Below are 72,089 nucleotides of genomic sequence, written 5' to 3'. Positions count from 1 at the left end.
TGGTACACTTGTCTGAATGTGTCTTCATTATATCCATCATTATAGTCAATGAATATGTAATAATTAAAAAATATTTATACAAAAATAAAAAGATAGTGAATTTTTAAATAACAAAATGTTCAGTGGACTTGAGCATATGAGTCCCAAGGAAATAGAAAACACAAACATAAGTTCTTACAAGGATTAAATCTTAAGAAAAGACAACTCAAGAGACTTAAAAATGCCAGAAATTTGTGGGGTCCAATGGGCTTTGGAGGCTAATGTGTCATTCAACATGGGCAGAGGATATGTAACATTGAGAAAACAATCCTCTAATAGTTAATGGCTACAGGGTCAGCTTCAGCATGCTACGGTTTCACACTGGGCAGTGTTTTATAACCATGAAAATAAGTTCCTTGCTGTCACATTGTAAGTTAAAATATGCCAAGCAGAGTTCCAATTACAGATGGTCATTGTAAACTTGACTTTCTGTCTGATCACATGTAAAAATATCATGGAGAGAGTCTTAAAGAAAATTAGCTGCTGAGGACAAGGAGTGGAGAGGGTGAAGGTTTATATATGACAAGGCATTCACTTACAAAGATAATTTGTCAAGTACCTACTATGTTCCATACAATGGATTCAGCCATAAACCTTCAGAGTATATAGCATACACCAAAACAGTCTGTTCCACTTAACCACAGGTGGTGTATTCTGTTATTGTTTGTATGTGTACCTCTTATGAGCAATAAATTATGTTTACTCATATTGTATGTCAACTTTTACAAAGAATTTTCCTTAGAGTTCTAGGGCCCCATGAGATATGAATCAGTGTTCTAAAATAAAAGCATCCCTAAGCACAAGTCATTATGGGACACAGAAGTAGTCAACAGAGGTATCTGTTTCTTATGACAGGGCTTCTAGATGCATCATGCTAGTGTGTGCTAAGTTTATCTGAGAAAAAAATAAAATAATAGTTCATAATTGAAAAATATTGTAGACACTTTTACCCTGAAACTGTTTCCAACACTTCAGGACATCAATTTAAAACACTCTAATTTTGTCCCGTGTTCACATTGAGTATGGACAGTACACACTGCATACTCAATGAGTATTATGCCCTATTCTCATTTCTAGTCCCATCCTTAAGCAAATAATGAAAATACATTCATTTTTAAAATATTAGTTTCTATATTAATTAAATATGGATTCACTAGTAGGTATAATTTTAATTGAACATATAATGTTTGCAAAAATGACAATGATATAAGAAAGAAAATATGAAGTGTTATCTCAAACTCTAGCACCATGGAAATTCCTTGTGTTCCAATGTAAATAAATCTCAAGATATTGATTAATTTAAGTACTTTACAATTCACAGAAATATTTATATTATTCTGAGGCAGTTTTTGGAGACTCATCAAATAAGTCTTGATAGGTAACCTGGGGACCTTTATTCCAAACTGTCACAATGTTTTACAAATAGTTTTTAACTCAGTTTCTCAAGTATGACTATAGAAATTCAAGTTGGCCAACAATAAATCTTTTTTAGATTTATTAAACTTCAGACTTAATCCATCTTAATTGCTTTCAATCAGCCATCTTTAACTGTATAAAACAAGTCAACATAGTAGAAACTGTTCTGCGACACTCGACATGACCGCTTAGGGTACTCACTCTCCTTCATCTGCATTGAACAGTTAGGAGAGTCTAAGAGGTTTCTAGTCTAGAACATGTATTGAAGATGTTCCAACAAGGGCATCGTTTGAAAATTTAATATTCATGTTGATAGAAAAGGAAAGAGAGGACAGAAAAGCGGCAATAACTCTGGCTTTGAGGGACTGTGTCAAGTCAGTAGTCTCGGCTATGACGCTACACTGATTTTGTAAACCATGTTCATACAATACAATCAGTTCTACTGAGTCTGGTATATAAATTGTGGCCAGAGAAATAACGCTAGTGGAAAGGATGAAAAGTCTACAGTAAAAAAGGAAAATTATGTATAGTATGGTTGTAAGCATAATGCTTTTTCTGTAGGGAACACTTGCTAGATCATCGCATTACTTAGACTTTCTTGTGATTATTTTTAAACAGTAAATAATTATTTGAAGACCTCTTCTGGAAGAAATTTGCGGGACAAATTAAAGTTAACTATTAATTGTTTCAGTGCAAGTGAAGCAATTTTATAAGCATAAGTTTTCATATTTATTTTATAAGTTAATTATGTGTGCTCACATGTGTCTCTGTAGGGGTATGCATATTTGAATGAAGATACCCATGGAGACCAGGGGGCTATAATCCCCGGGAGCTGATTTATAGTTGCAAGCCACCTGATGTGAGCATTGGGAACTGAACTAACTACCCCCGTTAGAGCAGTAAATCCTCTTAATCACTGAGATATCAATCTAGCCCCCATGTGTGCATTATTGAATAAAGTAGATAAGAAAGCATGTCAGAGTGAGAAGAACCCTAGTATGGGTTTTTTCATACCAGTACTATGCTCAAGCAGATCTCTGTGAGTTCAAGGTCACCCTGGTCTACAGAGCTAGTTCCAGGACAGTTAGGGCTACTACACATAAAAACCCTGTCTTGACGTCCCCCCAAAAAAGAAAAACAAAAACAAAAAGAGTTTGTGTAAATTTTGAAAGCAAAAAAAAAAAAGAAGAAGTCAGCTTGTTGATGATTTTTTACTGTGTGATTCCACCATAGTCTCCATTGGAAATAACATGAAGGAGCCTAGGAAGTAAATCTGTCAGGCACTTTTTCTATAAGTAAAATTATAGTAATAAATACTGTAAAGATGTAGGTGCAGAATGTATATCTCTTAACATAAGTTGTACTTAAGGGGAAAATCAGGAGCCTGCAGAAACAAATTTCTAAAACTATAGTTGGGCCACTATAAATGCCAAGTACAGAAATAATATAAATACAAGTAGAGAAGTAATCTTTTTCTTAGAGGCAAAAGCTGTTTTAATTTAAATAAAGATATAACTTTACGGAGAATAAAGTAAACTAGGAAGGCAGGCAGCATCTGGAGACCATAACCTCATGTATATGTTAGCTCCCCAAGCTAAAGAAACACATTTAAGTCCTTTTTTCAAGACTTTTTAAAAATGTATATGTGTGTGCCTACATGTATGTTTGTACACCACATGCATGCAGGTGCCTAAAGATCCAGAAGAGGGCATCAGATACCCTGGAGCTGTAGTTACAGGTGCTTGCAAGCCATCTGATATGGATACACAAGTTCTCTTAACTACTCAGCCATCTCTCTAGCCCTAAAGAAACACATTTAAAAGGTTAAAATAATCTACAGACCAAAATGAAAATAGTTGGGGGAAATTGCGCTGGTAATAATAGCCAACGGGGAGAGAACACAAATGTTCAAGTGGCTAATGCCAGGCAGGCCTCAACTTTTGAGCTGTGCAGCCAACAGAATAATTAAGCTAGGCTTACTTGCCATTCTTCAAGATATAGGATACAAAAAGATCAAATTTCTTTGGCAGACTTATTTAAAAGGGAGGACCATGATGTATCTTTTTCAAGGTTGGTTTAATAAATGTTTGTCTACAAGTATAGAAATACATTGCTTCATATAATTTCAATTTAAGTTTCCAGTAGGGCACTAAACACACATAAGCTATTTCATGGGTCAGTGTCTATCAAGATGAGGGCTCCCTTCTTGCCACTCTCCCGGATTTCCAGGCTGAAGTGTGAGGACACATGTACAATGGGAAATAGGAGACACAGATGCCAGCACCTGACAGAAGTAAACAGTCATTGGTCACAAGACTGCAAAGGGATAAAGGGATATTATGTCACTAGTTTGTGAGATGAAGTCTGAAAAGTGAACTCTTGAGGAGGGCATGTCGCTGGAGGTGGGTTCCCATCTGCTAATGATGATGCGCAGCAGTATGGGAGTTCTTCTGTTCATGTGTTGCTTTCATTGGTTAATGAATAAAGAAACTGCTTTGAACCTGATAGGGCAGAACTTAGGCAGAGAAGACACAACTGAATGCTGGAAAGAAGTGCAGAGTGAAAGACGCCATGGATCTCCTGCTTGAGACAAATGATGGTTTGAATCTTGCCAATAAACCACAGTCACATGGTGATACACAGATTAATAAAAATGGGTTAAATTAAGATGTAAGAATTAGCCAATAAGAAACTAGAGCTAATGGGCCAAGCAGTGTTTTAATGAATACAGTTTCTGCGTGGTTATTTCAGGTGTAAGCTAGCCTTGTGGCCGAGACAAAAAGCAGGCCCTCTCTCCATCAACATGTTTGAAAAGCAAACAATGAAGACTTCATGAAAAACCTTGCAGGCCATGGAAAGAAAAACTGACTAAGGAGACAGAAAACAGGGAAATGGTTTGCAACTGGCAACAACTATAGCACTGAAAAAAATAGCAGGCTCCATTGGACCTTTGCCATGATGTGTGATCCTAATTAGTCTTATTAAATAAAACCTCAGAGTCAGGTAGCAAGGGTGAAAGCTGAAAGATCAGAGAAGCAGAGCAGCATCAGTAGACTTCTTACCTCTCTGAATGTTCAGACCAAATCGGGGATACCCTGTCTCTGTGAATCCTCAGGCTGAATGGGGTCTGAGATCCTGTCTCTACCGGCCTTATATTCCTGTCTCTACCTCCCTAGTTTCTGGATTAAAGGCGCTGGGATCAAAGGCATGTGCCTTCTAAATGCTGGGATTAAATGTGTGAGATACCACTGCCTGGCACTGTGCCTGATATTCCTCCTCCCAAATACTGGGATTAAATGTGTGTGCCACCATGGCCTGGTCTCTATGGTTAACTGGTGGCTAGCTCTGCCCTCGAATCACAAGACAAGATTTATTTGTTAGAACACAAACAAAATATCACACAACATTGCCATGTAAAGCCATAGCTTCTAGGACAGATATTTATTGGTAATTATTGAATAGTACACTGGCCAGGCTTTGGGAAACCCAACAATCACTGCTGAGGCAAAAAGCTAACTTTCCACTCCCAATGTTCTTTAATGATTTCCTTGTACAAGACCCTTCCCTCTAGGATTGTCCCCCAAAGTGAGTTTTCACTTTATCCCTCCTGACTGTGACTTCTTTCATAAACATCAATGTGCCTCAAAGATTAGGACACTGGTGATGAACAATTACAACTAAATTCCACCCTGTATTTTATTTTAATAATTGTCCATGGATGTCCATGTATTATAAAACAGAATGCCCACATCAAAATCTCTACTCTCGATATTTTAATTTTTCAGGTTCAGTAATACTTAAATACTACAAACTAATAATTCTTACAGTGTCCTATGTAGTTTATCCCAGGTAAAATTTATGTAACTTCTTTTGAATTACTTTATTATAGTCAATGGAAAAAAAATAAAAGAAAATCTGAATGACCCACATTTTCCAGTTGAATTACTACGTGGGAAACAAGGGAAAAAAATACATTCCAGAAACTATCTTACGTGTTTCTATGATGAAATACTTTACAAGTGTAAATTCAAAGAAGAAAAGTTTACTTTAGCTTGCAGGTCAATGGTACTGTCACCGTACCATGACAAGCAAGTCCTGGCAACAGGAATATGAGGTCATACTGTCAATGGTCATGAAGCAGAGAGTAAGAAACGTTCACGTTCTGCTGGTTTTTCCTTCTCATACAATCTAGGACCCCAGCCTGAGCAACAGTCCTGCCCACATTCAAGATGGCTCTTCCTCCATCACGTAACCTAAACTGGATAACCCCTCACAGACATGCTCAGAAGCTTCCCTCCTCCCAGGTGACTCCAGACACAGTCAACCTGACAGCCAATGCTAGCCACCACACAAAACTATTTGAGAGTTTGAATATTTGCTTTCAGTTTTAAGATGCACTAGAAATCACTTGTACTTGAAAATCATGTTAAACTTGATGCTCTTGACTGTGGCTCTTTTCTTTCTCACACAGCTGCTGGATAGAGAAGGGAGATCCTAAGTGGTAACTTTAGTTACCCAAATGAAACAGAGAGAAAGTGAGCAGATTGCATGAGAAATAAGCTGTTAGAATAAATAGGTCACGCTTGAGTGGATGTTTAGAAAGACTGTGTATAATACAATGTGATTTTCTTTCTGTCACCTTCTCAAAATATCCGCAATAAATAACGATACTTTTTATGAAGTTATAGAAACGTTTCTTTTGGACACTATACTAAAACTATCTTGAAGACAATTCATTTTTCTTGCAGGTTTGTGAGTGATTCAGAGAACTTGGCCAAATGCTATGTCCAATTTTAACATGTCATATATTGACTATTAGGTTAATCTGCTCTGAAAACTCAAATCCAGCACATCATTATTTGTTTTTCTTAAACCACTAAAACTCAGGGTGACATAGCTGTTGCATTTAACAAGAAGGAAGGGATGCTTCTCTATAAATCATATTTAAATTCTTTCCATATAACATTTATGACTAATTAGAGAAGCATCTAGCAATGTGACCATATTCTGACCTTACCTAAAAGTTGCAGTTGTTTGTAACTATATCTCTATCTCTACTTATCTATCTATCTATCTATCTATCTATCTATCTATCTATCTATCTATGTGGTGATTTCTTTTCAATCAATACCAATATTAAGAAACACCAAAATAGGGCTAGTAATATACTCATCATCTTACAAGTATGAGGATCGGCACTCGATACTCAGAAACCACATACAGAAAAAGAAAGAAGGAAGGAAGGAACAAAGGAATGTGGAAAGAAAGGAAAGAACTACCTAGTGGCATGTGCTTGTACTCTCAACACTGGGGAGAAAGAGACAGGAGAATCCTTAGGTCTCACTGACCAGTCAGCGTAGCTTAATTGTGAGTTCCAGGCTAATGAGGGACTCTGTCTCAAAAACAAATTGAAGATACACTGAGTAACAACACCTGAAGTTGACCTCTGTCTTCCGCATGCATATACTTAATACACCTATATATGCATATGAATACGCATGAAGACACAGAAAGAAATAAAAAAAATATAATTTTGACTCGGAACCAAAACCTAACATTCTTTATGGTTATCACTCAGAATTATATGCACAAACTAATCAACAGACAATTGTCTCAATGGTCTCACTTTGTGCTCAGGAAATACTTGGCAGTCAAACTGTTCCAGTTGTCTTTAGTAATCTGAAACTTGCTTTGAGGAGATGGCCCAGTCAGCCAAGTGTTGTCACATAAGCCCAAGGACCTGAGTCTGAATCCTTATAAGGATTCACCCACATAAGCATCCAGGCATGCTATCACACAGTGAAATCCCGGCAAAGGACTCAGTCTTGCTAGCAAGCCATTCTAGCCAACTGGTGAGCATTAGGCTGAATAAGAGCTCCTATTCAAAATAAGTTTTTTTTCAGTCCAAGCACGGTGGTGCACACCTTTAATCCAGCACTTGAGAGGCAGAGGTAGGTGGATCTCTGTATTTTGAGACCAGCTTGGTCTGTGTATTACATTCTAGGTCAACAAGGATGACCCAGTGAAAGCCCTACTCAAATAAAGGGCTATTGGATGATTGACAAAAATACCTCAACTTGACTTCCGGATTCTACATACACAAATACCTATAACCCCTGCTCGCCTCCCTGCTCCTCACACACAAAAAAAAAACAAAGAAACAACTGTAAAATTTCAGTTTTTTCAAAACCTTAAGAAATGATTACTTGTCAAGTATTTACCTGTACCAGCTGCAGATCTGTGTGTTGTACACACTATATCCCCTTCACAGCCCCCGACCACACACAAAGTAGACAGACTCCACTTTAATCCTATTTTATGAATGAAGCAAAAGGACACCTAGGGGTGATATACCTTGTTTAAGGTTGCAGCTAATAAAAGAACTGAGCCAGAAATGTACATAGCTTCACCTACATGAGGGCTATACTCTTAACTGACCTGGAACCAATGTTGATTTTTATTAAAAATAAAATTCCTTCCAGACAGGTCCATGGTATTATGTAATAATGTCTGAATCAAAAGTAATATTTGACACGGCTACAACCAATATTAAACTACAATCTATTCAGTCATTTTAAGATGTCTGATACCATGCTAGCTTTTTTGCTCAATTCACCCTTTTGGCCAGTTCTGTGGAAATGGATTTGGACTCAAGCATTTTCTCTTTGCGAGCTGGTGCTATGGTTCTCTTGGTAGAGAGCACTGGGGAAGCAAGCAGAAAGTTTAATTTCCCTGATTTCCAAAGCTTCCCACTTCTCTCTCTCTCTCTCTCTCTCTCTCTCTCTCTCTCTCTCTCTCTCTCTCTCTCTCTCTCTCTCTCTCTCTCTCTCTCTCTCTCTCTCTCTCTCTCTCTCTCTCTCTCTCAATGATAGATAGATAGATAGCTACATATAGATATTTAAGAGTTTCACATTTAAATCTTTAATACTGAAAAATGACATGATTGTCATCTGATTATTTTGCTGCCCCCTAACTGGCTGTTGACTGATGTTTCTTCAATAGTCTTAGCATGTTTGTTAAAAACCAGTTCGCCATACACACGTAGACTCATTTCTAGACTTAATTATCTCCACTTTTGGTAGAGGATAGTATTTGAAGATTAGCAGAATCGTATTTTAAGATTGACATCTTGATGATAGGCATTCTCATTAGCTCCTGGGGCGCCATTTCCAGTCCTTTTTAGGGGCCAGAGGTAAGACTGGAGGTGTACAAATACACCGTTCTCCAATAGATAAACACGGACACTTCCCTTTGGAAGAGTCCTGTTCCCGTCTAACACCATAAAGGTTGATTTTATCCTTCCTTTTTTATATATTTGTAAACAGTATCTCAAGCATGGGGGAGAAAAGCTTAATTCTAATTTTCTTCAACACATTTATCTACTTGCTTAATCATTTAATGTAAGGGATCGATCGCTATCTTCTCTTTCTTTACTCTGGGGGTACTGACATAAGACAACTTTCATTAGATCTCGTTCTTGTCATGTTGTTTCAAGGCTAAGAACTCATGCCTTCACAGCAATCCCAGCCACCGACATCTTAACACCCCATTTGCCTGACGCTAGCATTCAGGCATTATGTTGGCCCCGCCCCCTGTCACCTGGCAAGAGGCACTTGTCAGCATTCAGGCAAATACATAGCCAGCCCCAGAGTCGTACATCCCTGCATACACTTGTCGGTATTCAGGCAAAAATTTAGTCAGCCCAGGGTCCTATAGTCGTACATCACTGCATCACTGTGGCATTGTAAGGCTCTAGGCACGCGTGAAGGGCCTTCTTTTTAAAGCAAGCTCCCCCCATCCCTTGCTCTCTTCACAACTTCCAGTTCCTGGCCCTGGGTCTCTCGGCTCACTCTTATACCCTCCTACCAATAAACTTCCACATGGATTTGTTTTATTTCGTGAATCATTCTCGCTGCTGCCGCTAACTACAGCACCCATTCCCATCCTTATATATAACTGTCTACAAATTGCAGCTCTGATTATTGGGTTGCCGAAAGAATTGTCAAGGGGCTCCTACCAAGCGCAGTGGCTAGCAGCCTGCCCTGGCACCGTCCTGTGATGTCTAATACAATATCTGTGATAAGAGGGTTTCCTGGGCACAACTCCTCAGCATCCTGCCAAGTAGGCTTCTAGAAAATTCCACCAGTACAACAGATCAGTGGGCTTTTCTGCTGTTTATTCATGCAGGCTCTCTCTAAAATGAGACTGATTTCAGGCCTGGAGGAAGGAGACTCTGCAGTACAATCTACCTTGGTTCTTGGAGCAATAGCTGCTTACATCTGTTCCTTATGCAATCTTTCAAGTTCTCATTACTTTTTACTGCTAGTGCCGCAAAGCATCAGTACTCAACGAGCACAACAGATAACACATTACACTGATCTGCTTGCCCGTCTATAACCACATGCTAACTCACTCTTGATTGGTCTGACAGGTAGAGGTTATTGTAGCAAGATGCCACTAGAGTTTGGTAAGGGTTCTCAAAAAATTTTTTAGATATGAAATAGGGGTAAACACTCACTGATACAGAACGGTTTAGAGGCCATTACTGATCCAGCTATCTTTGTCCAGTCATTTTGTCCAGGTGTGAAGAGCAACCTGCCTGCTCCGATCTGACCAGCCAAGAGCGTGTGGGAGCAAGAGAGCCCGAGACCCTCTCCCTAAGCTTATAAATTGCCATGTCCTCAGACAAGACCATGTGCTACGATTCGTAATTCCCAAAAGCCACTGACTAAAGAAATGGAAATCCCACAACAGACTATTGTCCATAAAAGAGAACTCAAATGCAAGATCATATGGTAAGAAGCAATTAACTGATGTATTTTGGAAATTTAAAAACAAAAGACACTAGGAAGCACACATAAAGGTCTATACACAGATAAGAACATAAATATCTAAGTGTTATTAATTTTGGTATTTGTAAATAATTTAATTGAAAGTAAATGCCATAATCATAAATGAGTCAAATTTAAACAGAAATATTTTGTGAGAACATGTCTTTCATCTATTCTCTTAATTCCTATTGATACAATATTTAATGGAAAACAAAGATAGAAGCTAGCACATGGATCGTGACTAAATTTAAAATGTATTTAAATTGATTATTATTTAAATTTATTTAAACAAATCCAAAAATAACAAACTTGGTAGATATATGCCATAGTTATTATCTGATTCCACAATTTAGCACACACTTAAATGGTTTTTTTCTCTATGCTGTAAATATAATCCGAGCCCCTATTTCACAAAGCCCTGGGAGTGTTTCAAGCCAAGAAGAAAAACAATATTAGTTGAACTTAATTCCTTTCAGACAGTCATGCCTAGGGAAATACATGTTGGAATGCAAGAAAGCCAATTCTCATGTGTTTGAAGTGAAAAATTAATCATAAAGCAGAAAGCCTGTTAAATTCTATAATATAGCTATTAGTAACATTTAAAATCCATAAAGTAAAGTCCGAGGCAGTTGGCAGAGAAATACTCTTCTTCACCCAATGAGTTTCATCACAGATCTAGCCTGCTCGGCTACCAGGACTGAGGGGCAAATCCCAAGGACTGCTTACCGAGGAGTCTGTGCCCATTGAAAACATATGACTCTTAAAACTTCTGTTTATGCATAGAAGTGTGACTTTGAGGATTGGAAAAACCTATGTTAACAAAAGCTTTGTGAAATCTAAGACCACCCTGTGCTCTGACTTTCTCTGTTCTCATAAAATAAACTTTGTCTTACTTTGTCATTACAGGGAAGACCACCAAAGAAAACCCAAGGTGTGACTACACGCAGTGATTCAATAAGTAGCCCCCTTTTGGAATCAACATTTAATATAGGCTTCAAAATGCAGTCAAACGCTGCCCAGCCACACACAGGCTGTGCTGGTTCCCTCACATTTTATTTAGATGGTGAAGCCCTTAGAAAAATCATGAAGAAGCTGAGGATTAAAAGTGAGAATGCTGTTACGATGGACTCAAAACGAAGCATCTGGGGAAAGTGTTGGGTTTGGGCATGCCATTTGTGCTAAGACCCTTTCTCTGGTGGGACCGTCTCGGCTCGCTCACTTGATACATGCAGCTTTAGAGGATTCACTTAATTTTTCTGAGTCTTGGTTTTCTCATCTATAAACCAGAGGCAATGATTTCAACCTCCCAGAGATCCGTACAGTAAATCAAATATCAATGTAATGTGTTCTGCACCCGGTAAATCTCCATTCCCTTTCCTCCTTATCCCCATTCCTGGAAACCAGCATTAGTTCAAATGTTCTGGCAAGAGTTAGAGACTAAAAAAAGCAGAGGTAGAGGCCTGGGGATGTAGTTCAGTTGATAGAGTGTTTGCCTAGGATGCAGGGAGCCCTGAGTTTGACCCAACGCTGCAGAAAACAGTCATGACTCAAGCCTGTAATCCCAGCAACATGTGGAAAGAGAAAAGAAGAGGATGACAAGTCCCAGGTCATTCTCAGCTACATAGTAGTTAGGAGGCAAGACCTACAATACAAAAAGAAAACCTCTGTGAATAACAGTGATAAAAAAAAAAGAATTGTAAGCTAATGTATGTCTTGGTGAAAATGGGGAAGCCTTAAATAAAGAGTAATTAGAGAGCAGACTTTTTATATTTGAAAACTCTTTTCTACTCTTCATGTTCAGCTTTTTGACATTGCATTGACTGACACTGGATAACAATGTCAGAGAGAACAGAGTATACACCCATACAATAAAAGCAGTTTACCCAAGTAGCTGTTTTCGGAGAGGTGGGGTATCCTCAATTATGACAGGCAAAGAAATATCCATGTAATATGAAGGATTCTAATCATACAATGCTGTCACTGCCTTTTAAATCACATGCCTAAAGCAAGTCGTGGTAGCTTCCCAGAAGCCCTCCATGACACTCACATGTACAAGCTTGTGTTTTCTTATTTGTTCTTTCCTTATAAAACATTTAACACCGAAAACAGTTTAAACAATGCAAAAGAATAGCACAAACTTTCGTTTCAAGCAAAATTTAAAATAACTTCCTTGGGGAACAGCAAATAATGTGTAGAAATGGAAAACAAACAGCAAGTCCAGGCAATTGGGCACATGCTTCCTGATTTTTATTATTTCAAGAACCAGAACATGGTCTTATGAAGCACACCATGTACTCAGGGTAAGCACCAATATTATTTATGTGTCAGTCAGTAGGAAGTTTCTAAGACTAACTAAAGACCTTCTTGGTGCTGACTAAGTCCACACTCTAGTAGAGTTTTAAAATGCCGATCTCCCAGACCACTTGTCTGTGAGGCACAGACAATAAGACTGTGTTACAGTGGCTAATCTGGACACAACCTAGACACACTAATAAAGGCTTGGAGCAGTGAAGCCCAGACTGTCTGGACAAGGGCTGGACAAGTACAAGACAATCAGGAGGGTGTCTAGAGGAGATAAGGACTAATTCCACAATGGACTGTGCATAGGGTGATGCCAGCTTCTAAGAAGAGAAACAAACAGAATATGGTATTGCATAACTTATATAGAAGGACCAAATGAAATATGCATAGTTAATGTATTTCTAAACATCACAACTGTACACGAGGAACACTCAGTGGTATTCTAACCCTGGGATTCTTCCTACTCCTCCCTACAGGTGACCAGCTACAATGTTTTCTGATTATTTTCTCATATTTTGTTAATCAGCACTCCCTGCTTGCAACATACCTAAGACCCTCAATGTATAGAAAAAAAAGACTCATTTTACCATTGCAGAGATTCTGATCCATGTGTATAACCAGTGGCTCTATTGCTTTCAGTTCTGTGCATCATCATGGTGGGACATAATCTATTACCTCTTCTCTCGGAGGTGAGACAACATGTGTCTAATGGACTTCAAGTCTCCTTATTAGGCCTCAAGGAAGGCAGTCACAAGGAACAATGTAGCAACCTGGATTCTACTTGGTTTGGATTATACACAGGCTCATCTTCTTACCTGCAGTTGGCAACGTCACTTCACCTGCATATAGAGACATACATGTGCACACACATGTGCATGCACACAGAGAGAGAGAGAGAGAGAGAGAGAGAGAGAGAGAGAGAGAGAGAGAGAGAGAGAGAGAGAGAGAGAGATTACCAGTGGTTTGAATGAGAATGTCCCAGCCCTATGGGATCATATATTTGAATAAATAATCTATAGTTGATGGGACTACTTTGGAAGGATTAGGATGTGTGCCCTTGTTGGAGAAGGTGTCGCTAGGGCTGGGCTTTAAAGTTCCAAAAGCCCTGGCCAGTGAGTACTCTCTGCCTCCCACCTGAGGATCAAATACAAGCTCTCAGCTACTGCTCCAGCACTATGACTGCCTGTCTACTGCTGTACCCACCAGCAAGATGATCCTGGATTCTAACCTTCTGGATCTGTGAGCCATGACAAACATTTACTTTTATAAGTAATCTTGATCGTGTTGTATGCACAGCAATAGAACTGTAAATCACATGCACACATGCACACACACTGAGCAATAATTCACCTAGCAGCCTCGAACCCCTATCTGCATTGATTTACAAGTACAACCTTCTCTGAACAATAGAAGAGGGTCTCTTCTCCTAACAACAGTCAAATTTATACGCTCCTATTTCAGTACAGGCCTAATGTATCCAGCAGGCAAAATAAAGACCAATCTGGCCCACACTGGTTTTGCACACAAACACAGTATGGCAAACTATGTTCTTCTATTGAACTTTTAAGGATGCTTCTTTACTTAACATGCTACACCCCTGAGTATTCTGTGAATATGATTAAAATCAGATGCATTATGGGAAAACACGTGCACAGTAGAAAAAAAGGAACACATAACCTAATGTGTCAGTCTAAATAGAGAGCCACCCAAGCTACACCCCTTAGCAGCAAGTGTTCCTTCCTTCATACCCCATAAAAGGAGCTTAAGGCTGCAACCTGGGATACTCAGGTCATGTGGCCTGCTTCCAATCTTGATGGGGTTTCCTTCTCTAATTTCTACTATTGCTTCCTTCAAATAAAGCTATCTTGATGTGTTTGCTCATCTGTGTAAGCAAAGAATCTGGAAACTGGGGCTGGAGATGTGGCCCAGCAGTTAAGACATATGCTGCTTCTGCAGAGAGCCGGAGTATAGTTCTTACCACCCAGGTCAGTGGCTCACAAAGGCCTGTAACTCAAGCTCTGTGGGACTCACCGTTGTCTTCCAGTCTCTGCAGGTACCCACAATCACGTATGCTCTCATAGTAACATATGCATGCACATAATTAAAAATAAAATAGTTTAGAGGGTCTGGAAACACATCACCTAGACCCCTAACCATTCCTAACAGCATCATCTCTTAAATAGTCTGAAACATCACCTTGGCTTGAAGATGGTTGTATTTACCGGGTACTCTTTTTTTATTATTTGTTATATGAATCTATTATATTAATTTTTATTTGTTTTCTGTTAGAGGATGATTATATTTCTTTTTACCACTACACCAAATATTGTATTTTGACACCCAAATTTCACACTTAATTTCCGTTTTTAAAATCCCTCTTGTCTATAAATAATATATAATTTGGCTTAAAGAAGATGTCTCTGAACACTAAAATTTTTACTGCACTTTATGAACTCAGTTTCAATGGGATATAAGAATGCAAGCAACTGTACAATAATGTCCCCGCTGAGAAAGAATGAGGCATAAATAACGCCCCGAAGATTTCAACCACAACATTCTTGGACCAAGTGCTTCTTGACTCAATTTATAACCAAATTATCTCTGAGGAGGATGGTTCAGAACACTTCACATAGAAGTCAGTAAGGAAGGACCCAGTGATTTTGGAAGCACTGCTTTGCCGTATCCTTTTTTTAGTTTGCACACTGTTGATAAAGCTAAAAGTTCAACTCCTGAACTCAACTCCCATGCCTTCTAATGAGGGAAGCATAACACTATCCAGGCGTCTCCCAGCACAGTGATCCGAATGCCATTTGCTCCACACACTCTGATTTATGTCCGCTTGGTTAAAAATCACCCACATGCTGGAAACCCCTGTGGAAAGGTGTGGACTGGCCCCAGGCCACAGCTCACTTCTTCTCCCTCCTTGATTTCTTCTCTCTGGGCAAGATCTACGGGTGGAGGGGCATGCTGCATGTTTGTGAAATTCTCCTCATGGGAATACAGAGAAGAACTTTGGCCTCCTTGAAATAATTTACACCTAATTTAGTTAAAGGAGCACAAATAACAGAGCTTCTCATGCCATCAACAAGAAGCATGACTGGGGAGATTCTCCATGCAGGCTAGAAACACACGTGAAAAACACTTTCTATCTTCTGGCGCTAGAAAAATTGTTCCGAGTAAGAGATTATATTTTGACAATACCAATCTAAATCCCTGGAGGGAAAGAGTCAGGGCAGATGGCCTGGGGCCAGTCAGGAAACCCTTAATCACCCAGCAAAACAAGGAACAGGAGAGGTCATTATTCTTAGTGGACCAGACTGTAAAACAATGTTTTTTAGCCTTCAGATTTATAGTAAAGCACCTTGAAATATCTCAGGCAATTATAAAAATGAAAACCACTCCAAAAGGTATTATGTACAACTCTCTTGCTTCTTTTCTATAAAGAAGAGCAACTGTCCCCAAGCTTCATCAAAAACTTTCCCATCGCATCTATCACTGAATTATTTTATCATACTGTGGGCTTAACAAAATGAATGGATTAATTTTAAATATGAAAATAACTTAAAGGGTGGAGAGACTAATGGGACAATAGATAGATGGGTAAATGATAGATAGATAGATAGATAGATAGATAGATAGATAGATAGATAGATAGATAGATAGATGGATATTCACTATGGATTATATAATTTACTGGACTATATTCTTCCTAAAAGTGTACAAAACCCATGAGAGACTAAATAAAACATCTTCAGGTGAATGTGTCATACTGAACCTAATATCATACCCTGAAATCCAAAGCAGCGGTGAGGACTAAACGAAGTAATATTTACAAAGCTCTGCAATAGTCAGTCGCATTGAGCCTAAACTTCCATTACATCATACATACATTAAACCAATTATACTCACAATTGTCAAAAGCATTATTGCTTGCCTTTTCATAAATTAATCAACTTTTAAATTCTCTCTCTCTCTCTCTCTCTCTCTCTCTCTCTCTCTCTCTCTCTCTCTCTCTCTGTGTGTGTGTGTGTGTCTACACTTTGTGTGTATCTGAATGTGTCCACAACACAAGCGCAGAAGCCAGAGGACAATATGCAGGAATTAGTTTTATCCTCCCAATGTGTGGGTCGTGAGGAATGAACTCAGGCCATCAAACTTGGTCAAAGGCACCACCTTCACCTGCTTAGTCATCTTGACAGCTCCTAAGTGAATAGACGTTTACCCTAATTAGCTAAATGACTTTCCGAGCTCAGACAGTTAGCAGTGTCTTGTTTAAGAATGAAATGTTAAAGAATTCTTGTTTAAGAATGAAACCATAAAACACCAAAATATGCAAAAAAATATGTTGCACAACATGTCAGGAGAAATTGCTAGAAATAGGGAACAATGTAAATAAATCATTACAGATAATTTTTATTATGCAACCAGCCACACTGGTCAAGCTTACAGACCAGAAAAGAAAGGCAGCCAGCCACTGGCTCTTAACCTGCCTCCAGGAAACCTCAGGATGAGACTGAGACTGAGAGCTGTCAAAGCAGCAATAGCCACAGTGGCACACTCCTTTCATCCCAGAAGCCAGACTAGCTTGCCATAGAAACCAAGTGGTAGTGGTGCATGCCCTTAATCTTAGAACTAGTTAGGATTACAAAATGGGAGGAGACAGCTCTCCATCTCAGTCTCATTCTGAGGTTTCCTGGAGGCAGGATCATCATTTTCTGACTGAGGTTGAGGTAAGAGCCAGTGGCTGTCTGCATTGCTTTTCTGGTCTTCATGTTGAACCCCAATATCTGTCTCTGAGTTTTTATTTTGTGCTACAGACACAGACAATATTCATAGATACTTGCAACAAGGGAACACTATGTAGAGATCAGACTCATAATAAAGAATCGATACCTGGGCCAGGCAAGGCGGCTCACAGGACTCAGACCAGCTTGGGCTGCAGGGCAACATTTACTATAGTATAATCTGAAAATAATGGATTGGTTTTTTAAAAGCTGACATAAGACTCATAGAATTACAAGGCTTTGTGTGAGGACAAAAAATACAGAATGTCTACAATTTCCAAGTACAGAATACCTTGAAATGTTTGAAATTACAGGGGAAACGCATTGATTTACCATTGAATGCTAAAGCCATAAAATGAGAGCTGCACATGACTAGTTTGGAGAGTTCTGATGTAAAACAGATTATGATGGTAAGTGACTGAAGTCATGGATTAAAAGCTTGTTCGCATTGCAAGTGGCCTAAATACTCCTCTTGATTTTGGAACTTCTTGAGCCCATTTTCATTGTTTAAGATGAAAGTAATACATGCCCTTGTATAAATAACATTCAATAGAAGCTGTATAATGATCCAGCCAGATCAGCTAAATGGGTCATTTAACTCACCTGACCATAGTTCCTTCATTCATAAAACAACAACATGTAACGGAATCATTTGAAGTCTGCTTCAAAGGCAAAGCTTGGATTAGAAATCACAACTTGTAGATAAAGATTTTGATTATAAAAAGGTGATTCATAATTTTGACGTCTCTAGAATCAACTCGCTCAAAGGAAATCAGATTAAAGATTTATGGGAACATGGATGACAGATCGAATTAAGAGGTAAATCCAACACATTCTTCTTGCTATTCGTTATGGTATTCACTACTGATGTGCTTTTTTTCTCTAGATGTTTCATTTTTTAATTACCCCCCTTATTGAAAATAGATTCTTTTCAGGGGCTGGAGTTAAGAAAGAGCACTGGCTATTCTTCTAAGAGATTCAATTCCCATGAATCACATGAGAGTTCACAATTGTATGTAACTCCAATTTCAGGGAATCTGACAACCTCACACAGGCACACATGCAGACAAAATGCCAATGCACACAAAATAAACTGAAAAAAAATTATCATACAATATATCCTGATTACAGCTTCCCTTCCCTCAACTCCTCCCAGTTCCTCCCCACCTCTTGGCCCATCCGGATCCAATTCCTTTCTGTCTCTCATTAGGAAAGAACAAACTTCTAAGAAGTAACAATAAAACATAAAAATTAAAATATAATAAGATAAAACAAAAACATCACAGTGAAGTTGGACAAGGCAAGACAACAGGAGAAGAAGAGGAGGCACTCATCAAGGACCCACTCATGCACAAACTCAGGAGTTCCATAAACACACTAAACTGAAAGCTGGAATTATACACATGGGGGACCTGGTGAAGACCCATGAATTTGTTCATTTGTTGCTTCAGCCTCTGTGAGTTCATAGGAACTTTGCTCACTTGATGTAGGGTTCTTGTTGTCCTGGTGCCCTCCATCTCCTCCAGCTCTTACACTCCTTCTTCCTCCTCTTTCTCATAGTTCCTTTAGCTCTAAGGGAAGAGAGTAGATGGAGACATCTGGTTTAGGACTGAGTTTTCCAAGGTTTCTCTCTCCCCCCCCCCCTCTCTCTTTCTCTTCTCTCTGTATTTGTTCCCATCTGCTAGAGGAGGAAGTTTCTTGACGATGGCTGAATAATGGCACTGACCTATGAGTATAACAGAAAGTCATTAGAAGTCATTTTGTCACTTTCTTTTTTTTTTTAAAGACCAGTAGTATTTCTTTTTACCCTAGGTCTTTGGGCTATCTAGTCTCTGGCTCTTGGTCACCCTAGCAGTTCCATCTCACAGAATGGGCCTTAAGTCAAATCATACATAGTTGGTTACACTTGCAAGTTTTGCCTCACAATTGCTTTCAAATGATAATCTTAGGACATAAATTTTCAAAAATGCCACAGGAAATGAACATTATTGAGGTGAACACCAAGCTTCCACAGAGTCACTGCATTCATTTTAATAAACCATTGAGAGCCAGATGGTTGTTGTGCAAATACAGGTAGATGTTTACCATACTCATAACAGACAAACATTTGAGTTGTTTAGCTGTGGTAATGGTACCAGTTTTGGCAGCTAAGTTATGCTTGAATATCTGCACCCCAAAATTGCATATTAAAGTCTAATCCTCAAGGATCTGTCTTAAGAGGTGGTTGGGTCATAAGAGTGGAAACCCTCATGAATGGGATTAGTGCCCTTATAAAAGAGCCTGAAAGAGAATGTTTATTTTCTTTGCTCCTCTATCTACCATGTGAGGACACACTGAGAAATTTTCATTCATGTGGAAAGAGCCCTCATAAGCCACAAAAACCCTCTTTTGTTTTGATTTAACACTATCTAGTTTCCATGAATACAATCAGTAGATATCTGTTGTTTATAAGGTTCTTTACTAAAAGTACCTCATTAAAAAAAAACTCAAGCTAGGAAACTCTATCACTCAAACATGCTGCAGTAAAAACTGAAGTTGAAAATGATGTAATAGTCGCATCCTTGATATACTGAGGAAGAACAAGCAAATTCTTTGATACAGTAGCAAATAGCTACTTATCTAGGTAGCAATACAGACAAGTTAATAGCTACAAGTATGTTACTCATAATTCTTCATATTTAGGCAATTTTCAGAGAGTCTTTAAAAACTATACTGCAGGACTGGGGACATGGCTAAATGGAAAGTGTCTGCCATGGAGGCATGAGGGCCTAAGTGCCTCTCTTTCCAGGGCAGAGGCAAATAGAATCCTGGAGCTGATTAGTCATCCGAATTAGCTAAATCAATGAGTTCCTGATTCCAAGAGAGACTTTGTCTTTGAAAGTAAGGCATAAAATAACTGAAGAAGCAGACCAATGTTAACCTCTGCCCTCCACACACTGGCACACATATGTGTACATACCCCCAGAAACATGTACATGGCACACATAAACATGTACATACATGTTTATGCATACACTCATACACCCACATACACATTTTAGACTTTTGAAACAGCGTTTCAATTATGAGACTCTTAATCTCAGTGTCGTGGGTTCGTGCCCCACGTTGGGCACCAGAATGTTATGGCATAAACGAACAGCGAAGAGATTAGCCAGGCAAGCGCAATATAATATATTCAGCTTTAATAAGGGGAGAACTTACAAAGCCCAGGTTCCAGCGAAGAGCAGGAAACAAAAGGTACAAACAAGCGCACATGGATGGTTTTATAAGCTATTTGGGGCCACGGGGCAAACACCCCCCCCCCAAACAAGGTGATTGGTTGAGATTCCCCTTCCAATTTTTCTTTAATTAGTTTAAGTGTTTCAGATGATAATTGAGAGTGAAAAACTAGATACGATTGTTAATCAGAAGAAAAACAATTTCTTCAGTGAACTCAAAATTGTGAAGGGGATTTTGGAAAATATAATTATCTATTAGGCTTTAAACAGATTGGGGGATAAATTAGGAGACATGGCTCAGATGTTAAGGGCTCGGGGGGGGGGTGGTTAGTGAGACAAAATCAGGCCAGAGACCTGGAAAGACTTACAGACTGAGTAGAAAGGCAGTCTGTTGCAGAACCAGACCTGATAGTATAGACAAATCCCAAGGTGGAACACCATGGGACTCTTTCTGGCTCGGTGATAGAGAATGTTTTATATCTGTCCAGTCTTTCCACTGAATGGGTGAGACTCATCTACATTAAGGAAAACAATCTACTTAACCCAAAGTCTATCAGTTTAAGTGCAAAGTTTACAAAAACCTACAGGGGACTGTTGGACTAATAGCTAGGCACCATGGCATAGCTCAGTTAACACATGAAATTAACCATCACTTTGACAATATAAACTTATGGAAATAAAGTTGTCTGTGACCTCAGTCTGTAGTTGTTTTTTGTTAACTTTTTGGAGACCCATCATCCAACTCCCTCATAAATGTAACACCCCGCTCAGCTAGCTTACACCCAAAATAATCACACAAAAACTGTGTTCATTTAAACACTGCCTGTCACATTAGTTCTAGCCTCTTATTGACCAACTCTCACATATTAGTTTAACCCATCTCCATTAATGTGTATCGCCACTTGACTGTGGCTTACCGGCAAGAGTCTAACCAGCATCCATCTCAAGCAGGAGAACCATGGCATCTCGACTCTGCCCTTCTTCCTCCCAGAATTCCAATCTGTCTACTCCGCCTACCTAAATGCTGCCCTATCAAAAGGCTAAGGCAGTTTCTTTATTCAACCAATGAAAGCAACACACAGACAGAAGAACTTCCTACACCATTTCCCCTTTTTTCTGTTTAAACAAAAGGAAAGCTTTAACTTTAACATGGTAAAATTATATATAACAAAAGTTATCAAGTAAGAATTACAGTTATAATATTTATATCTATTTTATATTTTATCATAACTAAGGAAAACTATAACTATCTATAAATTCTTCAACTACATCAAAGACTCCAGAAGGATATAATATTACCTAAGTAAATGAGAAGTGCATTGTAAACAACTTCCAAAACTCTAAAATTGAGAGAGACATCTCACTGCCTGGACAGTTACCCAAAGTTCTTCTGTACTGTCAGGGAATCCATCTTCAGCTTACAGGCCCATAGTATCTAGCAGACATTTCTATGAAGCAGGAAATTTCAAAGACAGTTCAGTAACTTTCTTCTGTATCCTGCCGAATGTCTTGCAGACTCTTTCATGAAACAGAAACCCTGAAGGATCATCTCACCTTTAGGAAATTTCAGCAGTCATATCTCTGTGGGTCCTTCATGTCCAGTTTATGCATCAGTCCAGGCAAGAACAGTGTCTTGCTCAAACGGCTAACCAACTCCATAAGGAGCCTCTTCAATGCCCATCTTCCTCTTGAAGTAGCTTGGTGCTGCCAGGAGCAGACGTGTCTCATTGTCATGAAAAGTCCTAAGTTATTAAAACATTTTTAATGCCATATTCTGTAGTCTTTGAAAGATATGAAGAATACCTATCTAACTGAAATATTACTCTATATATGTAGAAAACCAAACTAACATAACTATAAGCTTGACTATTATCAATGATTATCCATTAACAACCTATACTTCCTAATTATACATTACATTTTTCAATGAACTACACAATCACCATACGTTAATCAAGATCAGAAATACATATACATATAACAAAATTGACCTTAAACTTGTATCAATAAATCAAGATTTATACCAATGCAAATTATTCATATCTCTATCACATAAATACATGGAGATTTATTCTTACTTCTCAATACCCAGCCTTAGCTTAGCATGTTTCTAGCCAGTTTTCCTTAACTTAAATTATCCTGTTTCTCTTTAACTACCTTTTGCCTCTGAGCTTTTACCTTTCTCTATTCTATATGTTTCTCTTTCCTTCTTACTTTTTCCCTTGCTGTGTGGCTAGGTGGCTGGCCCCTAGAATCCTCCTCTCCTTCTTTTCTTGCCCCTCCCTATTGTTCTTCTCCTATTTATTCTCTGCCTGGCAGCCCCAACTGTTTTTCTCTCCTGCCTAGCTATTGGCCATTCGGTTATTTATTAGACCAACCAGGTGTTTTAGACAGGCGAAGTAGCACAGATTCACAGAGTTAAACAAATATAACATAGAAGAATACACGTATCTTTGCATTATTCAACAAATATTCCACAACATACATGACTATAACACATCTTCAGCTAATATTCCACATCAGCAGTCCCTAAAATTAAGCTAAATAAAATCTGTCTCAGAGTTGCGAATCATGAACTTAAAATTAGCACAAGATTATGAACATATAGCTGTACCTAGTAAGAACTACTGAACATTAGTTTTCTTTATCTACATGTCTCTAATGTATAATTATAAAGTCTAAAGTAAAATAAGGGGCACTGAGATGACTCAGCATAAAGGTACTTGGTACCAAGCCTGAGGATCTGAAGTCTTGAACTAACTAAATAGCCGAGTATCACCTTGAAATCCTGGTCCTCTTGCCTCCACCTCCCAAATGCTAAGATTATAGCACCATTATGTCACCATTCTCAGCTACCTTTAAACTTAATTTAAGTCTCCCTTTAGTGTGGTGCCCAGAGCCATACCTATGCAGGTGTCAATGACCAGTAAGACAAACTTGGACACCCTAGAACAACATATACTGTCAAGAGTCCTGGATGTGGCTTGTAAAACAAGCAGGGAGAAACAGTAACAAAGAATGTTTCGCTGTACTTACCCAACCAAGCTGAAAGCAATATTCATGACCTCCTATTTGGACAATTAAAATAAAATTTAAGAGTAGACGCATGAAGCCAGACAAAATAGAAGCTGCTCTTAATCACTAACCTTTCTTCCAAATTTAACCAAAGACTCTTTTTGAGGTTTGAGGAAGTTCAGAACCCCTCCTCCCCCGCTTATTCTTCATTTGTGCCTCTCTCTGCAGTTTTGGGTTCCAGCTGGAATCCAATTTACCCAAACAACCCAATGAGGCTGTTCTCCTGAGGCATTCAGTCCTGTGGACAGGACACGAGTTCAGATAGTTCAGATAAGGCTTGAGATCAGCAGCCAAGCACTTGGATGATTTTCTGAACTGGATCTTCCAAGTTTTGCCCCATATTAGGCGATATAACTACAAATAAATATTTATTGTGTTAAATTGGCTCTGCAAATCTTAAACACATCTGAATCTCACACAGTTTACATCGTGCATGCTCTTACAGAGATTGTCATACTATAGAATAAATTCCTCAAAGGAGGAAAGAATTTATAAAAAAAAAAAAAAAGAAGAATGATTTTAGTGACATTCTGATACATGTACTGATTGCAAGTGCTACTCCAAGCTTTAGAGTTAAAAATGGGGATTGCCTCACTTTACAGCAAAGCACAGTGTCCAGGCACAAGGCCAAGGATTAAAGTATTAGGAAATCTTTCCAGAGAGCATGAGATAGCTGGTGAGCTAGAATTAGCTCAACAGACAATGGGAATGCCTACTTAGAAAAAGGTAAAGACCTATTGAATTATTGTCTGTGTCCTATTTACAATTCTATTTCTATGAAGAGACACTATGACCTAGGCCAATATTATTTTTTAAAAAATTTAATTGGGTCTTGCTTTCAGTTTCAGATGTTTAGTCCATTATCATCATGATGAGGAACAGAATAGGCAGGCAGGCAGACATGGTATGGTGCTGGAGAAGAAGCTGAAGTCTTTACAGCCTGATTCACAGACAGCAGAGAGAAGAACATCAACTGGGAACTAAGTATGCAAATATATGAGCCTGTGGGGGCATCCTCATTCAAAGTACTAAGGCCATGTTAACTCTAAATGAAGTCATTCAGTGAGTCAGCATACCAGTCATCCAGTTAGTTCATGGGTTTTATATAAAACAAACTTAGCAAGAAGTAGCCCAATATATATCCAAAGAAAATGACACCTACATACTCATGTTTGGCATGTCAGTATTTATAATAGGCAATTTTGGTTTTTGTGAGGAATATTATTTAGCAAAAAGAAAGGGATTGGAAAAAAGAAAGGGATTGTGTTGTGCTCAAGAAAACAGGTAGAAGGGAAAATAGCAATATTGGGTAAAATTGGTTAAACTCAGAAGCAAGTTGTGGTGGTTTAAAAAAGAATAGCCCCCATAGGCTCATATATTGAATCATCAGTCCATCAGTATATTGAGTATATTGAGTCATCATATATTGAGTCATCAGTGAGTGCCACCGTATGAGAAAGATTAGAAGGTACAGCCTTGTAAAGTTTCAAAAGGTCACACCAAGCCCAGTATACCTCTCTGACAGCTGCTTCCTTATCAGAATATATCTCTCAGCTACTGCACCAACAGCATGCATGCAGCCATGCTCCCTGCCATGATGATAATGGACTAAGCCTCTGAAACTGTAAGCCAGCCCCCAATTAAATGCTTTCTTTTATGAGTTACCTTGGTTATGGTGTCTCTTCATAATAATAGAACACTAAGATACAAATATTTCATGAAACAGACAACTAAAAGAAAAACAGCAAAAAAAAACATAACCAAAGTGATCTTAAAATAGAACATGAACTATTATAAGAAAGAGAAATTACTTGGGAAAAAGGGAAGACCAGAGAGTAAGTAAAAGGGAAAGTAGACACAAAGCTTATCACCTAAACATCTAGAACATTTCATTAATTTATATGAATATCTATTAGTGATTCTTAAAGAAGTTATTCCAGCTACTTCATATGCTATAAAGTGTTACATTGTAGCCATTTATGTTTACTATCAAGTAACATGCTCTGGAAAAGGTGCTTATCGAGGGAAAAAGACAACAATAAAGATGGGATATAGAGTAATAGCAGAAATCAGATTCTTCCTGTTGTTACAAACCAGATGAGAAAACAAAAGGTTCCCATTTGGACAGGATAGTTCATTATAAGAAAAAAAACTTAAAACAATAAATCACTAAAAAGACAAAGTAAACAGAAAAACACAAAAGCCAGAATTGTACTGTTAAAAATTATGTATATACACATATAAAGATCAAGATGTTTAAAATTAAAGTTAATTCATTTAGAAGATGAATACAATTAAAAATCTTTAAAAGCTTTAAGAAAGATGTGATTGGGTGTTTCAGAAGGCAACCTATGAACTGATAGCAATACAAGATTCATGGCAGACGAGCATCTGCCAAGCAAGGTCCACAAGTGGCCAAGACCAGCGCTGATCTTTACCACAGCAAGAAACCTTGAAGGCAGAACAACATCCAGAACTCAGAAAAGGATACAAAACCCCCAGAAAGGTTTTAAGTAGAATTAGTGTGCAGAAAAAAGGATTAAGAAATTTTTAATGATCATAAATAAATACATGGCAAAACAATAATCACAAAAAAATTGGCAAAGGAGACACCAGAAACATTAAACACATTAATAAACCCAAGAGTACACTCCAAGCACCCATATATGTGGAAAAAAAATTTTGAGGATTTAAAATAAATGTATATATAGTATTTCTGAACTTTTTTTGAGATTAGGGAAGAAAATGTCAATAAATGAATATAGACTATATGGAAAAAAATCAATATGCCTTCCTATTAAAATATGTGGCAAACTAATCACAGAACAAATGTGAAAGCATTTTACAATAAACAAAGTATTACACAGACATCAAATGTTGTCATTAAGGCCACTTAACCCTTAGCTGGTGAAAGACACACACAGGCCCACCCAGTACCTCGTCCTTTATGATGAGCAATATATGATGGAGAAATGGTAAAGAATAAGAAACAGAACGGTTCGTGTGCTGTAGAGAGAGTCTGAAGAAGCAAGGATAGTGAACAGGAGGTTCATGTGGATGGCCTGTGCTGCCACCCAGAGCCATGGTGATGTACGGCCTGAGCTGCTGCTGAGGACCATGTCTGAGTCCGTGGTTCTGCCACATCTGGGGTCTGTGTTATCTGTGAGCCACATTACCAAAGGGGCCCATTCGATCCATGTGTACTGAAATCCATGGGCCATGATTAGCTGCCTCCACCGTTCGCTGACCCTGGGAGACCTGGTTCTGCACCCTATCAGGAGAATTGCTCCCACCCCTCAAAGGAGAGTTGGCTCTGCCTCTCATGAGAAAGCTGTACCACCCCACATCCCATCTTCTGCACATCCCACCACCGCCACCCAGGCACCTAGGAGAGCTGGTCCCACTGAAGAGAACTATTCCTGCTGGCATTGGAGTAGGAGAGCTGGCTCCACCCCTCACATGTTGGGTGGGGGGAAGTTCCAGTGGAAGCTCAGTCTGACCAACTCAGCTACCACCTAGGCCCACATCCAGGGCTGTGAGTTATCCCATCCCAACATCTATCCCGTCTATGACCCACTGGTGCAGGTGAAAAAAGCTGACGAGTCCTCGTCCCACATCAACCTTCCACCTTGAATTCACTCTGTTGATCCCTAAGACCACATGTATATGCCACGGGAAGAATAAATGATAATTCTCAGGCATGCATCTTGTGGCCCTGCCTGCTCCTTCCAGAAGGGAATGTTTACAGCCATATTTTCACAGGATGGCTCTTGCTATTGCTGGATAATTCTGTATATTTCATTGCCAGGACTGCAGACCAAGATAGTCTGCAGGTCACCACATGCTCACATGAACAAAGCCTCAAACTGAGGCTATAAGATTAGCTCATAGCAGAATACAAGCAAGCAAATACAAAATGTGCTTAAAAGATTTTTTAAAAAATGTTCTCTGGATTTAGGAATCATTGAAGAGGAAGAGGGGATTTCATCAATGCCCAAATCCCTGGATTAGATCAGATTTTTTGGCGTTAGTAGTTCAAAGCAGAATGATGAATACCATTTAACATTGCTAACTTATGATGCCAAGCAGTGATTCCTGTTATCTCAATAATTTAATTTTAAAAAAGCATAATGCCAAAGAAAAGAATGAGAGATTAAATACAACCTTATCTTTTAAGTTCTTTGCATCATGGGAAAAGAAAAGTAATCCTTTCAAGTTGATAACTATCTTGTAGCCACCCACATTCACAGGGCTTAACTGTTTATACGGCCATTTTATCTTCCTTGATTGTCACAGTCTTGTCATGTGCAGCTAAGAGTTGGATTAAACACTTCATTTAAAATTTCCACGATCATTTGAGGAACATTTTCTTTAAATGTTAGTAGTTTTGTTTCCATGCTATCTTGATTCCCATCCTTCAAAATTTAAAAGATAATTTATATTTGTATCTGACCCTACTCCCTGTCCCTCTTCACCTTCACATCTATGAGGCAACATCACATCTGTGTCTGTGCCCTGCTGCCTTTCTTGGGTCCCTAACCTTTGCCAACACGATGTGCTTTCTGTTCTCATCTGATTAAGTCTTGTAACTCCTTCTCACATTTGTAACCTTATCAATAAATGGCACATAAAAGTCGTTGTTCCTCTATATCATTTTATTTCATAACTTAATGCATTATTTCAAAAAAACTAATTGAAAAAATGTTTTAAAAGTTCTTTCCTTCCCATGCGGAGGTCAATGTCACAGCTGACGCTTGTTGCAGCAGATATTTCTGTGAGCATGTAATATATAATCTAAAATCTCAAGTCCAAATTGAGAGGATTTGAGATGAAAATAAAACTATCCTTAAGTCTGAATTCTTATTTTTATATAAAAAAATCACACTTTTGATATCTATAAAAAATTACACTTGTTTTGGTAATAAAACCAAAATGGTTACACTAATTCCTTGAATGTTGATCAACTTTGTTTAAACCGAAGCATGGCTCATTGTGAAGACTGAGGACTACCTATGTCTTACGTTACTCTTTTACCTCCCCATATCTGAATGTTTCAACCCTCAAATACTGAGAGGCACATTTATCATTGATTATATGTGTCTACAAATAAAAACATTCCTGTGCCTCTTGAATTATTTAGACGTTATATCACCACTTATCTATCAAATATACCATTTATCATCAATAAGCAGCTCTCTAGGTCAATCCAAAACCAGGAAAATAAAAATGAGTAGTCACAACACAATAATTAAAATGTAGTGCTCTGAAGAAGCAAGTACAAGCAGTTACAAAATGCCCATCATGTTATTAACTTTGTACTCATTAACTTTGTGCTAGCAGAAGCACATAATTGTCAGGCACCTCTCTCTATCTCTCTCCCTCTCTCTCCCTCTCTCTCTCTCTCTCTCTGTGTGTGTGTGTGTGTGTGTGTGCGTGTGTGCGTGCATGCGTGTGTGCGTGTGTTTGTGTGTTGTATATAAGTAATCATTTGGGAATGGAAACATGTCTTCTTGTAAAGACCAAAGGTCACTGACATGGAGTAACATTCTCAAATTCCCAAATGCTCGCTAACATCTTTGCTTGTTTGACACAGAAACTCTCATTGAGCCTGGAGTCCAGTTGGAATCGTCAGTTGGGATAGGCTAGCTGCACAATGAGCTCTAAGGATCCACTTGTCTCCATCCCACCCTAATATTGCGGTTACAGATATATGGGACTGAATCTGACTTTTTTTATGTTGTTGCTGAAGTTCTGGACTCAGGCCATTGTGTTTGCATGGCAAGCACTTTAAGACTGAGTCATCTCTTCAATTCTATGCATGGCTTTTAGTTCATCTTTTTATTTTATGAATTTTATTATTAAAACTTCAAATTAAGTTTTTTTAAAAAATTACCATACACTAAAACTAACTAGATCCAAAGTCTATGGAACTCAGAGATTATCTATACAGTTAGAGTAGGCATTCAGAACAGAAACTGTGGAGTTTCATATTCAATTTTAATGCTTTTAGTATTGAATACATTTTATTCACTTATTCACGACCAAAACCAAAATAGAAAAAAAATCTATTGATTGATTTAGAACTAGAAAAACAATTAGCCTTATATTTCCTTTTATAACTTGTGTCCATTACCTTCATTTGATCTTTTCTCCTCCCTTTGTGTAGCATTCTACTTCTCTTTTCTTCATGTTTGACTGTATCCACATGTATATTTATTTAAATATATACATATATTATTGGCTAGATTCCACATACGTACTCTAGTTAATTTTAGTAGTATCTTGTGCCTCCACTTTACCATAGATTCATTTCGTTCTTAGCATATGGTTACTTATGAGAAATTACTTTTCATTTAGATAAGGCTATAATGGCACTTCTAATTCAGATGCTGGAACAACTATGTAAGTGTCTTCTTGGAATTATTTTTCCTTTTCTTAAATATTCTGGAACTTACCTTAAAAGTTTAGGTATGTCATATTCTGAAAAAAAAAATGATGTATCCAAGTACTTACTCAATACTCTCAAAATTGCATTTTTCTTAAATAGCTTTAAGAGTACATCTCGTTCATTAGATACGCACAGAGGACAATAATCTTTAAAGAGGTGTTTGGATAGACTTCCTTCCATATAGAAACTGCCAAGAAAATTGGTAATCTCAAATAATAGGCATTGCTACAATTTTAGTATTAATATTTTGTGAAGAATGACATTTTTACTTATGATTAATTTTTGTAATAAAGAGGTTGTTGGTTCATTCAACAAATATTTATCAAGAACACATTATATATTAGGCAGTGTGCCATGCTCAGGGACTATAATAGTGAACAGAGCTCTTTATGAAAGGTTTATACTGTTTGGGAAGGCAGTGGTAAAAGACAAGAAATACAAACAATTAAATCTGAGATTAGTCCATTGCTGATGGATGCTAGGAAGGAGAAATGGGGAATACGTGACAGAGAGTGTGGATGGAATTCTAGATGGAAGAGATTCCTAGAAGGGTGACTTTGGTTTTTTTCCTACTACATACTATTTTTTCCATTCCTTTTATTTCCTTACTGTGTTCATTTGAAACCAGCCATGAAGTTGCAGAAAAGCTGGAGACACTGCACAAAACGGTGTTTGCTGAATCACTTAACAGCCTAGTCCAGATTTCTTCTTCCATGATTTCTGAGTATTTTCTTGGAAGCATCCTATGAAAATCTGATGCATTGCTACATAACATCGGCACATAACAGACTGAATGCTGGGATAATGAGTATTATCTTCCCCTATTCTTTGAACTTCTTAATATACTTACTTGGGTAAAGAAATTTAGCCTGCATTTCTAATAATGATCTACATTGGTAAAATTTATTTAGTCTTAGATATCTGAAGATATGCCTTTTTAAACTCAATTTTAGATAAAGAATAGATGTTTTCATGGTTTTTCTTCTAGTCTTTCTTTTTAACTTTTTTTATTTCAGATACCATACTGATAAGTGTTCATTTTTAAAGGCATAAATTTATTGTTTGTGGTACTTGGTTTCATACTAGCATGTAATTTACTCTGACCACACTCCTATATATCCTATACCACCATCCTCTTTTGGTTCTCACTAGTCATGTATTCCCCTGCATCCTTCTGGAAACTTTTACTTCTTTCAAGTCCTGTGTTACACAGCTATTTCTCCTGAACTGAAATATTCCCTCTTGGATAGGAATAGCACTCAGGAAGTAAAACTTTTTTTTGATTACTCAGGCTCAAAGAGCTACTGAAAGTTATAACATTCCAAAGGGATCCCCTAAAGTTGAGTAAGCAATAACAATTGCTTGGAAAAGGAAAACTCTCCAGCCAGCAAAATTGCAAGCAATTTGTGAAGGACATTCTAAGCATGCAGCTTTTCTGGGTCAGTCATTATCCATGTTGGTCTTGGTTTTTCAGTAATACAGTTGCCTTTAGTCACTAGAGATCATGTTCAACAACCCCTCCCCCACATTCCTGTCAATAACTTCATACACTCCCTGGTTTACTAGGCTAGACCTGGTGGGATCGTTTCTTTGGTCTGCTATATTGGTTCCCTATCTGGGGTAAAAATATATTTGTTTATGCCTTCCCAGGAAAAATCCTACAGCAAAATGAACCTGGCCCCACTATCATGGCCTCACAAACAGAACAACCTGCACAACTGTCATCCACATGCAGAGGGACTAGTTAGGTCCCATGTAGCCTCCCAAGATGTCAGTCTAGAGTCCTTGAACTCCTACAACCTCAGGTCAGCTGATTCTGTGGCTTTCCCATGACCCTCTCTTCCTCCCTCTCCTTGATTAGACTCCCAAAGTTCATCTGGTGCTTGGCTGTAGATTGCATCGGCTTTCAGTTACTGGCTGAAGGTTCTAGGATGACAGTTAGGGTAGTCAAAAATCTGAGTACAGGGGAAGACCAGTTCAAGTACCTGCTCCACTGTTGTTAGGAGTTTTAGCTGGAGTCATCCTTGTGGATGCCTGGGGATTTCCCTACCACTAAGTTTTTCCCTAACCTTGTCATAGCTCCCTCTATCAAGGTATCTCGTTCATTGCTATGCCACTCCATCTGTCCTCTAACTCAACCATCCCATCCCCTCATGTTCCAAAGCCCCATCACCTTTCTTCTAACCCCTGCCCCCAGTTTACCAAAGAAATCTCATCTTCTCCTTCCCAGGGTGGTCCATGTATCCCTTTTAGGGTCCTCCTTGTTAAGGAGCCATGGACTGTAGTCTAGGTCTTGTTATTCTTTGCTTTCTATCTAGTATTCACTTAGGAGTGAGTACATACCATGTTTGTCTTTCTGGGTCTGGGTTACCTCACTCAGGATGATTTTTTTCTACTTCCATCCATTTGCTTGCAAAATTTCATGATGTTATTGTTTTTTACAGCTAAGTAATACTTGTGCAAATATATTTTATCCATTCTTCAGTTGAGGGGCCTCTAGGTTGTTTCCAGGTTCCGGCTAATATGAATAATGCTGCTATGAACATAGTTGAGCAAGTGTCCTTATGCTAACACTGAATATCCGTTGGATATATGCCAAAAAGTGGTATCGCTGGGTCTTGAGGTAGATTGATTATCAGTTTTTTGAGAAACTGCCATCTTTATTTCCAAAGTGGCTGTACAAGTCTGCACTCCCACCAGCAATGGAAGAGCATTCCCTTTACTCCACATCCCCTCCAGCATATGCTGTCATCAGTATTTTTGATCTTAGCCATTCTGACAGGTATAGCATGATATCGCAGAGTTGTTTTGATTTGCATTTCCCTGATGGCTAAGGATGTTGAAGAATTCCTTAAGTCTTCTGGCCATTTGAAATTCTTCTGTTGAGAATTCTCTTTCTATATCTGTATCCCAGTTTTAACTAGATTATTTAGTATTTTGATGTCTAGTTTCTTTAGTTCTTTATATATTTTTGAGATCAAACTCTATGTCAAATGTGGGGTTGGTGAGGATTTTTCCCATTCTGTAGGCTGTTGTTTTGTATTACTGATTGTGTCCTTTACTTTACAAAAGCTTTTCCATTTCAGGAGTTTCCACTTATTAATTGTTGCTCATAGTGTCTGTGCTACTAGTGTGATATTTAAGAAGCATTCTCCTGTTCCAAAGCATAAAAGGCTACTTCCCATTTTCTCTTCTACCAGGGTCAGTGTAACTGAATTTATGTTGAAATCTTGAACTTAAGTTTTGTGCATGGTGGTAGATATGGATCTATTTGCAATCTTCTACATGATGACATCCAGTAATGCCAGCACCATTTGTTGAAATGCTTTCTTTTTTCCATTGTATATTTTTGGCTTCTTTGTCAAAAATCAGGTGTTGATAGGTGTGTGGATTAATGTCAGGAATTCAATTTAATTCCATTGGTCCACGTGTCTGCTCTTATGCCAATATTAAGCTGGTTTTATTGCTATAGCTCTATAGAAAATCTTGAAGTCAGAGATGGTGATACCTCCAGAAGTTCCTTTATTGTACAGGATTGTTTTAGCTATTGTGGGTTTTTGTTTTTCTATATGGAGTTGAGTATTGTTCTTTCAATCTTTGAAGAATTGTGTTGAGATTTTGATGGGGATTATACTGAATCTGCAGATTGCTTTTGGTAAGATTGCCATTTTTATTATATTGATCTTACCTATCCAAGAGCACAAGAGGTTTCCATATTTTCTTCAATCTCCTTCTTTGAAGACTTAAGTTCTTGTCATATACATCTTTCATGTGTCTGTTTGGTCAGAATTGCCACAAAATATTTTATTTTATTTGTGGCTACTGTAAAGAGTGTTGTGTCTCTGATCTCTTTCTTGGCCCATTGATCATTTGTATATCAAAGGGATAATGATTTTTTTTCTTTTTAGTTAATCTTATATCCCACCACATTACTGTAGTCATTAAAATAATGCTTGGCCATTAGCTCTAACTTCTTATTGGCTAACTCTTACATATTAGTTTAACCTGTCTCTATTAATCTGTGTATCACCACGAGACTGTGGCTTACCAGTAAGATTCTAACCAGGGTATGTCTCAGGCAGGAGATCCATGGCATCTTCCACTCTGTCCTTCTTCCCAGCATTCAGTTCTGTCTACTCTGCCTACTTAAGTTCTGTCCTATCAACTAGGCCAAGCCAGTTTCTATATTCATTATCCAATGAAAGCAACACACAAACAGAAAGAACTCGTACACCATATCCCAGCATAAATATCAAGCCACAGTGTATAAATATGAAAAGATTCTTTCCTTATCTTTTTTGGTATGCTTGCTTCCACCATATCTGTTTTTCATAGCCTGAAATCTGTTCAGAAAGTGGTGAACTCATTGCTCAGGGCTATTGAACACAAATGGGAGAAGCTCCTGTAATTTATTTCCTCTGACCTTTGCATCTGCACATCCTCTACCATGTTATATACTCAAGAATTAATGCAAACAACTCCCAAATCTAACTTTCCTCATATAAGAAAATTAGCTTCCTGAGAGTAAATAAGTCAATTCAGAGTTAACCAAACATGGGTTACAAGTATCTACTTAAGAAATCAAAGCAATAAACTATTGAGTAAGTTCCTGGGACAAGTGGAAATACATGTCCCAGGTGACAGTATATTCACCGAGAATAACACACCAGCTCTTCCTGTAGAACCAAAGCATGGCTCAAATGTCAAACACATTTCAAACAAGCAAACTCATGCAGAAGAAATTTCCAAGGGATCAGTCCAAAGCAAACAGCCACACTTATGTGTTTAAAGGAATTGTTTAGATTCAATAGATAGCACACAAGCTACTTGATTGCCAAGAAGATGAGGCAAGGAAAAAAGGGTAAATTGCTAACATTGAAAGAAAGCATGAACTTCTAATTTTGATAAAAATCTCAATGTCCAAAAAGAATCTAGAAAATGGAGAAGTATTCATGCATTTTGACATCTTCTGTTTTTCAAGAAACATGGGAATGTGAAAATAACTCAAGTCCTTAAAAACACCAGATTGCAAAACAGATTTCTTAGGTTTTCATTTTGTGGCTCCGGTGTCCAGGCTCAGTGACTATGTCATCTTCTGCTTCAGAAGGCACACTGAAACAGGCACACATGTGTAGAACCCACGTTCTTAAACTAAGTCAGGAAATTATCAAATACTCCGAGCAGTGCTGCTCAAACTTACCCACTGAAATAATTTTTAAAACATAGAAAACCAAGAGATTGCATGCAGGCCCAGAGTTGTCCCCTGCACTTTTGGAATTTCCTTTAGTTAGTTTTTAAAATTCATGTAGATTTTTCCTGCTCTCTACAGTTTTGTTTGTCGTCATCAAAATTTAACACTGAGTAAACCTTTTGCCTTAGAAAAATATGTTGTATTTACCTATTGTGACATACAAAATGTGCACCAGCTTGGAGGCAAAGATTTGGAGCAATTTAAAATTAATAAAACTTGATGAAATTTCAGAGTCTGTATACATTGTACCAGGTACGGTGTTACATACGGACATTTTTGTACAAGATACATTGTATGTGAAACATGTTAAGAGCCCAGGCCTAAGCTCCTCTTCTCTCCCTCTCCCTTCTGCTAGTACCATTTGCTCCCCTGACAATCTCACTTCTACTTTTATATCATGTAGAGACACATGATTATAACAAAGTTTTAATTGTAATTTTTGAAGAAACTATGAATAAAACAAGGTTGTCGTTGTAAATAACTGGGATGTGGATACTAATTCCTTTATATTTTAAGTATTGGTATTTATCAAAATATGTTATTAACATAAACATGTTCCAGTAATACTTAACAGAGCAACTAATTTAAGAGTCTTCATTTGAAAAAAGAATTTTAAAAAAGCTAGTTCAGAGTCTCTCTAAATCTAGTATGAGCCCAATTCCCTCCCAACAGACTTGTATTTGTCCTGTTAAGTCTATCACTGTAACCTTTTCCCTATCAAGGGACAACCACACTATTCAATAAAGTAAATATCCCTTATTTGGGGGCTGGAAAATTTGAAAAATTGTTCAGTGGTTAACAGCCCTGACTGTTATTCTAGAGAACCTAGGTTGGATTTCTAGTACTCACCAGGTTGCTCACTTGGCTTTAACTCCCGTCCCAAGGAATCTGTCATCCTCTTCTAGCCTCTGAGGGTGCTGAAGGCATGCACAAACACACATATAAACATACATACAATCAAAATGCTCATACATATAAAATAAATAAATATATGTTTGGTAGCTCTTATTTAAATGAATTGTAACTTCCAATTGTTGACTATATTTAAATTTTAAAATATCTACAATTGGCTGCTGATCATAAAGCTATTCATGTTAATAGTTTAGTTAAATTAATAGGAGTTATAAAGACATTTCCATCTTGCAGTGAGAAATTTATTAGACATTTTGATGTTTATTTTTCCAGGTGAGTCAAGATCTATGTTTCCATGCTTTATTTGTAATTTTTCATACAGTGATTTGAGCTTTAAGCTAGGGCCTACCAGCAACAGCAGCTGAAGCTGAAGGTGTGTCTCTAAAAAAATACACTAGTAACTATGAGACTTTGAAGACAGTGTGCCCTTTTATTATCTTCATCTATACAAGTTGTCCCCCTAGTAGAAAGGTAGATATGAGTAACTGAGGAAAAGACATTCACTGGAAAGTAACACAATGTAGTTAAATTTGAGAAATTGTACCATTGGGGATGACATATTGATAAGGAGAATGAAACGATGATGAGAATGAAAGGCAAACTGCAAAGGAAGGGAGAGAAATTACAATATCTATCTTCACCTCTAGTGGCTCTGGCTTTCCCAAGCTGTAGATTCCAGATGGCTTTTAACTGCAGAGCTATCTCCCCAGCTCCCTTTGGCTCCTTTTTTATTTATGCATATGTACATGCATAAATGTATACACACATGATGCAGTTGATGTGGGATTTCCCTCTATATGCTGTGAATATGGTCTGTTACCACTGGTTAACAAAGAAGCTACTTTGGCCTATTGCAAGGCTGAATAAAGCCAGGCGGGAAATCCAATCAGAGATACAGAGAGAAGTAGGCGGAGTCAAAAAGTCATATCTACACTATATAGATACTGAAGGAGAAGGACGCCATATAACCCCCAAAGGAGTAACATGGAGGCACCTATGGTAAGTCACAGCCTAGTGGCAATTCACAGATTAATAGAAATGTGTTAATTTGAGATATTAAGAGCTAGCTAGGAATATGCCTAAGCTAGGAATACGCCAAGCAGCATTATAATTAATATAGTTCTGTGTGATTATTTGGATCTGGGCAGCTGGAAAAGTTTAAGCGTAGAAATGTGAACTGAGACCAGAAAGGGGTGTTGGATCCCCTAGAAATGATGCTACAGATGGCTGTGCGCTGCCATGGTGGGGTTCTGGTACTGAACATTAAGTTGCTCTTTACCAGAGTGTTCTCTCCAGTCCCATCTTTCTTACTTTAAAGAAAGATTTTATTTTATTTTTTTTAGAGAACCCAAGAGTATATTGTGGGCTAGGCAATGTCCTGTCTAACTTATGACAAAGTCAGGTCCCCCTGCATCAAATAATATTAGTTAAACTAAACTAATCAGTCCTCCTTCTAGAATAATAACGCTGCTTCTCTTTAACCATTCGAAACAAAGTTCCCAACACCTGACAGTTATGTGCTGCTAAGCATCAAGGTCAGTCAATGCAGATGAGTGACAACACTGTCCAGTCATGTCCCCTTCCCTCCCACCAACATTTGAAAGCGTCAGTGAGTTCTTTTAGCTTTGGAAATGGAATCACCACTGAGAGAGATTTTATAAAAATCAGTTTCCTAGCATTTTCTGGAATCTGGGTGGCTTACCGGAGCACATTCCCAGCATCAGCCTATATTTTATATGAATGAGACATAATTTCCTCTGTTTATGTCACACTATTTGAAGAATTGGTCACAAGTCAATATCTTAATTTGTTTCCAATTGTGGAAAGCCACTTAGGGAAAGGGGGTTATTTGGCTTACAGGGTAGAGTCCATTATCAGAAGGAAGCCATTATCAGAAGGAAGCCTCATACAGAAACCTGAAAGTAGGAACCAAAGCAGATGACATAGAAGCTTGATGGTGTGAACCTCATGAATTTCTCAGTTTGCTGCCTTACATGACCCAGGACCACTTGCTCAGGAATAGCAGAAACACACACATCAGTCATTAATCAAGGAAACATCCTACAGCCTTCCCTACAGGCCAATCTTATGGAGGTGGGTTTCTTTTTTCAACTGAGGTACCCTCTTCTCACATGATTCTAACCTGTATGAAGTTGAAAACAAAGAAGGAGAAGAAGAATAAAAGAAGAAGAAGAAGAAGAAGAAGAAGAAGAAGAAGAAGAAGAAGAAGAAGAAGAAGAAGAAGAAGAAGAAGAAGAAGAAGCAACAGCAGCTACCCTGGGCCCAAAACAGCAGCCATCTCCTCCTATGAAGAAACTAAATACAATTCAATCAATAACCAATATGACTTGGTGCAAATAAAACACAGCAAGTTGAAACCCTGGCCTATCTACCTCCTTCCTGCATTATTTTCTCCCTTCAGTGAGACCAAAATCCTGGACAGACCTTGTGGGTTCATTCTGATGGTCGGGATACAGCTGTCAGGGACCCCGCTCTTTCCTGCCCAACTCACACACATGCCACTATGCACCCCATTCTTTCAAACACCAAACCATCAAGTCATTCACTGATAATGTGACTCTCACATCTTTCCTATCACGATATCACAAAGAAAATTAAGTTTAAGTTTTCTATTGTCCAATAAAAGATACCTTTTACGTAAAATGAAAACTTTCTTTGAATTTAGAGACTTTTCCCATTTATTAGAATAAATAAAGCATATTAGCACAGACACTACTTGTTCTCTGGCTATGTCTATCTTTCTGTGTCCCTCTGTGTGTCTGTCTGCCTGCCTTTCTCTCTCTGTCTCTCTGTTTTGCTGTCATCACTGATCCTGGACCCCATCTTTACTGTCTTAAAAAATCAAACCCTCCCTCACAAATATGTGTCTGCTCCACATGTACATATTTGTATGGAGAACATGTGACATTCATATGTATAGACTGTCTCACAATAATACATTTTAAAGCCTAAGGTTTACTTAGTTTTGTCATATCAATGAATCAAAATATTTACCTTAAGACTATATATTTTATTAATTAAGTTCATGCATTGACTCTTTCAAGTGTAAATATAATTTATTCTAATTACACTTCTCCTTTTTCTTAATTTTGTTCTGTTTCTGTCACCCCACCCTCTGCCCTATAAATCTCTTTCTCATTTTTATGTCTTTAGTTTACTTTGGTACCCACTGAGTTTAACCAGGGCCATCTGCATGACCGGGGGTTTAGATCTACCTAATAGAGTCTGGTGGGATCATTAATGTGTGTACAAATGAAGACAATGACTTCTCTTCTCCACCTAGAATCTATCAATAGTTCAACAGAAAAAAGAAAGTAGGATGCCATGATTTCCTCCCCACATTGATGACTGACTGTTGACAGAACCAATCATGTGTAGGGCCCAGTGCCAGTAACTATACCTACCGCAAGTTCATACTGGCAATGGCTGTATTGTATCTAAAAGGTGGCAAGTTATAGCCCTTCTCATTATCTTCAGCTCTTATATTCTTTGATCAGATCTCATTCATAAAGACAGAAAAGCACCAACTGAGTTCATACCATTACAAACTCTCTTGAAATCACAGTCTTCACTGTTTTCAATGAGTATGTATGTAAGAACCTTCCACTAATTTCAGTATGTATGAGGTAACATAGAACTAGTGTCAAAGCAAGGCAGAGGCAGCAGTAATGTGTTTTCACATGTCTTGTTTTTATGGTTGTCCACTGTGTTGCAGTTTGAGGCAGTCTTCTCAAATGTTCAAACTCAACACCTGGTTTCCAATGACTTCACTCTCATATAATGTCAGATAGGTTTTTAAATGTTGCAAATAGTCCAGTGGCTTGAAACTTTTTAACAATTCAAGCATAAGCAAACCACTACCAAAAATATTGATGGGTGTAGAGTAATCAAACTTGAACTGAGCTGGAAACATCCTTTTTGCTGGCTGTCTTTCAGTGAGACTGCAGTGGGTTTGCTGACAGCTGGGAGAAAAGAGGCATCAACAGTCTTAGCCAGAAGTGACTTCTACAGACCCCAAAACCTGACAGAGGGTGCCCATCAGTGAAATAGTGGCACAAGAGCTATGCGGCTAACCAACTACTCTCATCTTGGACTAGAGATGTATATCATAGGAAGGAGTACATTCCTAGAATTGTAAAACCAAGCTTACAGCTTGGGAGGTCATAGGGCTTGATAGAAGTGGGAGGAGCGTATGACTGTCACTCAGGTAAACTGACACAGCGAGGTAATTGCACATATAATTCCCAGTAGAAGTGATAACATGTGTAAGATTAGTGTAAGCTCAAGTCAGACAAACTCCCAGCATGGATAAAGGGAGGTGGAAATAAAGTCATACTCTTATATGAGGAGGTATTGGTAAGTGACACCTGCCAGTAGAGGGAGAGTCAGATTCTTTAAGAATGTGACCCCCAAGTAGGTTGAATAGGCTTCATGGGAAGTCCACACATCTGAGAGTATATGAGCAGCACAAATTGTACTCTGATTTAAAAGTTTAAAATATGCAAATTTTAATGGTTTGGAAAGGGATGGTGGTTCTGGAAGGAGTTGGAGTGGGATGAATATTGTAAAATTACATTGTATGAAATTCTTCAAGAACTAATAAAAATGAGGAAGGGAAGAAAGTTCTCACAGAAGTAGTTTCCAAATATTTAACATTATATTTAATGAAATGTTAGAAATTGCTGACTTGAAAACACTGAAACTCTCAGAGCTATCTCTTGGATAATGGTTACACAATATTTTACATGCTAACAAGGAGGATGTCATATTATTTCTAATCCTAAATTGGTATCTCTACTCATGAAATTCATGAATAACAATTACAGCTTCCCCTTGTAAAATAAAGTAAAGTGTGTTTCAAATAATGTTATTGACCATTTATAAATTTTAAGATTGGAGTCTTTTATGTATTACTAAATATTCTTTTAAAATATAAAATATGGCTGAGAAATATATAATAGTTAACATACTAATTTTCCCCTTTTTCATTTATTGTAAATTTATTTTCAAAATGGCATCCAGGACACCTCATTTTAGGGGAAAAGTCTTTGTAAAAAATGTCATTGGAATAATTTAATATTCATAGACAAATATTCACAATGATCATGTAAAGTATTTTTCATTGACTAACTTTGTTCTTTGATGATTTCCTTCATGTATACAATGTATTCTGATTACCCACTCACAATCCTCTCTGACTTCTACCTCACACCCACCATTTCTCTTTCCTCACTACAAATCTCTTCCACCTTCCTGTCTTCTCATTTTGTTTTGTGACCCCCTGAGTGTCACCAGGGCCATCTGAATAAGCACAGGTATGGAACATCCATTTTAACCAGTGGATACACAATTTAAAACATTGACTGCTCCTACTCCAGGATCCACTCCTTGGAGGGTCCCAGGAGTCTTCCATTCATAACTGACTGCTGATGGACCCAGTCTCAGCAGGGTCAGTATGTGCAGTCACAGCCATTGTGAGGTCATGTGTGCAATGGTTATGTCATTCTCGGGAAGAGAGCATTTCCCATGCCTTCTTATTTTTCCATTCCCTCTTCTGTAATAGTCTCAGTACTGTAAAGGGAGTAGCATGTGTTCTGTCTAGCCCTCAATGGTCCCTTACTCTTAGCATCTTGATCAGCCGTCAGTCTCTGCATTCATTGTCATTCTCTGGAAAGAGAAGCTTTTCTAGTTAAGGCTGAGAGAAGCGTTCAACTATGGGCAGAAACATAAATATTCATAGCACAGTTTGGTACTCTTTCCTTCTACTCATCAATGGCCTCTGGCTCTTATAATCTTTTTGTTCAGTCTCTGCCATGTCTCCTAAGTATTGTGAAGAAGGAATATGATATAGATGTCCCAGTTAGAGCCAAGCATTCTAGATTGTCTATTTTCTGCCTCTTGAGCAGTTGTAGATCTTTGTGTTAAACAACATCTATTGAAGGAAAAAAAACTCCTTTGGTGAGGGTTGAGAGAAATATTTATCTATAGGAATAACAAAAGTCACCAGCAGTTGCCTTAATACTATGTCCTTTAAGCAGAGTAATAATAGGTTGTCCGCTGTACAGAGGTTATGGGCTGTCTGGTTACAAGTTCAATGTTTTCTTACCTTTATTTCTCAGTACAAAATATGAGATTCATGTTTCTTTGAATTGTATTTTGTTAGACGTTTGATTTATAAGGTTACTATTTGTGTTGTTGACTTAAGTAATATAAAAATTGCTGAATGGATTTTGGCTTGAGATTAAAACACAATTTCTAATAATTTCTGACATGAAACATATTTCCTAGATATACTTCTGCTACATTGGGCCACATATTTATCTGAAGCAACATTTTCAGTAACTGTGACAATAAAATCAGAAAAATATTGAAGTCAGTCTATTTCCTGCAGTATCAAGTATTCAGCCAAAATTAAATCTTTATATAAGAAAACAAGCATTTTCTTCTCGTTAGTATGCAAATTTGCTTTCACCTTTAATAAATGGCAAGAATTGTTTTAAAGTAAATTCCTTTATGATTTGTTATCAGTAAATGTTTGAGTTGCATGCCTCTTTAATGTACCTATATACTCAGAAAAATGTAAAATTTTCTCAGCCATAAAAGGATTATAATTGAAAACAGGTAACTAGTATCAAAATTCAGAAACCCCTGAGAGTTACAGACCTGAGAGAAATGTGTCTTTCCCATAGCATCTTTAAAAATCATGATATAAGGAACTTCAGAATATGAAATACTCCTGCCATTTTGTTTCTCATCTCAATCAAAGTATTTTAGAACTTCCAGCATATTTTGAGAGTGAAGGTTTCCCAAGCATACCGCTGATGGCCTATAGCCTAAAGAAGTCCCTGACGTTGCCATATTAGCTACCTAGCATGCACTTTCCTGTCTAGCATAAATGCCATGCATTCTTGCTGTTCTTGACTCTGTCAGAGAAGCTTCTTTTTGTAGTTGTAAGTGATCCCAGTTAGATGAACATAGTGATACCCCCTGTCTTAGCTTACAGTATCTATCAAATTCTATTGACACAAATATGTAAATACTATACTTTATTCTAAATTAAAGAAAATATAAAGCAAGAAAGATACAGATTCGCAATAATATAAAAATTCCTCATTAGAACAAAGTTTTTAAGACTATATTAGAACCATTCATGAAGTCACTGCCTCAAGAGGAATGCAGCAAAAGAACTGGAAGTCAAACTTTCAGAGTTAGTCTTCTACAAGAAGCCACTTCCTGCATGGCTCGTAGCCAAGAATCATAGCAAATGCGGTAAGCTACGGTATTCTCTAAGTTAAAGGCCGTCAGCAGTATGCATGGCAAAAATGTCAAAAATGTAACCTCAAAACATGGTAGATTTTTAAAATATTTTAATTGAGATGAGAAACAAAGGGGAAAATATTTCATATTTTGAAGTTGATTGCTTCTAAGGAGGGAATGTAAATATATATATATATATATATATATATATTCTAACAATGAGAATAAATGACTTTTTTTTCAAAATCAAATCCCACAACACAGTATTTTTAAAGAATGTTTAATTACTTTTCTATTTTAAAGTTTTATGCAATAACTTTTTATCATAGTCTCCCCCTACCCAAGTCCCCCTCTAACCCCCCAACCTGATATTATTTCTCTCAAAAATAAAACAAAATAAAAAAGAGAAAAAGTGCCAAAGCATAACGAATAAAGCATAAACAAACAAACAAACAAACAAACATGGAGTCCATTTTGTGTTGATCAATGCCTGAGCACGGAGCCTGCTCCCTAGAATGTAGTTGAAACATTCAGCGTTTTTCCAGTAGATGTAATCGACTTTTACCTTCCCCCGAAGACAACAATTACAAATAGCTTATTGGTTAGGGGTGGAACTTCCACTTATCTAGGATGAGATTTTTGTCCAGCCTTTACCAGGGCAGGTCTTTGTGCTGACTCAGTCTCTGTAAGTTTATATGTGCATCGGCCCTCTTGGGTCTGGAAAGTGCTGTTTCCTTGGAGTCATCTATCACCTCTGGCTCTTGCCATCTTTCCACCTCCTTTTCCATATAGTCCCTATCTCTGAAAGGAGGGGGCTGATGAAGACTCCCATCTAGGACTGACATTCCAAGATCTCTCACTCTCTGCATATCCATAGTCCAGCTGTGGACCCCTGTGTTAGTTCCCGCCTACTACAAGAAGAAGTTTCTTTGATGAGGACTGAGCCACGCAGTGATCTGCACATCCATACTAAATGCACTTTGTTACTGAAACATATATAGATATATCACTTATTTTAAACATTGCCCTATATTTTTCTTTTGATCTGTTTATTAAATGGAAAAACAAATCGCCTATTTTAAAATATTTTACATGGGATTTGGGGAAACGCTTAGAGGAGTAAACTCAATTTGAGTTTAAGGCTGAGGACCAGAGTTCAAATCTCCCCAGCTTGGTTGCCTGTACCTATAATCCAAGCTCCAGAGGACAGAGACAAGTGGATCCCAAGAACTCGGCTGGCTGAGCATTTGGCCTGCCTTGCAAATTCGGTGAGCTTTCAATTGAGTGGCAAACTAATTCAAGGCAATGGTGTGGAGAAAGAGCAATAGAGGGATGGGAGGAGATATTTGACAACCTGCTCTGAACTCCATATGTGCGCACACACACCATGCGCCCATCCCCCACATACACACCTTAAGCTAAGAATGTTCAATAAGGTTTGGGATTCTGTTCAACATGTTAAAATACATTTTGGGCGGGTGTCGGTTTGCAAGAACTCTGTAACATCTGAGAATATAGAATCCACCAAATTTCACTGAGTGTACACACAGAGATAGTATTTAAAGTTTGAGTTTCTCCATCTCAAGCGCACCTGCCAGCTGTATGAAGCCACACACCTTGGAGAAGTGCCCTTCCCCTCCGCCAGCAGATGTTCTCCCAGCCAGGGATTTAGCAGGCATTTAAAAGCGCCAGTCACTTAGGAGCCCACCGTGGAAGATTTGCTCCAGCTCAAAGTGTTAAACCTTGATTTTCAAATGTTAATGAGAACGAAGTTGACAATAACCAAAGAAACCCAAACCTGCACAGTCCCTTGTAGCCATCGGGGGCCCAGAGGCTCCTGGAGTTCTGAGGGCTTGCCTTGGTTTATTGGAAGTCATTAAAATGGTGCAGTCTACCCAGCTGATATTAATAAGACGCACCATCCTCGAGGCCTGCAGCTCTTCTGTGTAATTCGCAGCAGCCCCCAATTATCTGTGGGAGATCTGCGGCCTGAGTCGCAGCCTGTGGAGGGGGTTCCACACCAGCAGGCCCTTAATGAACAGACCAGCTTATAAACACGGGCTAATCTCTCCCACATGAGCACCTGAGGAGGCTCACAAGTGACAGCTGTTTAAATTTTCAAGGAAATTAATGACCCCTAAAGAGGCCGCGCTTATCAGGTTTGGAGTAGGGTTGATAGAGGAGAGTTACCACGGGCAAAATGTTTATAATCGTCCATAAGTGCCTCATTCTGTGGCTTCATCCAGGGAACTTTTATTGACATGGTTTCTCTTATTAATGCTTGCGCTGGCAGAGAGAGCAGAGCGACCCCGTTCAGTATGTTCCTGATACTGGACTCCTAGGGTCGCTAATGAGCGGCTCCCTAGCCTCGGCGCACAAGCCACTTAAAACAATCAAAACTGGAGCTGGTATCCTGACCCTCAGTGAAAAATCCCCCAAAGGCACATCACTGGTCTGTCCACAAGGCATTTGTAATGGATCAGCTCAACCCCAGGTCTGCAGCAGCTTGCTGGAGGGATGAGGAATAGCCCCACCACGCTGCAGGCTGTCGGGAGAATACAGCAGGAACAGGTAATTAAATGCAGCTTGGCCAAGCAGCCAGAAGTGACTCTTAAAACACGGATCCAGAGAGAAACAGCACATGGCCAAACTTACTACATACACTCATTCCCACCACCACTGCTGCCTTGCTCCCCTGTTTGGGAACTTCTGTACATCGGGAATCTCTTTCTATACCTTCTGACTATGCAGGTCGGATGCATGCTCTCCACCGTCATTACATACCCCATCTGCCTAGGACCACTTAGCAAGAAGTGGCCTCATTTCTGAGGGAATTTGGCTGGATCTAATGTCGTACAAAAGGAGATATCATCCAGAGTACCAGAGGAAGATGAGGGACAGGCATGCCGCTCAGCAACTGGTATTAAAATGAGAAACTATTAGCTAAGCCGAAACTCAGGAGGAGCTGGCAAAATCAGCAGCTAAATGAAACACATTCCCTATGTTACCTGAAGGATTTGTTTAAGCAGAGAGGCAATGGCTTCATCATCATTTGCTTTTATGAGTTCGATTGTTTTTGCCTGATTTTGCTTTTGGTTCGTTTGTTTTAGCACAATGAGGAGTGGTTTAATTTGATTTTTTTTTCCAACAGGGTCTCCTGTGACCCAGACTGGCTTTAAAATCTCTCTGTAAAACAAGTGACCTTGAATTTCTAAATCTCCCACCTCCAGCTTCCCAAGGACTGGTATTACAGACACCTGCCACCACACCACTTGTGGCTCTCCATCAGGTTTTTGTTTTGCTTTTTATGCTTTTATGAATTCACTGGGGTGGCAGGGTGCTGGGAGGGGGTATGCCCATGGGCTTGTGTGCATGTGTATACTACAGTGTGCATGTGGAGGACAAAGGACAATTCGCAGACTTCAAGTCTTTCCTTCCAACATGCTGGTTCCGTGTAGTGGGAGCTGCTGGCTGTGTTCCTGCCGCCCCAGCTCCTGGTCACCTGGCTAGCTTATGCCCCGAAATCACAACACACAAACTGTATTCTTTTAAACACTGCTTGGCCCATTAACTCTAGCCCTTACAGGCTAATTCTCATATCCTGATCAACCCATCTCTAATAATCTGTGTAGCATCAGTCTTACCGGGAAAGATTCAGCATGTCTGACCTGGCAGCTTGCTTCATGGCATCTGCCCGGGAGAGGGGAACATGGCCTCTGTCTGAGGCGTATTACCTCACTTCCTCTTCCTCCCAGCATTCTGTTCTGTTTGCTCCTCCCACCTATGTTTTAACCTATGTGGCCAAGCAGTTCCTTTATTACTTAACCAATGACCTTCCTCCATCAGTTCCAGGATTCAAACGCCAGTGGTCAGACTTGGCAGCAAGCAGCTTTATTGTCTGACCTATCTTGTCCAGGCCACATTCTGTTTTTTTTTTTTATGCAGTTTTCACATATGGTTTAACACGAACATGTTTTGTGGAAAGCTGTCAATATGCTTAGATCCAGGTTTTGTGACAGAGAAGACAGCATCCTGGCTGGTTAAGATGCTCGTCATGTTCGTCTGTCTCTCTGGCTGATTTCAGCAGAAGGCGGCCATCTTTAGCTAAGAATGAAATCGGTCTCTGATAGCCAGACTCCTAGAAGAAGACAGTGGAGACTATGTCACTCAGCCGGTCAGCCAGCTTCTACCGCAGGGCCCTTCCTTGTGATTCTCCTAGGCCAGACAATTTTTTTTTAGGAAGCAGGCACTGAGGTCACCTTGAGTTTTCCTTGCAGATTTGGTTTAGCTAAGCACTTTCACCAGCTCTTTGTGAAGTTTTGTTATGGATAATATCACATCTTCTTACTTAAGAAGAAATGGCTTCAAATGAATAAATAAATGACCATATTACAATCTAATCCATCCATTACAGATAAACATTTTCAAATGAGGAATGCAGAATTAAGAAAGACAAAGATAGAAAGCTACAGTAGAAATGGGTACATATCTGTATTTTTTTCTATGTGTGTTTGTCTGTGTGTATAGAAAAAAATACAGGTCTGTATCCATTACCAGTATAGCTTTCTGTGTTTCTTTTGTATATTTGAGTTTTTGAGTCAAGGTCTCCCATATAGTCAAAGCTGGCATCAATTTTGTTATATAGCTGAATAGCTGAGGATGAACTTTATCATCCTGAATCACTTCCAGAGTGATGAGCATGCAGGACTGAGCCACCACACCTGACTCAGCACCATCATCTAACAGTATCCCTTTCCTTCTCTAGTGAAAGTTATCCCAGAGACACTTATTACATTACTCTAATATTTTCACTTCTATGTCAGGCAACAAATTCTATTTCATAAACATTTTCTCCCAGGATTTACTATAATGTATTGTTATATGTTATCAATAAAGACAAGACAGAAATTTTATTAATATGCGTATAGAAATTATTATTAGCAATAAGTATGTGTATCTTGGTTAAATTTAAAGTTCACAACATGTTCACTGAATAAGTAACACATTGTATCTTTAAATAATTAGCATTGGTTATAGTACAGTTTCATGTAGTTCTTTGTCTAAATTTTTTGCATTTTGGAAAGTCTTTTCTGCCAACTGAAATGACAAATCTTAAATAAGTTAATGATTTTGACTGATAATTTCTTTGAAGCACTTATCAAAGCCCAGTATATAATTGATGAAAATATATGGAAACTCTCCTTGCTCTTGTCTTGTGGTGGAAAGGAAATAACTATTATTTCTCTCCTGCAATTGTGACAAACAGCACCCATTCACAACTTTCAACCACTTAATGGGAGAAGCAGTTATTAATCAAATTATTACACAAAATTGAAACTCTTCCCACTGGGACCTCTCAGGAGTAAACGCTACAGCAAAAGCATGTGAAATGATTATCAAGCAAGGGAGGAGAGCAAAGACTTCCTTCAGGAAAGGAGGTCAACTTGTAGCATGATGTTAATTAGGGGGAAATTGAAAAGAAAGACTTCACTGAAGAGAGTATATTCAACAACCTGTAGTCAAAAGATACATGGCATCTAAAAGTGACTAGAATCTGAGGCTAGAGGGATAATGGGTGTCGAGCTTTGCAGGCCTGTGAATAGTTATGTCTAGACTTGAAGAATAGAATGGTCAGTGGTTGAATACTGTAAGTTAGATAGCTTTATATACTACAAGATGACTTACACTGAAGAATGGAAAGCAGAGAACAGGTGTATGAGATACAGTGGGTACAGAACTCAAAAGCTGAGAAAGCAATTGATAAAGTCCTAATTAATAAATGATAAAGAGTTGTGGCAATACCAGCAGTAGAGATGCAGAAGTATGTATTCTCTCTCTCTCTCTCTCTCTCTCTCTCTCTCTCTCTCTCTCTCTCTCTCACACACACACACACACACACACACACACACACACACAAATAAACATTAGAAAGAAGACTCCATGGTTAAGAGTACTTTCTGATCTTGCAGGAAATAAGAATTCACTTGCCAGCACCCAAATGCATCTCAGAACCATCTGTAACTCTAGTACCATGGGATCCAATGCCCTCCTCCACAGGTACCAGACGTTTTAATATAAATGTATTCAGGCAAAATATTCATAAAGTAAAAAATACATCTTTAATAATATATATGTATTATTAGTTCATCTATTCTGGTGTGAACAAAAATGAGAGAGATATATTTCAAGACATTAAGTATCTTTAAAAACCTTCACAAAAGGTCAAAAGTAGTAAGTGAGAATGTTCTGTAGCTGGAACATTACAAAAACAACAAAAAGAAACAAAAGCCCTCACCCACCTTGCGCAACTAACTATTCTATTGGCTCTAGTCATACAAAGAACAAGATTTTTTATTTAGTATTTATTTATGCTTTAAATATAACAAGGAAAATGGATTGTGAGTGCTCTGACCAATCCAGTGATACATATACAATTTTCTGGAACTGTTTGAGGGAGGGGTTGTTAGAAACTTGGAAGTGGTACTTTTGAAATAAGTATGCTGTTGAGGACATACATTTGAAAGTCTTTTGCCTAGCACTTTCTTTACTCATCCTATCTTCTCCTCCCTTCTCTTCCTTTTCCTCCCTTTTCTCCCCTCCTCCCTTCTCGTCCCTTCTTCTCTCTTCTCCCCCGTCTATCCTTCTCCCTTCTTTCCTCTCCTCCCTTTCCTCTCTTATTCTTCTCTTCTCTTGTCCTCTCCTCCACTCCTCTCCTACCTTCTACTCTACTCTACACTCTTCCTTTCTCCTCCCCTCCCTTTCATGCCCTCTTCTCTCCTTTGATTTTCCACTTAGCCTTCATAAGCAGCTTTCCTCTGAGATAACCTGTCACTATGGTTTTATCTCTCATCACTTTGGGCCCATAGCCATAGAGCCAGCAAAGCAGGGGCTAAAACCTCCAAAACCATGAGCCAGAAGAATTCTATTCTACTTTATACCATATCTATCAGTTCAAAAAATGTAACACAATACAGGGTCATCTTTGGAGATAACTGAATCTTCTAAAAACACACAAACACAATATCTCTCACTTTAAACCTCCCCTAGCTCTCCATTATTTGAATAAAGACAGAAATACTAGCCTATGAAGCAGGCTGCTACTATCTCTCTAGCCTAGTCTTGTATAACTATTTTATTAGCCTCCCTGGAGCAGCAAATCATCTCTACAAACTTGCCAGATGGTGGTAACCCTTTAAACATGGACACCACCGCTTGTTGCAAATGTCCATCTTACAAAATTTGCATGATCCTGGGGAACCTAAGTCCAAGGAAGCATTAGCTACATAAATAGTAAATTTTTTTATCTTTTTAGCCTTCACTTTATAGGAAAAGCATAGGGGATGGGGAAGAAGTAGATGTTCAGTGAGCCAGATGGAAACACCCAGCTCAAAGTGCGATGGGCTAGAATTTGTAATGGATTTGGTCTAAAGGGTGAAAATAAGCAAGGTCTCAGAATGACTCCATAATTATTTGCTTTGCAGTTGTTGAAGGATAAGTGCCCTTACCTGAATTTAATTTATGAGTAATGAACAGGAGTTTGGTTTTGATCAAATTAAAACTGAGGTAGCCTCGAGACAACAAAAAAAAATTTCAAATGAGCAGTTGCATATGCAAAGGAAGGTCTTGCTAAGGTATTAATTTATGACTCATGTGGTGATAATTAAAGTCATGCTGTATTAGTTTTCTGTTGCTGCAACACAACTTACCACAAACTGAGCCACTTGAAAACAATACATCTGTTATGTGAGTTTCTGCAGCTCACGACTCCAGGCATGGGTAGATCATCTCCTTTGCTCGAGGGTTCACAAGCAATGACCAAATGTCAATACAATCCAAAGTTTTAGATTCTTTCCTAAGTTCATTAGTTGTTGGCAGAACTGGATTTTAGGGGATCATAGGTTTAATTCCATCAGACCCTGAACATGATGCCTTCATTCCCTGCCTTGGGATTCTTCCCAGCATCTGCCAGTTCACTTGACCAGTCAACAAGGATTTCCAATCTATTCACCTTGAATGACATTCACTTGAAGGCCCAAGCCTGTCTTTATGTCCAGTTGAGTCCAATCAGGAAAATCTCACTTTTGCTTAAGAGTGGTTAATATTGACATCCTCAGTCTTATCCAAAAATCCTTTCAACTTTTCTCTTGGTTGGGATTGAATTGCATTATGTTTATGTTCCACATCCAATAACAGACAAGAAAGATACAGTATGTATACACCAGAAAGCAACCTTAGGGACCATCTTAGGCTTCTCTTTACAACACGTATTCAAGAGGTGAGATGTTGTATGAAAAATTGGCGACAGTAAAAAAGCATGGAACCTCAGAAAATAAGAAACCCACGAGGGCATGTAAGTATCTGATGTTAAGACACAGTGGTAGAGGCTTTATTATTTTTATTTTTATAATTGAAAGTCTAATATAATTAAACATAACACACCCAAGTATTTCAAATATTTTGTCTATTTCAGGCTCTCCAACCAATAAAAATTTGATATGGTCTGAGAAATTTAAAAATATTTTAGGCTCATAATGCAATAGAATCTAGGATGGAATAAATATGGAATTCAAACTCAGAAAAAAGTCTGGTAAAATGTCCTCATGTATTAGTGATAATACTAGTAGTGGTTTTGCCAAAGACAACCATCAGTCAGCAAATGGCTGGACCACAGCTCTCCTCACTCGGAAATCCACACTGATTTCTTATCTTTGACTAAGCATGAGCTGAGACTAAAATGTATTATTATGTTGCTTTGCCCAGAAAATTATAATTCAGTGTATCCTTATGGCATCTATATTTTAGAATATGGTGAGGACTACCGAGGAGGCTCTAGGTCCTCAAGAAGCAATCTTAAAAAACCTGTGAACAATCACACTTTCAAAAGGCACACAAGAGGCGCTCCCAATGAGCAATGATGAAGAAATCTAAAAACTGCTCATGTGATCTACAATGATCATTTAAAAAGACTAAAGATATTCGTCAGTATTGCTATGGGATAGGGTCATTTCAGGTTCCCTATCCTCAGCTGCCCAAGGAATTAACTGGGGACCTCGGCTTGGGCACCTGGGAGCCACTCTAGGTTCAAATCTCTTGCCAACCCTAAGGTGGCTCCCTTAACTAAGAGTTGTGCTTCCGTGCTCCCCTATCCAACCTTCCTTTATCCCAATCCTCCTTTTTCTCCAAGTTCCCCCCTTCCTCCCCTTCTCCCTTTTCTCTCCCCATCTCCCCTTACCCCCATCCCACCCCACCCCCAACATCTCAATTTTCTCCCCGGCAACTTTGTCTACTTCCCATAGACAAGAGGATAACTATATGTTTTTCCTTTGGTTCATAGCAATACTGACGAATATCTTGCATATCATCATTGAACCTTCATCTGGTGATGGATGGAGATAGAGACAGAGACCCACACTGGAGCACTGGACTGAGCTCCCAAGGTCCCAATGAGGAGCAGAAGGAGGGAGAACACGAGCAAAGAAGTCGGGACCACGAGGGGTGCACCCACCCACTGAGACAGTGGAGCTGATCTATTGGGAGCTCACCAAGGCCAGCTGGACTGTGACTGAAAAAGCATGGGATAAAACTGGACTCTCTGAACATGACGAACAATGAGAGCTGATGAGACGCCAAGGACAATGGCAAGGGGTTTAGATCCTACATAATGTGCTGGCTTTGTGGGAGCCTACCCAGTTTGGATGTTCACCTTCCTAGATATGGACGGAGGGGGAGGACCTAGGACTTACCACAGGACAGGGAACCCTGACTGCTCTTTAGACTGGAGAGGGAGGGGGAAAGGAGTGGGGGGAGGGGGAGAAGGGTGGGAGGAGGGGGAGGGAAATGGGAGGCTGGGAGGAGGTGGAAACTTTTTTTTCTCATTTTCTCAATTAAAAAAAAAACAAAAAAAAACAAAAAAAATAAAAAGACTAAAGATACATTTCTTTATTGCTCCAAATGTTGTACCTCTAAAGTGGGTTTTGTATAACTCTTATAAAAGGTCATATGCATTAGTTTATGTTTATCCAGTCAATGAAAGAGCAGTGTCCCCATTTCTGCTAAAAAGACTTAAAGTATGATTTAAATTATCTGTCTGCTTTCCTTTCCAGACTTTTAGATATACACATAAAGGCATCCAATAACATTTTGCCATTCATCCTTCTGTGCTCATTGGCTTTGGGGCCAAACAATAGTAGAACCCAACATCTATTTTGTACAGCCTGGAGACTTACTTACGACAGTCATATTTTTGGTTTTGAATGAGTTTATTAAGTATACAGATAGCCAAAGTAAAAATATAAATAAAAATGGTAGTTAGGTATAGGTAGGTAAATAGGTAGGGAGGGAGGAAGGGAGGTGTAGATAGGTAGATAGGTAGGTAGGTATAGGCAGCAAAACATCTTCATATTGAGTCCTTGGAATATCCAGCAGAAATTAATGGAGAAAGCCCTTAGTTGGGACTCTACATTGAGAGTTTATGTCCCCTCGGATAAGGCTTCCAAGAAAAAGAATGAAGAACAACAAGCAAAGGCAACATCATCAAATAGAGTGGTCAAAACATCCAGCAGAATCCAACTGGGAACTCTGAGGCAGCCAGGTGGAGGTTCCAGCTGAGCTCTTTTCCCATGGCTGAGCTTCCAGCCTCTCTCTCCCTTTGCAGGCAATTTAATACCATGGGACAAACAAAAGCAGTGTTTGTTGGAAATGATTTTCCTCCTAGATCTTCTCAAGGACATGTTGTTTTTATTCCTGGGATCTTTTTTCTCTGTTTCCCCTCCTTACAGAGTTGGGGGACCAGCCCATCCTTAGACAGGAGGCTTTGGAGAACACTTTGAGACAAAAACATTTAGCTTTGACTTTGGGGGACAACCCTGTAACATAGAGGGCCAGGTCTGCTTGTTGTTGTTTTTTGTCCTGCCCAATACCCCCAGCTGTTTAGTCCCAGAGAAAAATCACACAAAGATCTCTGTAAGTTATAAAGCTTATTGGCCCATTGGCTCTAGTCTCTCACTGGCTAACTCTCACATCTTGATTAACCCATTTTTTTGATCTATGTTAGCCATGTGGCTCAGTACCTTTTTTTAGTGGGGCAGATCACATCCTGCTGCTTCGGTGATCTGGGCAGGAGTGGGAGTAACCAACTTCCTCCTTCCCAGAATTCTTTTGTTCTTATTACATCATTTCTACTTCCTGTCTGGTTTTCCCACCTATACTTCCTGCCTGGCCAATCAGTGTTTATTTAAAACATGATTGACAGAATACAGACAATACACCCTGCTTCTAGACCCAGCTTCCCAGTAAGCTCGAAAAAGTACATGACTGAAGTGTGATTAATAAAAACTCAGAGAGAGAAAATTGGGGTTCAACCTGAAGCTCTGAAAAGCAAAACAGCCAGCCACTAGATCTTAACTCGACCCCAGTCTGAAACGGTGATCCTGTCTCCAGAAATCTCAGAATGAGACTATCCCTGACAGCCATCTTTCCCTGTCCTATATTCCCCCCTAAGTCTTGGATTAAAAGAGTACACCACTGGGATTAAAGGCATGCACCACCCAATTTCTACGGCAGCTAGTGTAGCTACTGGGATTAAAGGTGTGTGTTATTATGGCTACAAGGATTAAAGGTGTGTATCATTGTGGCTACTGGGATTAAATGTGTGCGTCACCATAACCTGGTCTATAAAACTGACCAGAGGGACTGTTTTACTTTCAGATCTTCAGGCAGTCTTTAAATACAAGTGAAATGCCACTACACACAACAATTTGTCAAAATAATGTACACTACAGTGCCTATTACACAGTAAATGGGTGTGTGAGAATTACCCCCTTAAGTCTCATCCCACCTTTTAAATACCTATGTGACTCTTCAACCTCTACTGCTTTTACGAAAATGTCATAACAAATGTAATTAATGTACCTCATTGTTGCCTAAGTCTCAACATTCCCATGCATCTCTTCATTAGCACTGCTGTATCCTTTGTGGCACTTATAACCTTATCTTGGAAGTAATAAATGTCTTCCCATCTTTATTTGTATGTTATGAAGTTTATTTTCCGATTTATTGTTCCATTTTATTAATAATCTGCTCTCTTACATAATAGGTCTCAATATTAGCACTGTCTAAAAGATTTCTATACACTTGAGAAATACTGTACATTAGCATTAATAATCTTCCCTTTACTAGGATTCTTGCTTGAGAGTAAAATTTGAGGAAGAAAAACATTACCTTTTTAGAAAATAAATGAAAAAGACCAAAAAGGGAAAGCACATAGATACACAGTTTGAAAATACCACCAGGTGGTTGAGAATTCTGCCCCTAGAACAGTCTGTTTCCTCCCCATTACCTTCCTCCTCTTTGGGATCATGGGATACATTATTAAAAACTGATCTAGTTTGGGCTTTACACACAATGTTGTGTTTCCTTCTTTGTAGCCAAGTTCAGCAATCCATTGTCTCAATTAAAATCTTTCTAAGCTGCCGGTCTTTTTGTATTTTCTTTCTTTAGTGGCCTAGCCTCGTTTACTTTTGAGAGTCAGGAAAATGCATTTTTCTACCTCTTTTAGTTTTAAATTTAATGTTCATCTTATGCATTTAATTTTGGAATTTTCTCATTCAGTCCCCTTGTGACAATCAATAGAATTATCTCAGCTTAGATTTAGCCGTGTTGTGTCACTTGTTAATTCAATGCGCTTTCTGGCAAATCGAACAGATCAGAGTTCCTCATTATTTCTGACTATTATTTGCAAGTTGAGTTTAAACACAATGACCACGAGAGAGAGCAGCCTCATTGGACTATCTCAATAAATGTGTACGTAATGTTTAATAGACCCTTGTAATCACAAGACACAGATTATCGACTGAAACTGGCTTGACAAGGAGGGATTTTTCAGCACATGCTCATGAAATCTAAGTATCACCAGGAAATGAAAGAAGAGCTCGGGAAAATTACAACTCAGACCTTCATTAACTAACCTAGTTAGCTAATCAACGTCCCTCTCCACATCCTCCGCTCTGTATGCACTCATTTCTCCTGTCTGCGGGTCTTTGAGTAGATGTGTTCTTTCCCATCACGGTCAGTATCTTCTTGTTACTTTGTCTCCTCTCAGTTCCACAACCCAGACACAATAAATTCTCCACCTGCAAGTAGAGTGATTCATGAGAGTCCTACCTTTGACTAGAAAATATTGTTGAAATGAGGAAATGCAGCCATGCAGATGGTATTGTGCTCAGCTCCATGAACTCAAAGCTGTAGAGGAACAATGAGAGGAAGCCCTACCAAAATCATTAATTGAGAAGGAGGGCATTTAAACTCCCAAATATAGAAAGTCACACCAGACAAACAATGAGATTCTGTTCGGTATAGATATCAAACATAAACGCAAGAGTTAGCTTAAATTATATTGGCTTGATATATACCGTCAGCTTCTCTAACTAACAAGGATACTTGAACAAAAGATAATTAATTCTACCTTGTTAGGGTCAAGAAAAAGAAAATGTAGACATTATTCAAATCAAAGTTCAGCTTAATGCAAAGTTATGTTAAGCTGGTGAGGGTTTCATAAGGAAATGGCTAGTAGCCAGATAGTCTCTGGTAGACAAAGGACCCCAAGGTACAGTAGTGTGTTTTGATGGAAGCCAGTGTGTTGACCTAGTTACCAGACTCAAAGGAAGGTTAGAAGTCCAGTAAGTATGAAGGTTCTACACTCAGTAAACATCTCCCAGTCTAAAATTAGCGTCTCTACCAATACTGGGAGCAAACAGATGTTTGCTGATTAAGTAATCAGGAACAGCCAGGTTTCCCATGATGCTTACTGCATTGCAATGTTGAAATATGTAGAGAAGATCACTTTGCTTCTAGCCATATTGGAGGGATATAACCATTGCTACTCAAAGCACACACAGGCTGGCCACTTGGATATCATCTAGGAGCTTGATATAGATTCAAAATATCTGTTCCCTACTCAACTTGCCAGACCAGAATCAATGGGTTGACAGATCCCTGATGATAGACCAAACACCCCCTCACATATATCAAATTTGAGGTGTAGTGGCATAAGGTAAAACAATGCAAGTAGCAAAATTCTAAACCAGACAAGGCTGTTAGTCAAGCCATCTCGACTAAATGTAAGTCATGGAACAGAGCTTGGGTCGAGGTGACAAAGGACCACCCAGTGAATTGCACTTTTCTAAGTTATTACTGAACATTGTTTTAAGATTTTAGTTTTAATTATGTATATATGTATCTGTGTGTGGTTAGTTTTTGCATATTTATTTCTTTGTTTTGTTGATTTTTTATTTTTTACTTTTTATTGATTCTTTGTGGATTTCACATCATGCATTCTGATCCACTCATTGCCTCATCCTCTTGCTTCTTCTATCTGCCCTTGCAACATCCCCAACAAAACAAACAAACAAAAATAAAAAAGGAAAAATCTCGGTGTGGAAGCTGTAGTGTGGCTCAGTGAACCACACAGTATATCCTTTATTCCATACATCTTTACTTGCAAGTGTTCATTGAAATGCTCACTGGTCTTGTTCGAGGCCTCTGGCTTCTGCTATTCCCTGGATACTGGGCCCTCACTGGCTCTACTCTTGGATATCCCATTGTTGCCTTGTATCATAGAGATCCTGCAGCTCTGGATCTTCAGGTTGGTCCACATCACACACCTCAGCAGTTCATAAATGAGTTGGATGTTGGGCTGGTCTACCTCATGTCCCAGTTCTCAGCCTGGGTAAAAGCTAGGTTGGTCAGCCTGCCAGCTTTCTCTCATCACCATTACCTGGGCAGGCTCTCCAACCGTGGCTTGCTCACCCCATGTAGCAGACAACAAGGAGCAGACTGGTTCTCTGCTCTCACACCCTCGGGTCTTGCTCACTCACACTCACACCACTAAGGCCAGTTCTACTGTTTTCCACTCTTTTGTCCAAGCCAGGTGCGAGGCCCTCTCTCTGGATTTTTTTTTTTTTTGCGCTTAGTGAAGGGTAGAGTTAGCTCAGTTATTCTGTTCTAGTGTCCCCAAGGCCACTCTCCTGTCATAGGTGGCAAGTAGTGGGGAAAGACATATTTCCATTATTCTTCCTACCCCATGGCATATGAGAGATAGAGGCAAGACAGCTCTCCTGCTCTCAACCACACAGGTCAGCTCACCTGCCCCATCACCAACATCAATATAGACTCCAGCTGTGGTTGTACCATAGACACAGACATGGTCTTTGGCAGCAGCCCTGGTCCAAATGTCACTATGGTCCCAGTTGAAAGTGCAGGTTACTCAGATCAGCACAGACTCAGAAGGAGCATGGCCCTTTAACTCCCACATGGTTCCTGGTGTGGACCCAAACACTGAGGATCTGTACAGGCTTCAGTGGCAATAGGAACCTCAGACATGAGGGCAGACCCTAACTGCAGCAGGATTACAGAATCAGACATGGCTCCAGCAGTTGCTCAAACCCATAGGATCGCTGGCCCCAAGTAGCAGCACATGTCATTCAGGTCTGTATGGGCCTGATAGCAGCACAGCCCTTGGGTACCAGGAATGCCAGAGATGAAGGCCCAGATCCTGAGCATCAGTGTGGCCTTTGGTCACAACACAGACCATGGACATTAGCACAGCCTCGGGTTGCAGTAGCACCACGGGTCTCAGGGAGGGTCCCATGTTTCTTGGCAACAGCCCACACATGGATGTCACTGTGGTCCTAGTTGGCATTGTAGATCACCCATCAGCATAGTCCCAGTGGTGGTGTGGCTTCCAAATGCCAGCATGTCCCCAGGTGGCAGCCCAGACTTCAGGCATAGGCTCGGCCTTTGAGGATAACAGGAGCCAAGGACATCAACACAGACCCCCGACTACAGCAGGGCTACAGAATCAGTTGTGGCCCAAAAGTCATAGTTTAGAGGACACTATGCTGCCCAGGTGGCAGCGTGGGTCACCCCGGTATGGCCCCAGTGGCAACTTGACTCTCTAAGACCAACATGGCCTCAGGTAACAGCCTGGTCTCCTGGCCTCTGCATAGCCCTCAGTGACAAGAGGCAAGACGATGGACCCAGACATAACCCCCAAGAAGACTGGAAAAGGGCATAAGATCCCCCGGAAATGGAGTTACAGGCAGTTTTGAGCCACTTAACCTGGGTGCTAGGAACAAAACCCTGGTCTTCTGCAAGACCAGTAAGTGTTCTTCTCCATTGAGCTATCTCTCTAGCCCCTAGCCTGTAAATTTTAAGAGGCGGAATTCTCAACCGAAATGAATCTTTGAAAGAATAGCTGTGGCCAGTATTTACTACGATTACATTTATGTAACAGAACACCTATAATATGGCAATGGGATCTTTGGTGACAAGATCTTTGAGAAGGTATCAATTGTCCTGGATGGAGGCTCTTACATATGTATGCATAGTTGAGTCTGTCAGATATATGTGTCTCTGAGATTTCCTCCATCTGCCTCCTATTCGTCTGTCCCACCCCTACCTCCAACATGTGCTCTACAATTCCACCATCTAACAGGTACCCTCCAGCTCCTCTTGCCGAGAAGAATCAAAGAAAAAAATGTTCAAATGAGTGATACTGTTTCTGTCCAAATTTTGTAACACTCAAGGAAAATGTATAGATGTTTCCTAGATCAAAACACAATTTAATTGGAGGTTATAAAAGTCAAAATTGTATAAAAAGTTATTTTGCTTTAATTTCCTTGGAAGAAGTTTTCTTTAACAGATTGGTCTCTGTTGTCCATCTCTGTCACACAAACATGATTGCTAAGATTGGGTAATTGACAGGGAAATGAACTTTATCAGCAGGAATCATGAGCCTATGGTCACTGTCTTCCCAGCCCCCAGTGAAGACTATGCACTGCTTCTATTCATGGCAGAAAACAGACAGACAAGACCACACCAAAGACAACCTTGGTTTAGGACTAATCCAAACCCTGGAGGGTAAGAATTTATTTGTTCTTACCACAAAAAGGCATGAATTCTTTTCCAAGGGCAGAGCCTCCCAAAAGCAAACACCCCCTTAAAGATCTCACCAACGACATTATTGCACTGGGAACCAAGGTTAAGTTCCAGTTTTGGTGAGAATGAGCACACTCAAATCATAATACTAAACTGTAAAGATACGTTTGTAAAGTGAGACAATCAATTAGCATTTGATCCTTCTAGAAATGTTTAAATTGGTACTTGTTGGGTGATATTTTGATCACATTCTGTCAATAAAGTTTGCTTTGATTCAGAGGACAGAGCTAGCTACTACCTGATCAAAATTAATCGTAGAGCTTTTGGAGGACTGAGCATAGATAGAGAGATAGGAATTAGTAGGGCAAGGCATAGCAAGGATCTCAGCCCTTTTGGATGGAGGAACAACAGAGATGGGAGGTCACTGGTCACTTCTGTACCACTTCTCTGATCACTCTGGTTCTCTCCCCATACCTGACGCCCAATTTTTCATTGATAAAGAATAATTAGATAAATGTACCAGGGAGTGGTATCTAATCTGTTGTTTCATGGATATGCAAAAAATAAATAAATGAGTGGGTTTTCTTATTGCGTTTCCTCTCTCTACACACTTATTTCAACCTCATGCATCTGTTCAAAGGCAACCCAACATCTGAATACACTTAACATACATCATTGGTTGCAATCGTAAAAGAGTTTCCATCATTCATTTAAAAATAATATATATCAAGCAGACTTTCTGGGTTGGAGATGCTTCTGATTTTTTAAAAGGCTACTTAAGTTGAATGGAAATGTAGACATGAAGAGAACCTAAATATATAAATGTTTTATAACAAACATTAGCAAATCCTGTTTTATCACTACAGTCCCTGTCAGGAAACCAGTTGGTTTAAGTAACTGGTCCTAACCAAACTCACTACTAACCTATAGGTCAGCAAGACTAATTCTGCTGTAGGCAAAGCTACAGTGTCTTATATTTTGTGCATTTGTTAGTACACAGTGTCCCACAATGTTGGAATAAATTTCTGACAGCCACAAAGAATTATATAACTCATTTCTATCAACATTGAAGGAAAGGAAATTTGTCCATTCCAGAACAAGTTTGGGCTCCTGCCAGCCAGCCTGTGGTACTGCGTTATACTTGGCCTATGGCAACACAAACGGAAATGCTGAACTTTCCATCCTAACACCACCCAACGAAAAGACCAGAACTAAATGGACTTACATAACAAAGTACTCCGTGATGGCAGGCGAATTGCAAAGACACGTTCCTTCTGCTATGTGTATTCTTTCCTCCACAATTGTAAGAGAAGATCAGAGCCTAACCACAGAATCTGCTCCAGAATTCTCTTATCAAACTGGCAAGCAGAGCAACTCCCAGATGGAGACGTTGCCACTTCTTTCACACCTACACACAGTAACAGCTGTGGTGATGTAGCCAGCACCTGCTGCAGTTCTGGAGGAGTTTCAGAGGAAGGCCAGAGATGAGTGGGTTAGAGCTAGCTGACTCGAAACAAATAAGAATGCACATTTTTATTAACATTAATGATATTGTAATGAACATGCTTATACATATAGCTTTCCACCTCCATCCCAAATGTGGTATTGATAAATTGGCAAAAATACAGAATCCTAAGCTTTTCAGATACATCAGTATGAGTTGGTTCCAAGGGAATCTTTCTATACATTGCAAATTGTTTTCATTGCCCAAGTATAGGATTACACTCAGTGGTGACTAGGATTTGCTAAGGTAATAAGACAGTTTCCTACATTTGGAGGTCTCAGATGGAAGGTAACCCCTTTACTCATTGTAATGGCTAATTTTCATTGTCAACTTGGAAGGATGTAGAATCAACTTGGAGAGCTAATCACTGGGCTTGTCTGGGAAGCAGTAGCTGCTGCTGTTGTTGTTGCTGCTGCTACTGCTGCTGCTTTCTTTTCAGAGATGGTTGGCTGAGGTAGAAAGTATCACTGTAAATGTGGGTGACACCATCCCCTGGGCTTGGGTCCTATAGTGAATAAAAAGAACAAATTTAGCTGATTGGCAGCAGTCATTGCTTCCTGCTTCCTAGTGTGAGCAGTTGCTACAAGCTCTTGTCTTCATGTCTTTTGCCCTATAGTGGACTGTACCCTCAAACTGTGATCCAAATTAAACTTTTCTTTCTTTAATTTGCTTTTGCCTGTAATTCTGTAATAGTAACACTATAAGAAAGTAATATACTCTCTCTGTTCATTGTTTTCTGGTGTTTCCTACATTCTACATAAAATACTGCATGTTAGAGAAAGCTCAAGTCTTTCCAAACCTTGAAAGATGTCTGGAGGATAAGTTTTATGGCATACAAGGCAGGTAACTTTCAAGGTTCACTACAGAATGAAAATGTGGAGTCCTTCTTTGAAAACTCACAGTCAAAACAATGTCAACAAAGAAGTAACCCCTGAAATCAAGCTTGGGGTCTTCTTAATTTAGGGCCCAGTACAGTTACACTATCCAGTACAGGGAGTAGGGCTGGTCACATGTTCGCCCAGTGGGTATCTTCCATGATTACTTAGCCACCTAGGATCCCTTGTCAGTTTTATTTCTCAGAAAGACATACTCTTGCTAAAAAGCAGGCAGTATTTTTTACGAAACTACCGGAGTAACTATTTTATATATGCCATTAACTGCATCCCAACACACTTTCCTTACTCTCCACAAAGGGGGAGAATATCCTCCAAAAGAATGATTTCATCATCTGACAGCAAAGAGTTTAAAATCCCAGTAAACACACTTAACCCTACAATGATGAAGATCCACAAAAGTTTCATTGAAACACAAGCCTCATTCATTATTGCTGTTTTTCCAAATCCCACAACTTTTTCTATATGTCTAAGTGTGTGTGTAAAATAAAAATATGATATACTTTCATTTTTACAAGTTTTTTTTAGCTAAAAGGGATCTGTGGCTTATGTGTTGACACTAAATTAAAACAATCAACATACAACTGAAGGAAGTCAAGTGTTCACTGCCTCCTTTTTCTATTACTTTTGGCTTAGTTTTCATAAAAATGTATATTTGCTGCAATACAAAACCTTTTATGCTTCTAGCTACAGAGGAAAAGTAGAAACAAATATACATAAGATTAAGATAAATGAGTTCATTTAAGCTATAAGAGCCAGTTAGGAACAAGTCTGTAAAGCTGAGCTTTCATAACTTATAATAAGTCTCTTTTTCATTATTTGGGAGCTGGTAGCCCAAAGAAAAATCAAACTACATTTGGCTCCAATGTGCTGCAAGTATACAGAGCCCACTGCTCACAGCTCATTTAAGAGGTCCTGTGACTTGTTTAAGTGGCCCCACTATGAGCAGCCAATGTGCTAAATCTGCAGTGGGAGAGTAGATAAAATCTCCTGCCACAGCACGGACCCAGTATCTTTCCAGAGTTGTGATGGTTAGATGTAGTTGAGATAGTTAGGAGGATCCAAAGGGGGCACAGTCAGCCACCAGCACCACAATTCAAAACCGCACAGCAGAGGGCCTAGCCAAACAGTTTAAGATTTTCTCACATGGTCAGAGAACACTTTAGGAGCTTAGTAAAGTCAAGTCCAGACAGAGAAAAAGAAATCCTTTTTTAATATATAGTCTGTTTGAATAGGCTTAGGTGCTGAAGGGGAAAAAAAGAAAGAAAATTGGTATAGATAGTCACAGAAAAAAATAATTTAAAAATAATAAACTCTCAAAATAAAAAAATCTAAAAGAATAAGCCATTAAAGATGGAAAATACACAAGGTATCTGAATCCTGTGTGGTGTTTGTGTTTATTGATTTTAAATTTTTAAATGTTAATGAATAAAAGCCAATCGCTGCTGAGAGACACTGGATTATGAAAATTGTCGGGGTCTGATGCCCCAACATAAAACTACTTTTCCCTAACTGGACCTGTGCAGAGGCTCAGGGGGTGGGGTGGGGAGGGATAAGACACAGTTCACACAGCAATATAGAAAGAAAGTCTCAGGCTTCAGTCCATTCCTGAGGATCACCCACGTTTATTATTCAAACACCTTTTATCCCCCAGGAAAACCAAGGTGGGAGCTCATTAATATTCTTTTTCTGGGGAATACGCAGGAGTACAGTCACACCTGCAACTCAGTCACCAGCTTGGAATCCACACCTCTCCCTAGGCAATCTACATAATATCAAAAGAGAAGATTTTGTTATGTAGCCACAGCTTGTCCAGCAGGATAGTGACTGCCTTAGAAACCAAGCATGGCCAGAGAATGTGGCTATAAATATCTTGTATGAAATATGGGCCTACAGAAAATGACTAAATTCAACCAAGCTCTATATTTTTAAAATGTCTTAATTTCATAATGGAAATCAGAAAACAAGTTGCATTGGGGAGAGGTTTTGCTTTTGTTTTCACAGAAAACAAAAACTATGGATTCCTTTAAAGTTAGTGGAGATCAGATTTGGCAAGGGGAGACCTCCTGAGGATCTTTGCTATAGACATGAGGGAGGAATACAGAAAAGACTACAAGACAGGTGATGTGCTTGCTGATCTCTCTGCATGGAAACGGCTCTGAGACTGGATAAGACATGATAAATCTTGTTGGCTACAGAGTCCTCATGATTTATTGCATGCCATCATATCATATAACATGGATGGAGATTTATATTGCAGTTTGGTTATATGGTCCAAATAAATTTATAAAGATAACAGATGCTTTTTACCTGCTAAACATAAAACAAAAAAATCATCTTTCACTGACTTGTGCACATAGCACATTCCAAACTTGTGTTGATGCTGATATATATGTTATCTTTAAAATTTTGTGTGTTTTCAGAAAAGAAAAGAACCAGAGATGAATGAAGCTAAGTAGGCCAGGTAATCTAGGTGCTCAGAATGCCTCTGTTGCTGTTTTCTCAAAAATCTACATCTAGAACAGCTTCAAATGTGCTAAATGAGTGATGTGGGAGTCTTCTGTTTTGTGTTGATTTCATTGGATAAATAAAGAAACTGCCTTGGCCCTTTGATAGGACAGAAAATAGGTAGGCGGAGTAGACAGAACAGAATGCTGGGAGAAAGAAGCCGAGTCAGTCAGTTGCCATGATTCTCCCACCTGACACAGACGCAGGTTAAAAAAAAAAAAAAACAAAAACAAGATCTTCCCTGGTAAGCCACCTCGTGGTGCTACACACATTATTAGAAATGGGTTAAAGCAAGATGTGAGAGTTAGCCAGTAAGAGGCTAAAACTAATAGGCCAAGCAGTATTTAAAAGAATGCAGTTTCTGTGTAATTATTTCGGGTAAAGTTAGCTGTTCAGGAGCCGGGCGGCGGGAACACAGCCTGCCGCTATTACTACAAATGAGGTGGTCCAGTCTCACAGATTATCTAGCCAAGACTTCAGATAAGCCCTATATTTTCACATCACACAGAGACTAAACAAAAAATACAGCTAGCTCTCCCAGGACTTGACCATTATCTCAATTTTCTCAAGCTCCCCTAAAGATGTCATCATCCCCAGACAAGAGAAAGCAGTCTAGAGGGCATAATCCTCACAGCCATTGGAGGCAACAAGAGCCATAGGTGTCAACCCAGTCTCTGGCCACTATAGGGCCATGGATCCTGACATGGGCCTCGACAGCAGTCTGGACCGCAGTCTGGATCCTGGAACACCAAGGGCTCCCCAATCTATATGGCCCCAGCTGCAGACTCCAAGCAGGCAGCAGGTTGTGGCCCTGACCCAATGGCCTCCGTGTGGGCCCTAGTGGCAACATGCACCATGGACTTCAACACAGACCCTGGCTGTAGTAGGATCACAAACCCCGACATGGTCCTCTTCAGCAGCCTGGGCCTCCATGTCACAGTGGCCCCAGGTGGTGATGAAGGCCACCCAGGTCACAACATGGTCACAGGTGACCACCCAAACTGGGAAGTCAGCACGGCCCTCAATGTTAACAGGAGTCATGAACATCAACACAGACCATGGCTGCAGTTGGGCCATGTCATAATGCTTTCTTTGGGCAAGTATTTTTAACCTCTCTTGATTTTTGCTTATCCATTATGGTTCACATATTTTTAATGGGTTTTATTGGGTGGGGTTTTTTTTTGGCTTCTTTGTTTTTTTGTTCTTGTTTTGTTTTTTTCTCTTACTTTTATCTATTCGTTTTTGTTTTATTCTGGTTTGTTTGGTTTCTTATTAGTCTGGTTGTTTTCTAAAGAAATAGTTAAGTAGGGGTTGAGTTGGATGAGTTGGGAGATGTGGAGGGTTAGGAGAAAAAAAAGGGAAGGGAAACTGGGATCTGCATATGCTTCTTAAAATGTTATTTTTCAATTGAATAAAAAAGTGTGGTTCTGCCCCATGGCAGTCTAAAATATTCTTTGCAAGTAAAATTTACTCCAGGATATGAGTAAATTAATCTAAATTAGGCAGAAAAAAATTGCTTACATTAGCAATGAAAAGACCAGTATTAACGTTGGCCTTAGATTATTTAGTAATCAAATTTTGGTATAATTAAACAGCTCTTTATTGGCTACCTACTCTATACTACAAACTGTGATATAGACAAGGGCTACCCCAGAATTTAGGATTATCCATTTCTGTGTCTTACCAAACGCTTAAGCAATATTAAAATTATCTGACAGTCAGCAAACATTTACAAGGTGTCTTCTCAGGAATGAACTTCGGAGACCACAAAGACAAGCATAAATAAGTGAGATTTCTTCTGCATGGAATAAATTGGAAAGACTGGGAGATCAGAGCAGTAATTATAAAAGTGACCTCCAATGAAGTAGGACCAGGCTCCATGGAAGAGGCAGTTAAGTCTCCAAAGGTATATTCCACACAATCTAGTGAAGAATATGAAAGTACCCTAAATTCAATTATAACCATAAAAAACAATGACAATAAGAAAAGAAGCAGTAACATAGATGATACAAACATAGTAGACAATGAGGAGAATCATGGAGAAGACAAGAGAGTGGAAGACCAAAGTTAAGAGAGGTTACAACAGTGGTTGGGAATTTAGCTCATTGGTGAAATACAAGCTATAAGTACAAGACCTTGGGTTCATATCTAACACCAAAGGAAACTAGAAAACAAGTAGCAAAGACAGAAAGAAAATGAGCATAAGGAAAACATACAGAAGAAGGACAGAGAAAAAAGAATAAAAAGGTTTACAGCTATAAACTATATTGAAGAACAACTAAAGAAATTATCAAGATCAAACGCCTAAAGAAAGTAAGCAATGGGGAAACATAAATGGCTCTGTGAGATGTCATTCTCACAAAAACAGGACAGCAGGCTTATTCGATAATTTCCTGGGACCATGGTTGAAAGAATCAGGACTAATTCAGGGGGAAGGACATCTGTGGGAATGCTGTCTTTCTTGGATGACAGTGTTCCCTCAGGAATTGTGTAGGATGATGGAGCAGACAGAAGGCAGGATATACAATAGGAAGAGAACATCCGTTGTAACAATCAACCTGCCCTTTCAATATATATTTGACCTATTCTTCGAGAATTTCATAGATGTATACATTTTCCTCATATCCAACACCCCTCTTCCCAACCTCTAACTCCTCCCATATGATGCCAACAAATCTCCCTCCAAATTTCAAGTCTTTTCAAGAAAATTAGCATCCAATTTTCATGTCTATTTTATCTAATGAAAGTAATTTTTCAGTTATTTAGAATAAAATATGAATCAATTTTTATTACTAGATGGAAATTTCAACCATCAGTATGTAAGATCAAGGGTCAGTATTCAAAAACATTTATGATGAACCTTTCCATAGCCATCCAGGATATAAAGAAACACTTGTCCATGGACCAAGTAAGTTTCCAAGGAGACTGAATCAATAAACATATCACTTGCTAGGGATGCCAGAATTTCTTATGGAACACGACATTGGCAGGCAGTTCATTTTGAATTATAACTTCATTGCATTTAAATCCATGTGAACAGACAGATCTCAACAGTGTCTGTGTAAACATTCTCTACCCTAAGTGCTTTGAGAATACATGCTCATACAATTATCTACAACTACCAATAAAGAGAGCTACTCCAGTCAGAAGAATCAGGCCAGGCAACAATGAGTCTGCCTTCAGAAATGTTTGTTAAACTAGAATGAAGATGTTGACACTAAATGCCAGTGTTTCATCTGTTCGCGTCATCTACCAGTGAACTTACAGCAAGATATAAATGCTAGAGATGATAATGTAGTACATTTTCTTTTAACTTTGTATGTTAAAACAACATTGCTAGTCTCCAGATGAGTGTTAGGTAAACTAAGAATAGGGAATGTTCTAGAAATTGTAGCCTAGTACTCAGTGGGTTATGTTTGCTACTTACAATAGCCATGCACATACCCCCTTTACCACTGCTACTGCCAAAAACCAATGCCACCATCACCACCCTGTGTTGATTTCAGTTTCGCTTTGGTTTGCAGCCAAACAGCTTCCCACATTATACATTCATGACCATGACTGTTTAAACTGAAATAAGTTTTTCTTTTTTGCTCATCTAAATACTGTGTTTTATAAGACTAGTACTTTGAAACTGACATCAGGACCCCTGGCTGAATCTGACATATGTAAACTCTGAAGCATCTTCAAATTACACCAAGTTAAGAGTTGGAAGTAGTTTGGAGACCAGTGAGATGGTCAGATGGGTGAAAATGTTGGCCATACAGGCAGGCCTAGCGGCCTGAGTTTAAACTCTGAAACTTACAGAAAGAAGGAGAAAGAGCATTAACTCTACAGGGTTGCACTCTTGCCCTCACATCCATGCTATGCCTTTCACGTACCTGCACTCACACACACATACACACACAACAGTCATTTTTGAAGAGGTGAACTGAGGGGCTGGTTTTAACTATGCTTATCACATTTCTTGGAGGTTGTATTATTTCAGTTTTCAACAGAAATAAGATTGGGTTCTTTTCTACATAATGATGATAATTTATAGCATTAACCAACAATGTTGTATTTTGGAAAATATCCATAGGGTTGCTGGGAAATGCTCTAGGGAAGGAGCAGCTATTTTGACTCTCTCTCCACACTTAGTGCACCAAGTTTTCATGTCATCCTCGCAAGATGCTTTTTCTGAATTTCTGTGGCAGCCTTTCAGGCAGAGAGAAAGGGTTTTTGTAAACTGAGATTAACTAAACAGTGTGGTCTAATCCCGTCTAGTTGGTGTTTATGCATGTTTCACTGTGGGACTTAGAGTCTTAGCTCGTGGAAAGACAGAAGAGCTGTAGTGAACACAAAGAACCAGGCTTTGCATTTCTGGAATGAGGATCAGGTTCAGGTGGGAAGCCATTGGGAGATCCAGCTGATAACAAGCTGTAGAAATGGAGAAAGAACAAATCTAAATTACTTGCTTTTCTGAAAGCCTGTTTAAAAGTCACCTCAGAAAAAGGGATAGGAGCACTCTGGAATACAGTCTCTATAGAGATGGACATACTAACTGCTTTGCTCTATGGAAAGGACGTCTCAGCCTTTTTTCCCTACAGCGGTTTCCTCCTTTTACGAGCCTTAGTTCCTATGCACAGAAACGCTGTGGCATTAAATGTCTCCCTCTTTTTCCTTGTTTCTGTTTTGTTTTTTGACTCTTCAATGAATCTCAAATACTTATGACCCATCAGGCTTGTCAATGAAGACAGGGTAGTAATTGACAGAAGGGCAATGGCTGTGTCCTGAAAGGTTAAGACCAGAATGCAAGCAATGTCTAAAATGCTCCCATCAAGTCCACGCTGCCTTATTAAGGAGATTCAAAGACTGCATTCATTCTCTACACCCCAGATCAAGTTAACTGATAACCAACGTTTATTATTTCTTCTCACCTGGATAAGAAAAGGTCTTCTTGCTCTGATAGGTTCTTTTGTCAGATGGCATATGTCCTTTGAGCTCATGTTTTTCTTTGGTCTGTCATTGCCTTCTGGGTTTTACCAGTTTTCCTTTTGGGAGAGCTAAGGGCAGCTCGCATGGGCCTTTGAAACCTTCCTCTATGTAAAGTCTGTAGAATGCATTGCTCAGAGGACAGCAGCGATAAGGAGAAGCCCTACATGTTGTAGTCTGACTTCCATTCCCTCGTCTTCAATCATCATGTTGTTGAATAAACAAAACTTTTGTGGAAGAAAAGAAAAGGGAACATTCCTTTTTGTTTAGTGTTATGAAAACAAATGATGAAATGTCTGATAAGTGTACAGAAATCTTTCTGGATTTTGACCACCTAGCAATCAGAAATTATACTAACAACTTTCTGTAATGTGACATATGAAGTAACCATTAGAATATGTAATGATCATTGATATTCAACAATGTGAGAAGATAGCCCTGATAGAGGATTAATTTAAAATATACTTTTAAGATATTTTCAACCTCTGGGTCACATGACAGACAGAAGAAAGCATCTCTGTGAAATCTGAAATCTCAAATTCCAGCAATATTTTCCCCTAGAGAATAAACCCAGAGTATGTACAATATAAGGCAAAACATCATTTAAACAGCTAGAGACAAACAGTTGTCTGAGTAGAGCAGAGGAGGAATAGTCATCGGCTGCAGAAAGAGTGACAAGGATGACCTATTTGTTTAAATGTGTGGGTATTATATGTAATCCTTGTAATTAATGAAGAGGTCATAAAGTTGAGAGAGGGTGAGGGGGACATGGGAAGAATTGGAGGAGAGAAAGGGAGGGACTAAAAACATTTTAAAACTTTAAAAATACATAAATGATAGGAGATAGATAGATAGATAGATAGATAGATAGATAGATAGATAGATAATGATGATGATGATGATAGATAGATAGATAGATAGATAGATAGATAGATAGATAGATAGATAGATGATAGATAGATAGATAGATGATAGATAGATAGATAGATAGATTGATTGATAGATAGATAGATGATAGATAGATAGATGATAGATAATTAGATAGATATATGATAGATAGATAGATAGATAGATAGATAGATAGATAGATAGATAGATAGATAGATAGATAGATAGATAGACTAGACAGACAATGCAATGCCTGGATATACTGAAACAAGGATAGACAAATAAGTAGATAGATAAACAGACCATGCTTGACAGTTTTGTACACATATGCAATATATTGTGATGATGTTATGCTTTCGTATCACCCTATGTTCCTGCTAACCCAGCTAGTTTTTCTCCTACTTTCTTTTCATCTTTCTGTATGCTAGAGAGAGTATGAAGGAGAGCAAGACAAAGAACCAATGAGTTTAATTGTGTTTATTTACCATAATTCCTGTATCACTGGGGATAAAAAGATACTCCCTCCCTGGTACCATTAACTGCCAACAGCTTTTTCCGGAAGCAGAGGTGTTGTGAAATATTATTTTAACTATGTAAAAGTGTGTTACATTTGTTTAATTATGTAAAGATGTGTTACATTCATTTATGCTGTATTTGTTTAGCACTGTAAAGATGTGTTGCTTTGCCTGTCTAAGGCACTGGATTAGTCTAATAAAAAGCTGAATTGCCAACAGCTAGGCAGTAAAAGGATAGGCAGGGCTGGCAGGCAAAGAGAATAAGTAGGAGGAAGAAGGAAGAGGAGAAAAGAGAGGATGAGGGAGAAATAAGGGAGAT

The sequence above is a fragment of the Microtus pennsylvanicus genome, chromosome 1 (assembly GCF_037038515.1).
Source record: "Microtus pennsylvanicus isolate mMicPen1 chromosome 1, mMicPen1.hap1, whole genome shotgun sequence".
Taxonomy (NCBI): domain Eukaryota; kingdom Metazoa; phylum Chordata; class Mammalia; order Rodentia; family Cricetidae; genus Microtus; species Microtus pennsylvanicus.
Note: the sequence above shows the minus strand (reverse complement) of the source record.